Below are 72089 nucleotides of genomic sequence, written 5' to 3'. Positions count from 1 at the left end.
TTCTGTGATTTTTACAGGTAAAAATCTTCCGAGGAGGGAGGGGGGTGTGACGAGGCAGTCACAAGCCGAGCTTCGGGAAGGTTCCAAGATGAATCATCGGTGGCCTACGTGCCGAGCGACTTGTCCGCCGGGCGCGCTGCGATCCTGCGACGGTGGTGTGACCAAGCCAGCCAATCAGCGCGCCGGTGCGCGCGCATCGCTTCTCCTCCAAGCACCCTGATGTCTGCGCCGATGAATAGCAGAGCCGGCCGCCCGAGCCGGCAGTCCGTCTGGGGACACTACTCGCCGCTCGATTTTTTTTCGCAGTGCGTGGATGATAATGTATTTGGATGGTTCACAGATTTGCGATTTTTTTTGCAACGATTTATTTTCGCTGTGCGCGCTTAACCTTATAGTGTTCTGACTCTGTGGTTGCCGCCCATGCCGCCATTTGTATTTGTATCTGCTGTCATTTAATCCGTGATTATTTTTCTAATAATTTTGGTGTGATTTCATTGCTAATTCGCGTCGAGTTGAACTATCCTCAAAAGTGTTCAGCGCACCAATTGTTTTAGAGATTTTGAACTACTTTTTATACTAAGTACGTAGGGTTAAATTCAGTGCACAAACTTGGATGAATATGTACATTATGTTGGAAGTGTAAACGAAGCATTATAGAGTAGGTGGTTTGTCTATGGTGTTGCATTGTCTTTACTCCTGTCAAACGTCTATGCTCTCTCTGCCTGCGACTGGCCACCGACTCACTGTGTTTTTATATGTGCTCCCAAATAATTAATTAAATCTAGTTTGATCCCTTTTTAAATCTTTTCTTTTCACGGCCTACACCCTTCAGGTTATGGGCCCAGCCCTTCAGGCAATAGTAGTTATCCATATTTTATTAAATAACAAGTAAGTGATAACCTCAAAATAAGCGACGTCGGTCAGCAGCTACAAGACATCGGTGCTGGATTGGAAGATGACTTTCTGGCTGTCATTATGCTGAGTGGGCTGTCATCAAACTACGACCCACTCATAATGACCTTGGAAAACTCTTCAGAGAAGCTCACCACAGAATCAGTAAGATCCCGGTTAACACAGGAGTATCAACGGAGGCTCGAGAAAGATGACACTACTTCAGCTTTAGCTGTGAGTTAACCGAGGAGTAAGATTATCCGCTGTTTCCGGTGCAAAAAGCCCGGCCACAGATTCAGGGACTGTGTTGAGGGAGCAAAGAAGGAGGAGAAGAAGAACAAAAGTTTGTTTTGTGCGATGTCAGTGAATATAGGCAGTGATATTTGGTATGTGGACTCCGGAGCAACAAATCATATGTGTAATAACCTCAATTCATTAACTGATTATGTGAGTGAATCTCCTATTGCTGTCAAAGTTGCAAATGGTGAAACATTGATGTCATCGGGTAGAGGAAAGGTAGAAATTCCCCTACTAAGGACCATAAGTTTTTTTTTATTTTTTTAATTCTTTATTATCAATAAACATTTTACAAAACGTATATAACGTTATATTGATGTGCCTCCGGTAAAACATACAGCATTTATGTATGAAGAAGAAGAAGCAATCATGTACTCACCGCATATATGCGCGCTCTATACACAAACAATGTAGTTCACCTTACCCAGCAAGGCAGCGGGCCGCTGCCATCTTGGATGTCATAGCGTTGTGTACTTTCGCCGCGTGCGCGTCGAATCTAAAATTATATCGTTAATCCGTCTTCCTTTGCAAAAAAATTATTTTCAATAAGTGCAATAAATGTGATAATACGGTGATCATGATATATATTTTCTTATTATTTCGTAATATTATCGTGGGGAAATTTTGGTTAGACCCCACGTGCGCGAACGATGTCGATAGGCTACGTAAGCTAATCGATCTGGTGTTTCGCCTTTATTGGTGCCTGAGAGGGCTCTTGAAAAAGGGGATACCTCGACATCCAGCAGCGATTCAAGCAACGAGCAGGATTGAGAGTGACTCCCGAGAGAAACGGCGAGAAATTACCAGGTAACGATCGATCCTCGGATCGATGCGTTATACAACCCGGTGAGCAAATTAAACAAATGGCGATTTGTTTGACGAACGTGTCGACACCGAAATCTAAATCTGGATCTAGGTTTCTTTAATACAAATTTTGGCGAGATGGTTATGGTTACCTATAATCGTTTATTGAATTTATTTATTTTATGTACAAAGTTAATTGAGTGAAATTTAAATTTTACGCCAGTTAATCGAATGATAACATTTTATCTCACCCACCACGTGTTGAGATGTTGGTTATAACAAGACATTGGTTAAATTGCTGATTTAAAGGGGTTTCGTAAACTGAAAATAACGGAGAAATGTACTCACTAAACAATAGCTAACATTTATTTGGCCCCATTGAGGACATCATGGCCGTTACCACCAATGCTTTTCTATACCAAAGAGAACTCAGTTAAGAATCCAGAGACCCTCTTTAATAAATTACTGAAACATTCAGTTGATAAAGTCACCCTTTGTTCTAAACATCTCCTGTATTTTTATTCTTTTGCATATAATGATTAGCAATAAAGATGTTTAAATAAATAAATAAAATTAGCAAATCATCTTTGTCTTAAAATTATCAGAACAAACTTTACAAATTGTTTGGGCAACAGGCGAATGTATCGTATAATATATTATGTAAGGCGCAGGAGATGAATATCAGACAGAATTTTCATGGAGATGTTTATTTTAAATACTCTAAGGAAATTTTGGATAAAAGTATTGAATACGGTATTTGCATATGTCAAAAGTGAATGGTTTCTCAGTGATTGTTGAATGGAGGGTCTTCCAGTACATGTGAGGCCTGCGCCCTTTGTTAGTTTTGGGTGTGATAACCATTTTAAATTATTGATTAAACCAGAAAAGTACGTCAAATCATTGTGACGTCACATGCCAGTGTTTCATGGGGCCTCGCGTGCTGAGCGTGTGTTTAAACGCTTTATAGCATACTGATTTGACTAGTTGTCAAATACCGGATTGGCTTTTAACAATAGTGACAAGGTTCTTTTTGGGTAAAGCAACACTCACTGCGTTTATGCAATCCCCTGGTGGCCCATATTTATAAATATTACAGCTATAAATGCCTATAATTGGAAAACCTATCCGACACATGTTACAGGTTATGTAATGACATTCAAATATCGTTGGCAAGCTTTTGGTGCAAACAGTTTTTGTAAATGTTAATAACGGGATTTCGAATACCCTAATACAAGAAACTACCCCCGGTAATGCCCACAAAACAAATAATGCAACATGCAACCTGGTCACCTGTCACGACTTAAATGACACAAGAATTGCTGGACCAAAACTAGTAAAAGTGGTTCACAAGGAAATGCCCAGTTTTATGTCCGAGCTTTTTCTGCGGAAGGAAAGCGTTGGATCGATCCGTCTGATTTTCGACCACAGAGTACTTTTAACATATGGAAATAGAGTACTATCTCGCGAGCTAATAGTGGCAACAGCTTAGTAGCGCCATCTGTATCTGACGAATGGAACTAATATTTATAATATGTACATACCTACCTATATATATATATATAGACTGCTTTATAGGTTCATACCTATACATATAATACATACATATAGGACTGCTATGGAAGGTAGGATTGTGTTCAGATTAATTATTTATTAATATTTGACTCCCTACTTTATATTTGACATATTTGACAATTTAACATATCATGTAAATTTAAAAAAAATCTATAATAATTAATCTGAACACATATTTTTAAATAATAGAAATTTTTGGATTCTAATCTTTATTTTTACCAAAATTAATCCTAATCACTCTTCCTTATCCTAAAACAGTTTATAAAGTTGCCTGAGGACTGGGGTCTGGTGCCGAGTAGTTTAGTTTCAAGATATCAATATTATGAATCCAGGTCATAAAACGATCCAAATCTTTTGCACGATTTGGAAATTCATGCAGGACATTTTCTAAACCTGAAAAGTAAAAATATGAGTATCTTAGTATGGTCACAAGTTCATAACATGTTCACTAAATCTGACTCAATTAATCTAATCGCATCTAATCTGAGGTCGGGGGTTCAATCTAGGGCATGCACCTCTAACTTTTCGGAGTTGTGTGTTTTACTACTAATTAAATATCACTTGCATTAACGGTGAAGGAAAACATCGTGAGGAAACCTGCATGCCTGAAAGTTCTCCATAATGTTATCAAAGGGTGTGAAGTCTACCAATCCGCACATGGCCAGTGTGGTAGACTATGGCTAAACCTCTTTTCACTCTAAGAAGTGACCCGTGCTCTGTAGTGAGCCAGCGATGTGTTGATCATGATAGGAATTTGGTCTAGAAAAACTAAAGAAATACCTACTTCTTTATTCAAATAAACTTGTAAATAGGTGCTTTCGAATCGTCAAGAGAATCTATCACTGGATCGGAACGCCCAATACTTAAAGAAAAACCTATGCGTGAACCATATTGTCATCAAGTTCAAGGAATTTAATAAAAATTGCATTCAAGGATTAAAGTAGATACCTATGACGGTATTACAATGGCATTTACAAACCTGCAGTGAACCTGAACAGCCTGGAATACAGCCCCTCTTGTAAGAAATGTTCACTAAACTTAACGAGTACCTAACTACAACTATACTGGAGTCCTGTCTCGTAAATAAACACTGGAGTTCTGTCTCAAAACACTGGAGTCCTGTCTCAAAACACTGGAAGTCTCTGTTTCAAACATGGGTACGGAAAACTTAAAATTTCTTTGGTCTCAAAACACTAGAATCTCTGGCAGCTTACTTAGCGTGGGTGAGGTTCACTGGTTTGCTAAACGTAGCGTGAAATCACTAAAAACTGGCTTTAAATAGTTACAAAAGGTATTGAAAATAGCAAAATCAGAAAACATTACGACCGCCAGCACAGACCAGGTTGTTTGCCCAATTTCTACCATATTAATAGCAAAAAATTGTCTGACAATTTTATTTTGAAGAATATTTATTAAATCAATGATACATGCCAAAGGTAGAACCAAATAAAATATTGGTAAATAGAAATTAATGGTTAGAGAATATTTTTTTCTTTAAAATACAAATATGTTAATGTAAACTAAACTACCAATTTGGTAGAACAATTAAACATGGGATGCCTTGACCACAGAATAATATATCGAATTTGTCCAGTCACAGTAGCGCGGTCTGCTATTGCCTTTTGGTACTAAATGAATTGAAGTACCATGCTATTTGTTCTAAGATTGATGACCCTGTTTTCGACCCACGAGAACGAAACAAATTTGTGAAGCAAAACTATCCCGTCTGATTTGTCATACCGGTTCGTAGCTTTTTACAACCTGGACTCTAAAGTTGGACAACCTGTCCAATTTTTGGGTCTGGCGGCAGCGCCCCACCTGTAACATGCTTGGTGGCGGAAACCTTGCATGCGAAGGAATGTCGAGTGCTAGTCTACCTAGACGACTTCCTTCTGGTCAATCAAGACCAATCCAAGTTATGTCTTCAGGCTGCGGAAGCCGTGAGGCACTTGGAACTTCTGAGCTGGCAATTCTGGTCAACCAAGACCAATCCAAGTTATGCCTTCACGCTGTGGAAGCGTGAGGTCCTTGGAACTTCGGGGCAGGGGGATCAATTACCAAAAGCCAACGTCCATACCATGTTGAAGACACCGGTTTTTCAACCGATCACCGAAGTTAAGCAACATCGGGATCAATTACTAAAAGTCAATTCTAACACTCACACAAGACCTACAATACCGGGGTATTTGTTGGCAGACTATAAGAAAATTCAATGTTCTTGCCCATAATAAAGAGTAAAAAACTATCAACGAGACCTTTGAGAGAATTATTACTGAAAAGTCGCAACACTCTTCACGACATGCAACGGTTGCTAGGACAGTCAGACTTCGCCAGCTTAGTAACTCCCAGAAGCAGACTACATTCTGATCAGATCCAAATATGCCTCAAACGTTTCGATAATATGTTTTAGACTGCTGAATCCACAATCGTGGAACAAGGAATGACATGGCGGCGCGGGGCCACATGTCTCAGGCTGCCAATATGTGCACCTAAAACCTGCCATCCACTGCTTGGCGAATAATGCCTCTGATTGGCTTTGAGTGCCCAATTAAACGGAAAATTAATGCCAGAAACTTGGTTAGCGCATCAAAAATGATAGCACAGCAATAGAAGGAACTTTATGCAGTTATAGTGGAAATTGAAGACAGCACAAGGACTCTGCAAAAATCGCAAGTCTTGGTTCAATCGAACACTCATTCGTTCACTCGTTCCTTCTAACGTTCATTTTAATGAACAAAGTCGTGGGTTTTACTGATTCTAACAATCGAACTCCCGCACATAACAGATTACATTATTGGCCCAAGGCTGTCACGAGGAAAACCTCCCACAGAGTGGCATCTTTTCTCTCAAGCGACGTCAGAGATCGATTTGGTTGCAGCACAACAGATTACTGTAGTAGGGAATAAAGATGTTGTGAAGTCCTTATCGACTGCAAAGATTGATCAGCAACTTATAGACGCTTTCAACAGATCATTGAGACATCAATTTAGCATGGGTGTTTTCTTCTCCAAACTAATTGCCAAAAGTACTGACCTACTGGAACAAGTGTAGCTGGGGTGTACTTAAATGTGGCACGTGAAAGACCTTTGGGCTTCAAGATTTGAAAGCAGAGCTCAAATGAACTATAGAACCTATCAGGGACTCTGACATTTACCCGGAAGCTGAAAAATTAGGGATGGGTGCCCAAATAAACTAGTGGTCTATACGAGAAGTAAAGAACAGGTGTTTGTTGGAAGCAATTTTTGTCCTACCTACCTACCAGACATCAAAAAATGGTTAAACTGGTGCGAAACCTGATGGCGGTTAACTTTCTATGATCCACATGTGGCTACTAGGCAATTATTGACGTGGCTAAACTCAAAATTACTAAACCATTTATCATACAGGACCTTAAGGTAGAGCTCAAGCGCTAACTTCAGAAGCTCTTATTTAAGTACACACTTCTCGAGATATCTAGACGAACCTACATGGACACTTGTTGCCACGGAACGAAGGGTACACGACTGAAAGTCTGTGTCACCGGGAAAAATATATTATATACTTTATTTGGCCCAAAGACTGACACTCACTCTTAAAATCAATACGGATGGACACTTTCAAAACATAATAACATAACAGAAAACATAATGCTCTATTAATGTACTCTTCAAGTCTTTGATACAGAAAAATAGGTCAAGCAGAATGAAGTTAAGAATTTAGATATATTGTAATCTTTTTATCACCAACGGTAATGAAACTGAAGCCGCATCACGTACTGTAATAGATCACTGGAACAGTTCAGTTCTTAAGCAATGTGGCAGCATTCCTGCATCCCCAGGGATTCAACAGTGGATCAGCAGCTTCTTTGGGGACAGATAACCAATCAATGGACGATATACTCGTATCTCGTGGTAACTGGAGATTACCAGACATTCTTGTTGAAATCATTACTGCCCTGAGGCGACCTAAAAACAACTGAAGCTTATTTTTCAATATAATCATTATATGGTCCGGTTTGAGTTTTAGTAATCCTTATCAAAATTACAGACATAAGTTGTGACGTTGTAAATTTTGAACTACTAACTAGCGTTTCGCTTTTAATAAAAATCAATTTTGTTCAAAGTATGTTGGTGCCACCTAGCATCAAGGTGCAGAACTACGCGTGGGTCGATGTTCAGAGTTCATTCGAGCCACAATAGATGGCGTTTGCTTCGTTGTCAATTGTCGTAAAAATAAAACAAAATAATTAAATAAAACCATAATATCATTTGTTTATTGTTAAGTCATTAACAAAACGGTTCTTATAATATATCCTTAGGTTCCGCAAATATTCAAAAATGAATTGGCTTTATGATCAAACTAACTGAGAGCGGCCACACTCGGGTTGCGTCTGGCAACACCGATTGGTGAGATTTAGAATTTTTCTGGAGTCAACATGTGAAGACGAATTTTTTCGTTCCAGGAAAATCTCACTTCTTTTCGCCCATGGCTTCGCCTGGGAAAATACAATAGTTATAAATTTAGTCATCCTAACGTATTTCAATGTTTCATCAGTTATGGTGAGTGAAAAATCAAGTAATGTGGATTCGACAAAATGGCGGTTTGGTTAGAGAAAATCCTAATTTCATGATTTCCTTTCAGTTCCAGTTATTTTACCTTCCCAAATAAATGAGGATAATGGGTTGTGGGTGAACTCCTGAAAACCATTGGTGGCCAGGAGTTCAATAGGTGAGTTGTGTTTGATCGGGAAAATTCCACGTGTCGAAATTTTCACACAGCACAAATTATAATCTTGTTTTTCTTTGTTGCAGGGTTTCCGTTTTTAGTTTTCGGTTTTAGTTTTCGGTTTTCCGTTTTTCGCTTTCGTTTTCCGTATTTATTTCTTTTGCACATTCACGTTGGCAACTTAATTCTATGGATAAGACTTGGTGAAAATCTTTGTAATGAAACATTTCGGTTGTGAAGAATCAAATAAATTGAGTTTTGGATCTTGGCCGATGCCGTCCAGCTACCTTGCAGTCTTCGCACCTACAAGTAAGCAAATGTTTGTATCCTGGAACAGTTTAGTGAACCTTCTTAGTGTATGTGTACAGTAAGAACCCTGTCTTTACTACTGAGCTTTTATTTTGAAACAATTTTATGAATTTTACTGTGTCATTGTCTATTCCATGCCAATGGCATCTTAAATTTAAAACATAGATTTTATGTACTATCTACCTAAGGCATTCTAATGTACCTAAATTAAGTCTTGGCATTAAGCTAGAATAACTAAGCATTATTAGCCATCACTATGTATTAAGCGACCCCGGTAAAAGTTACATTAAAAACAATTTTGCCTAACATCTAGCAAATTTCATTTATAACACCTCATATACATTACAAGGGAGTCGACGGCTAGCTTCTATTCTTTACTAGGTAGATAGATCAAGTAAAGTAAATTATTTTTTTTTCCTCTAATCTTTGTAAGGTGGTAGATTATTCCGTATCCGGGTATATTTCCATTCCGCCCAATTTACCACCCTTACAAATGGCGCCCGAACGTTTTTTTATATAGTTATTTCAGTATATTTTGAGAAATTTTGTGAATTTTATGAAATGTACTCCGCTGATTGTACAATTTTCTAAGTAGTGACACATTGCAAAGAGCACTAAGCTGTTTTTTATGGTTAACTAACTAAATAATAACTAATAGTTAGAAATTTTGTCTGATAGTTTAAGTAATTTTCTGAGTATAGTCCAACAGTGGTTTTTTTTTTCTTATTTAATTAACACATTATAAATGGTGCTTATGCCGTGTTTAATTATGTTATCGACTTACCTTGGAGGTGTATAAGTGAATGTTTGCCTTCAGTTTAGTAATAAACATTGCTTAACTGAGTTGTTGTTGGGTATTGCTTTCAATAGTAAGTACATCTTATGTTTGAAAATTCCGGTAACTTAGTATAATTAAAGTTTTGAAACGCTATGTCCTGTTAACTAGTGACACACATACATTTATAAATACTAAGAGTTACAACTTGTGAAACTAAATATATAAACTATATTCAGAGATTACATTAAGTTCAAGTATGAAGTTATGAACAATTTTTTTTCAGTGACTTGATACTTCATTATTTTGTTGAAATTTTGTTTAGAGCTGTGTTAAGGTTATGATAAAAGCTACTTCACACACAAAACATGTTAAGTTTAATTGAATGCTGGTAGTTTAAAGTGACATTTAGAAACAGATTTTGTTGTATTTTAGGTTATGTGTTAAAAGTGTAAAGTAACAGTCATCAAACCATTGCACAACCTCTTTGTTTTTTTTTGTTTTTTTGAAAGATAATATGCCAGTCAGAGTTCATTGCAACTTTGTTGCCTGTTTACTTTTGTAATTGTAAAGGTTGTAACACACTGTGTACTCATAAAGGTGATACTGCACCTTACAATCATTTATTCAATTTTGGGAAGTTTTATTTTGTTATATTTTGTTTACTATAGTAATAATATGTGCTTGTATTATTAACAATATTTTGGAATAGGAACATAATTGATAAAATAGGTTAGGATAGACTTAAGAATATTGTTTTTGTTGTGTATTTTGCTTGTGTATATTTAATAGTTTAAATAACTTCTTTTGTGTTTGTGTTTAACCAATTTGTATAAGGCTAAACATAGACAGTTACACAAGCTCGATATTTTATTAAATGTGTTTTGACTTAACACAATGGAACAGACTTTTGCCCAGTTTCATTCACTTTTGAAGGACGAATTGTGTTATGAGGTATCCATTCGTTCCGAAACTCCAGCACCTACAGTGCTAGGTTTAAAGAAACAGTTAAAACAATTAATTCAGGAAATTCCTTCTGAATCAATTTTAGAGACGGATTTCACTTCTGAAAGTGAGTTAGGGGTTATTACTAAAAAACTTCAAGACTTAGAAGATTTATTAAAAAAGTGTTCTGACACTAAAGATAGACATGCCCTCTGTAGGTCTAAAGCTTTAGCTTCACATTTGTACTTTAGAATTTTGAGAATACAGTGTTCCGAACTCAGCTTAATAAGTAGGAAGAGTGAATTACATACAAAGTTGCAGAGTTTGATTTCCAGATTAGATGCTGACAATGAGTCGTCTCACGACGAATCACTGGATTCCGAGAGTACCGCCGTTGACTGCACTGGTGATAAAAATGTGGCCAAGTGGAAGTTAAATTTCAACGGACAGGGTGATCCGCGCAGTTTCATCGAACGCGTTGAGGAATATAAAAGATCTTATGGCGTTTCAGATGGAAAATTATTTGTTTCTGCATTTCATCTTTTTACAGGCCGAGCATTGTTATGGTACAGAGGCAACAAATGTCAAGTTTCGTCTTGGTCAGAATTGAAAACTTTATTTTTAGAGGAATTTGATGCAGTAGATTATGACTACAGGTTGCTAGGTGAAATTCGAGCAAGAACACAAGGCTCTGTAAGGCCCATTTGTAAGGGTGGTAAATTGGGCGGAATGGAAATATACCCGGATACGGAATAATCTACCACCTTACAAAGATTAGAGGAAAAAAAAATAATTTACTTTACTTGATCTATCTACCTAGTAAAGAATAGAAGCTAGCCGTCGACTCCCTTGTAATGTATATGAGGTGTTATAAATGAAATTTGCTAGATGTTAGGCAAAATTGTTTTTAATGTAACTTTTACCGGGGTCGCTTAATACATAGTGATGGCTAATAATGCTTAGTTATTCTAGCTTAATGCCAAGACTTAATTTAGGTACATTAGAATGCCTTAGGTAGATAGTACATAAAATCTATGTTTTAAATTTAAGATGCCATTGGCATGGAATAGACAATGACACAGTAAAATTCATAAAATTGTTTCAAAATAAAAGCTCAGTAGTAAAGACAGGGTTCTTACTGTACACATACACTAAGAAGGTTCACTAAACTGTTCCAGGATACAAACATTTGCTTACTTGTAGGTGCGAAGACTGCAAGGTAGCTGGACGGCATCGGCCAAGATCCAAAACTCAATTTATTTGATTCTTCACAACCGAAATGTTTCATTACAAAGATTTTCACCAAGTCTTATCCATAGAATTAAGTTGCCAACGTGAATGTGCAAAAGAAATAAATACGGAAAACGAAAGCGAAAAACGGAAAACCGAAAACTAAAACCGAAAACTAAAAACGGAAACCCTGCAACAAAGAAAAACAAGATTATAATTTGTGCTGTGTGAAAATTTCGACACGTGGAATTTTCCCGATCAAACACAACTCACCTATTGAACTCCTGGCCACCAATGGTTTTCAGGAGTTCACCCACAACCCATTATCCTCATTTATTTGGGAAGGTAAAATAACTGGAACTGAAAGGAAATCATGAAATTAGGATTTTCTCTAACCAAACCGCCATTTTGTCGAATCCACATTACTTGATTTTTCACTCACCATAACTGATGAAACATTGAAATACGTTAGGATGACTAAATTTATAACTATTGTATTTTCCCAGGCGAAGCCATGGGCGAAAAGAAGTGAGATTTTCCTGGAACGAAAAAATTCGTCTTCACATGTTGACTCCAGAAAAATTCTAAATCTCACCAATCGGTGTTGCCAGACGCAACCCGAGTGTGGCCGCTCTCAGTTAGTTTGATCATAAAGCCAATTCATTTTTGAATATTTGCGGAACCTAAGGATATATTATAAGAACCGTTTTGTTAATGACTTAACAATAAACAAATGATATTATGGTTTTATTTAATTATTTTGTTTTATTTTTACGACAATTGACAACGAAGCAAACGCCATCTATTGTGGCTCGAATGAACTCTGAACATCGACCCACGCGTAGTTCTGCACCTTGATGCTAGGTGGCACCAACATACTTTGAACAAAATTGATTTTTATTAAAAGCGAAACGCTAGTTAGTAGTTCAAAATTTACAACGTCACAAAGTCACTTAAATTGTTTGTCTTTTAGACATTATATTTTAACTTATTAACCCTGGTTAGAAATAACTTTAATATGTGACAATGAATGAAGGGGACGTGGTTATTTGATCTAACTTAACGATTAATATTTTTATGTTATTCAATTGACAGATTAACTCCCTTTGATTCATCATAGCGTTGTGGGTAATACATTTCACCAGCAGATAACAAACACGTCTTCATACATAAATGCTGTATGTTTTACCGGAGGCACATCAATATGACGGTTTTACATTACAATAAAACCGATATTATGTGCCGAGAGGGAAAACATACAGCATTGCAGGAACTTCTTCCTGGTGAAGACTATGACATCCAAGATGGCAGCGGCCCGCTGCCTTGCTGGGTGAGACACTAGCGCCCCTATATACGGTAAGGTGAACTACATTGTTTGTGTATAGAGCGCGCATATATGCGGTGAGTACATGATTGCTTCTTCTTCTTCATACATAAATGCTGTATGTTTTCCCTCTCGGCACATAATATCGGTTTTATTGTAATGTAAAACCGTCATATTATAATGTTAAACTTAAATTATTAATACTTACAGGCTAAGTCGCGCCTCTTAAAGTTTATAAAGGAATATTATCTTACACGTTTAATCATAGATAGTTACATTTATATCACAAAACGAATTAATTGAATGCAATATACTTAAATGGTATATTCGCTTACAAAAAAAAAAGTTATTATTTGTTTAAAAAACGCGGGTACAACTAGGTAAGTTATGCCTACTCGTATTAGTAAACTGTCTCAGCTTGCATTACGAAACCGGTACACTGGCCAGTGTACGGTCCGCGTGCAGCGCTACCCTGCCCCTCGCACATGTACGGTAGGCAGGCGAGAACGGGGAATTCAAGATGATGCACACGTGTCGTAGGTATTAGTTACGCTATGCATTCACACCAGCCCGCGGAAACAATAAGCAGTGATGGGGCAATTTGTACGTTCCGTATTTATCGATATACGGCAAATCTGTGGTCTTAGTTTTACAAATATTATTTATGAGAGGGTTTTTATGGTTTTTATTCATTTTGTAGAATTTTAATGTCAATTTTAATATAAAATCAAGTAAAGTAGGAAATTTTATCTCGTGGTGTAAGTGGTTTAAGTTACTCTTAAAAGGAGTATTATAAGATATTTTTAATGCTTTGTTTTGTATAACTTGTAGAAGCTTGTAGTTAGTAACACAAGTGCTGCTTCAAATAGGGCATGCATAAGGTTTGGATGGTCTGACAAATACACTGTAAATTTTAAGTTTAGTTTTAGGGCTAAGATTACTCTTACGATTTAAAACTGGGCTCAGAGCACCGAGTGCTTGCGCGCCCTTGACACGAAGATTTGCAATGTGTTTAGTCCAATTTAATTTAGTATCCATAGTTACACCAAGATAACGCACGGAATGTCTCCATTCCACTCTATGCCCGGCAATCTCCAGTGTTCTAAAAGGAGGTTGGCGATGTCGTGTAAATAAGATGGCTTCAGTCTTATTCTCATTTAGCTTCAACTTCCATTTAGTGAAGAAAGTGTGAAGTAGATCAATCGATAATTGCAAACGACAAATTATTAAATCAATGTCATCAGATGATGTGTAAAAAGCGGTATCATCTGCAAAACAGGCTAGACTGGTTCTAGGTTGTATTGGTATGTCGTTCAGATATAACAAAAACAAATAAGGACCCAATATAGATCCTTGAGGGACGCCAGCAGGTACCATCTGACACATTGACTTGGTTTCACCAATTTGAACCATGAATTTACGATTACAAAGATAAGACTTAATTAGTTTTACTAGTGACAATGGAATACCCAAAGCTGCTAATTTGTGGAGTAGGCCTTCGTGCCAGACGCTGTCAAAGGCTTTTTCTAAGTCTAATAGGAACATACCAGTAGATTGGTGAAGATTAAGATTGTTGGAGACATGTTCACAGACTCTAGCCAGTTGGTGAGCTGTAGAATGTGCTTTACGAAAACCAAATTGCTCGTTAATAAGCAAATGTTCGGAAGCCGCATGGAGACGAGAATAAATAATCTTCTCAAACAATTTCCCCAATGAAGGCAGTAAACTAATGGGTCTGTAATTAGACGGTACAGAATCGTCCTTGCCTGGTTTCTTTAAAGCAATTACTTTGGCAACTTTCCAGGCGGAAGGGAAGTAGCCCAAGAATAGACAACCATTGAAGATTTTTTTTCTTTAGGTAGCCCATTGTCACAACGACGCAAGTAATTCTTGTATCTGATCATTCGTTTTATATGCTGAGGCAATTTAATGACAATATTTTTGTTAAATGTGCCCATGGGCACAGATGCGTCTCTAGCACTTAGGATAGTTCTGTGCAGATGGTCAACAGCATAGTCAATTTCTTCTACTGAAGAAAATGTACTAGAGGAAAGATGAATATTTTCATCTAGCTGAGCCCGATAATTTCTCCAATCAGCATTGTGGTAACGATAATAACGAGTTTTCAAGTTTCTATGCAGATTACCTCCAATGGTAAAGTATATTGGATAGTGGTTAGATGATAAAGCCACTAATGCATGGACATCACTGATGCTTAAGATATTATTATGTGCCAAAACACAAAGTCAGGTTTAGTAGCTTTATAATCAGAAGAATAATTAACTTGTGTTGGAATATCAGGAGCAAGAATGTTATAGTCATGGTGCAACATGTGACCAAATAGAACTCTACCACGTGTATTAGTGTAACTACTTTGCCAAAAGGTGTGGTTGGCATTCAAGTCGCCGGCAATAAGTACACGGGTACCAAGGTTCAACAAAAGGTCCAAATCACACTGCACAAGAGGCAAGTTGGGAGATTGATAAACAGACACTAAAACATGTTCATTTCCCGATATTTTAACACTAATACCAATTGTCTCAATATTTTTAGTTTAAGGTATGGTAATTAGAGAGTGATTTATGTTATTTTTAATTAAGATAGCTACACCCTGACCTCGACCGGTATGGTGTCTATCTTGTCGATAGCAAGTATATCCGGGGGTCATTAAAGAAATATTGGATGTGAGGCGAGTTTCACAAATAAAAAGAATATCAACAGATACGGAATGCACTGCAAAATCTAGTAATTCGTGTATCTTACCACGTACGCCGTCAGCGTTGGTAAGAATTAAAATTCTTAAAGCAAGCTCTCTCCTTCACACTCCTGTACCCATATATTTATCTTACTCCTTCGCACCAAATCGCCTTTCACCTATTCGCCACACGTTGCGCCTGCAATGCTAGGCGCATCAATCGCAACAAAGACATCGTGCTGGGCGCTCGCTTCTCCGCTCCAAGAATCCGTGTGTGCCGAATGGCAGGCGCCGTGTTGTGCTAAAACGTCGTGTAATCGTGTCGCAAATCGCCTGAACGCCTCAGCTGTGGTCAATTCTCTCGCGAAAAGAAATTGAAGTGAACAGAAAAGGAATTTACGAAGAATTGTCGAGCATACGTGAGCTATCCTTTACTTTTCCTTTCTTTGTCCTTAGTCCACTGCTTAGAAGCTTCCACTTACAGTCCTGGAGCTATCGAAGATATCATTCATCACGCTTTTGAATCTGACCATAGTTTTTGGTCCTTCGAACCGGATGTTTGATTCCGTATAAAATAAAAATATAATTTTCTCGCATCATATTTATAACGCCCCGCCTGTGACGTGTCACTTTTGCGATTCTATCATTATTTACTTATTTATCGCTAAATAAACGCTTATTTTATGTAAAATATACATAATAAGTTATTTTGTGTATATTTTTACGTAATACTTTCGCCATAATATATCATATACCTATGTATCGCTAAATAAACGCTTATCTTATGTAAGATATACATAATAAGTTATTTTGTGTATATTATTACGTAATATTCCCGCCACAATATATATCATATACCTATGTATCGCTAAATAAACGCTTATCTTATGTAAGATATACATAATAAGTTATTTTGTGTATATTATTACGTAATATTCCCGCCACAATATATATTATATACCTATTTATCGATAAATAAACGCTTATTTTATGTAAAATATACATAATAAGTTATTTTGTGTATATTATTACGTAATATTCCCGCCATAATATATTAGATACCTATTTTTCGCTAAAATAAACGCTTATTTTATGTAAAGTATACATAATAAGTTATTTTGTGTGTATTTTTACGTAAATATATCTCTAGAATAAATAAATACTTGATGTTTGTACATATATTGATTTTTTAAATAAAATTTCTACCTACCTACATCAACTACAGGTACTTATTGGGTTGATTAGAACTGCTTACAGTCGAATCTAGAATCATTTTTCGTTATACTTCGCATAATAATTGAATGTTATTGAAGTTTAAAGTCACGTTAGTAAGTTTAGTATAGTAGGCAAAAGGAATAAGTTATTTTCCTACTTACCGCGCCCGCTAACTATTATATTGAACCTTATTTCGTGGTAATAAGTAATATCCATTTGCAACTAAGTAGGTACTCTCCTCAACGCCTTTTGAATTGCTTATCCAGTATACGTCTAAATAATATAACGCCCTGCGCCTGCACCGCTTGTATAGCTACGTACTCGAAACACTTCGAAGCGGTCGCTATCTAGTAGGCTGTAGGTAACTATTATAATAAGTAGGTGTGCCGGCCGCTCGCTGGTACTTATCTTACCTACTGTATTCGCTCGCGAAACGCGTTTCTCATTCATGGTCACGCGCTTTCTTATCAGTTTACGATTATTTTAACGTTTTGCCGACTTAATAAAATTGGTAGTTGTGTATTGTTGTGTTGTAAAAACAATATACAATTATTTATTGTGATTCTAAACGCTACACTTAATAAATTAAAGTGATAATAACATTTTAAAAATAGGAACTTGTTATGATTAGGTAACTTTAATTTTTAACATTCAAAATGAGTAAAAATACCGCTGCTACGTCGTATGATAAAGATGAAACTCAACTACTATTATTGGAATCGAAAAGAGACGCAATGTTTGCGCGCTTACAAAGAATTTATGATACTGCGTCGCAAGTCGATTCTGACCGCACCAAATTATCATCATTATCGATACAGGCGTCTAATATTGATACTTTGCGCAAAGAGTTTGAATTAAATTTAGATCAATTTAATTTGGCACTAATGAAATTCGATCCTAAATCTACAATTAGTTACCAATCATGGACTTCGTTTGAAGAAATGTACTGTTTCGTGAAACAAGTGTTAGAGACTTATTCTAATAATAAAAATACTAACTCTGAGAATATTGCTATGCAGTCAATCTCGAATTATCCTAAAATAAAATCTCGCCTACCTCCTATTGAATTAATGGAATTCTCCGGAGATATAAAACAGTGGCCCTTATTTTACCAACAGTTTAAAAACTTAATACATGACAACCCTAATCTTACCGACAATGAAAAAGTATTTTATTTGGTAAGTAAATTGAAAGATAAAGCTTCTTCTGTTTGTGCTGGGTTGCCAACTTGTGCTGAAAATTACCATATTATTTGGAAAGCTTTAATTGAAAAATATGATGATAACCGCTCGTTAGCAAGCTCATATTTAAATCAGTTATTAAATTTTAAATCGTTAAATAATAATAGCGCCGCTGGTCTTGAATCATTTTTAAACAATTTTAATTCCGCTGTAGACGCAATTAAGCAATTAAAATTAAAAGATTTAACTGATTTTATTTTGTTACATCTCGCACTGCAAAAATTAGATGCAGATACCGTAAAGCTTTTTGAAATAACTTATCGCAAAGAAAAGATGCCCTCTTACGAAAACTTAATTGAATTTGTTAAAGAACAAAGTAAAGTTCTATCTAGGACCAATAATTTTAAATCTTCTGATTCTCACGCTGTTAATAGATCACAACTTAAGGGCTCACCTATTTCTAAATTAACTAAAACTTTCGTTACTACTGAAAATAACGAAAAGTCAAATGATAATAGATGCATTCTATGCAAAAATTCACAACATATTCATTTATATAAATGTCCGCACTTTATGAAATCGTCTCCGCACGAAAGATTCGAAGTAGTGAAGAAGAATTCTTACTGTACAAATTGCTTAAGTATTCTCCATAGAAGTTCTTCTTGTTCTTCTTCACGCAACTGTGCCCATTGTAATTTAAGGCATTCTTCTTTATTATGCTTTTCTAACGCTAGTAAATCTAATTGTAGTGTTGTGGTTAATAATTCCACGGCACGAAACGCACCGCACTATAATTCTTCAACGCTAACCGCTATTCAAGCGGAACCTATCGCTAATAAAATCGCTAATGATTACAACCCGCACGCTAATTTGCCAGTCACTAAATCGACTGAGCAAACCGCTAAGTCTGAGCTTACTATTAGCTCGTCCGCTAATGGACACGCTTCTTTATGTTCAATATCGCGCGATTATCGCAATCACCCCGCTACCACCGCTTTATTAGGCACCGCTAAAATTAAAGTACTAGATAAGTACAATCGCTCTCACTTGGTGCGCTGTCTCATTGACCCCGGCTCACAAAGTGATTATATTTCTATGTCTTGCTGCAAGAGACTATCGTTACCTGTTAACACGCAAAGCCGTTTCTTTGAAGTTCAGGGAATCGGTGGAACTTCTCAAAAGATACTTGGGATTTCCGATTTTAAATTCAATTCTCGATTCGATGACACTAAAGAATATCATATACGCCCTCTGGTGGTAGAAGAAATTACTTCTCAGCTACCGAACACACGAGTTGATGTATCCGCTTTAGACCATTTAATTAAAGATATTCCGTTAGCTGATGATAGTTTTTCTGAACCAGGCTGTATAGATATATTAATCGGAGTAAAGCTTTATTGTGATATTCTGCTTTTTAATAAAATCTCAGGTAACGATAGCTCTCCGTCAGCCATAGAGACATCTCTAGGATATGTTATCCTAGGGCATGCGCCTATTCTTTCGCAATTTTCGCACACTTCTGCCTTTTGCTCTATTTGTCCCGAACCGCTTGATAATCTTTTAGAAAAACTTTGGAAGGTAGAAGAAGTACCGCAACAGAAATTCTTGAGTCCCGAAGAACAAGACTGTAAGAATATTCACGTCAGCATAACTACAGGCAACAGCGATGGAAGCTTTGCTGCAGTTAATTCTAGAGTTTCTCCTGAAGAATCCACTTCGCCAGTGTTCTACTTACCTCACAGATCTGTTATTCGGGATGATAAAACCAGTACTTGTGTCAAAATTTTCCTAGATGACTCTACGAAATCTGACTGTGATATATCTTTAAATGATATTCTTCATACAGGCTGCAATTTACAAGCAGAAATGTTTAATGTTTTAATAAATGCTCGTCACTATAAAATAGCATTTGTTGCCGATGTAAGGCAAATGTGTTTGTATATCGAAATTCACCCTCCGCATCCTAAATATCGACGCATTTTATATAGATTCTCTATTGATGACCCGCTAGACACGTTCGAACTTAATCGTGTCACATTTTCATTGCGCTCCTCTCCCTTCTTAGCTCTTCGAACTCTACGCGAAGTAGCTAAGCAAGAGAGAGAGAAGTGGCCCGCTGCTGCTGCAATCATCGATAGGGATGTGTTCATAGATGATCTCGCATCCTCTGCCTCTTCTACTTCAGAGGCAGTAGAGATAGCAGAGCAGCTGATCCACATACTTAACTCCGGTGGATTTGACTTAATTAAATGGACTAGTAATTCCCCCGAATTACTACGTCACATACCTCAAACGCACAGACAATCTGAAGACATACCGCTTGATGATAAAAACACCTTCAAGATTTTAGGCTTGCTTTGGTTTTCCGCTCAAGATAACTTAACGGTTTTCATATCTCAACCCTCGCTAAATTGGACAAAACGCTCTATTCTTTTCGCAACTGCGCAACTCTACGAAGTTTTAGAACTCGTAGGCCCCGTAATTCTTTACGCTAAATTGATTATGAAAGAATTATGGATTTTACAATTGACTTTGGACGAACCTCTCTTCACGCATATTATAGAAATTAAAAAATTAAAAAATGGAACTGCATGTTCACGCGCTATTCAAAAATTAAAAAAATTTATCCGTGATAACATTATTCATGTCAGAGCTCGCTTGAGCTATTACTCTTTTGATTTTATTCACAAACATTCGATTTTGATGCCTAAAAAAGGACACATTATTTTAATAATTGATTATTACTACCGCGAAAATCTTCACGCTGGACCTCAGATATTATGGTCTGTAACTAGACAGAGATTTTGGGTTTTATCCGCCAAACGCTCTATAAACCAACGTATTCATAAATGCATTCACGGTTATAGATTAAATCCAAAACCTACAATTCCTATTATGGCTGATTTGCCACCTCGCCTCTTAAAGCAAGCTAACGCTTTTAGGCATACCGTAGTAGACTATGCCGGCCCTCTGTACCTAACTTTCATAAGAGGACGAGGGGTTCGCAAACGAAACGCACGCTTATGTGTATTTATACGTTTAGTATTTAAGGCAGTTCACTTCGAACTTGCTCTTAATTTGAGTTTTGCTTCCTTTCTAAACATATTATATGAAAGTGTTAGCTCCGCTTTGCAACGGCCGTTAGGTCTTATAACTCGCACATTTTCTGGTAGACATGGCTCTACCGGAGTTGCTGAAATAGAAGCGAAAAATGGTTCTTTTATTAGACCAGTGGTAAAGCTTTGTCCTTTGCCTATCCACTAGAATAACTTAAATATAGTTGATTATTTTCCGCTTAATTTAAAAACTTATATGTAAGTAAAGCTATATTTAAGTATTTTATTTTTATAAATTATATCTCTTTTCTCCTTTCTCTATTCTCTAATTGCGAGCTTGACAGCTCACAGGCGGGGGAAATGGTAAGAATTAAAATTCTTAAAGCAAGCTCTCTCCTTCACACTCCTGTACCCATATATTTATCTTACTCCTTCGCACCAAATCGCCTTTCACCTATTCGCCACACGTTGCGCCTGCGATGCTAGGCGCATCAATCGCAACAAAGACATCGTGCTGGGCGCTCGCTTCTCCGCTCCAAGAATCCGTGTGTGCCGAATGGCGGGCGCCGTGTTGTGCTAAAACGTCGTGTAATCGTGTCGCAAATCGCCTGAACGCCTCAGCTGTGGTCAATTCTCTCGCGAAAAGAAAGTGAAGTGAACAGAAAAGGAATTTACGAAGAATTGTCGAGCATACGTGAGCTATCCTTTACTTTTCCTTTCTTTGTCCTTAGTCCACTGCTTAGAAGCTTCCACTTACAGTCCTGGAGCTATCGAAGATATCATTCATCACGCTTTTGAATCTGACCAAGCGTTCCATGAAAGTAAGCGCAGTTCATTCTTATTATACGTATTGTCCGAGGTGTGTGAATACAAGCATAACTTTCTCTAAGGGAGATGTACATGTGATAAACTGAGTTTTAAGCTTTCGGAGAACTAACAAAATCTCAAACATTTCCTTAGTCGCAGCGTCCTCAGAGGTGGGTAAGGTCATTTCAGGGCCGACCGGGTTCGTAAAGCGGGGAACTTTGTCTTCGGCTACTCCTCCATCAGTAGTAGTAGATGCAGCAACATTTGCCCAAGTCCTGGTTTTCGATATAGGCTTAGACATTTTATGTATTAGTGGCGGTGGCTTTCGCACGTAAGTATTTTGTTGTATACGTTCAAGGTAAGCTAATCTGGTTTTGCATTTACTGTAATTGGCAGGGTGTTCTTCATTACAGTTACAACAATGAGCAAGTTCCTTTCGGTCCTTCTTTGGGCACTCGGATGTTGGGTGCATCTCGGTACATTTGACACAACGCGGTGGCATATTACAATTTTTAGATGAATGCCCAAAATTTTGACATCTGAAGCACTGAGTACCTGATTTGCGATTGGGTTTAAATTTTTGGATGGTAATTACACAATTGAAAAGATATTTAATTTGACGAAATTTAATAATGTCAGCTCCTTCGGCAAGTTGGACTAAATATGGAGGACAAGGAAGCTCGTTTATTGATTTTAATTTGGTCACAGAAGCTCCTTTGAACCCAAGTTTTTCTAACTCGTCAGGTAGATCCTTTTCTGCGTAGGCAGGCAGGCCTTTAATTACCACTTTAGGTGTCTTTTCATCCTTTCGGGTGTAGGTCAGAAATGATACATTCTCCGTTCGAAGCCCATCTTTAACTGCTTGATGAGCTTGGGGTGAATGGCATATAACAGCTACTTTGTTGCCATTCTTGTACTGGAGGTGGAACTGTTTAGAAAATTTACTTACAGTTTCATTGATGTTTTCGTGGGTCATGTTTATGATATCAATGATTATCGGAGGGATATGCCCTGACTTCTTAGCTTTAGTTGTTGCTTCAATGTAGTATTTGCTGCCCGAATCATTTACATTATCCACAGGAAGGTCTTGGTATTTGTTGCTGGTTGGCAGATTCCGACTATCGTCGAACTTCGACTGTTTCTTTTGAGGTGCACAACGCTTCGGTGTACGAAATCCATCAATACTATAATCGGCTGGTCTCTTAGTGTTGAGACTTCCGAAGGAAGAGGATCTTGTTAAGAACCTGTCCATCCTAACGTCTTCACAACTATCGACGAGATGTCGATAGTCACGTGTTGCATCACTATTATTTTGATGACTCAGTAGCAAGACAGCTATAGCGAGCGCACGGGCACACTGGACAAACGCCGTGCGCGTATTTTGTTTAGGACCATAAGTGATGTACTGTATGTTCCTAATCTATCAGTAAATTTATTATCTGTTAGTGTGATGACCAAAAAGGGTTTTACTGTATCATTTAAGGGCAACTTGTGTAGGATTTTAGATGGGGATGAGGTTGTCGCTCAAGCTACACAAACAAATGGTGTTTACATTTTAGATAAGCCTCAGCTTAGGTAGGAATGTTATAGCTCGTCCACAGGTCCAAACTCTGAGCAGGTAGTGTCGGCACCTCAGTCCAGGGGGTCGCAGGAGGTGTGGCATAGGAGGCTGGGACATCTGAACAGGCGTAGTATGGATTTACTAAAAGGTATGGCTCTTGGTATTGATTTTGATAACTCAACTTTCAAATCATGTATCTCTTGTGTACAGGGAAAGCAAACCAAGCTGCCGTTTCCCAAGAAGTCGCTTAGTAGGGCTAGGGAACAGTTAGGGTTAGTTCATACAGACCTATGTGGTCCGATGCCTCAAGCATCTTTTAGCGGAAGTAAATATTTCCTCACATTCATAGATGACTACAGTAGAAAGACCTATGTATATTTTCTTTAATCAAAGGATGAGGTTTTTGATAAATTTAAAGAATATAAAGCCCTAGTTGAAAATCAGACAGGGAAGAAGGTCAAGGTTCTTCGCAGCGATAATGGTGGAGAATATATTAATAATAACTTTCAGGAGTTCCTAAAGAAGTGTGGAATTCGCCACCAGACCACAGTGCCTCACTCTCCGCAGCAGAATGGTGTTGCAAAGCGAGCCAACCGCACCATCGTAGAGAAAGCACGACGCATGCTTCTCGATGCCGGTCTCGACCAGCGGTTCTGGGCGGAGGCTGTGAATACGGCTGTGTACCTGAAGAACATATCGCCCACCAAGGCGGTGAGGGACACTGTCCCTGAGCACAAATGGTCAAATAAAAAGGTAAATATGACTCACCTTAGAACTTTTGGCTGTTTAGCATATGCATTAGCTGACAAGAGAAAGAAATTTGATGCTAAGTGTGATAAATATATTTTTGTAGGATATTGTGATTTGTGATGAGACCAAAGGATACAGATTATTAAATCCAACTAATCCTAAGGTGTGCATAAAAGCTAGGAATGTAACATTTTTGGAAAATGAATTTTACAACTCAGTCACACCAGAACCTACAGACACAGTAGAAGTGTGTGACGGGGTAGGTTCACAGGTAGTGAGTAGAATGAAAAAAACCCAGGGTCGTGAATCAATTGCCTTTAATTAACTCCTCCACCGCACTACACCGCAGAATTGAGCTAGTAAACGAGTGACTGGCCTGACGCGCGTAGCTAGGGTCCTTCCGGCACGCTCGGGTCCAGGCACGGAGGTCCTCAGGGTAGGTCCTCAGTGTAGAAGGGTCACGGCAGCAGGCACGCAACACCACACACGAAGCAGGTATCCGTAAGCTCCGACGGAGACGCCCCCGCGGACTCAGGTTCCGGGGAAACTCTAATAGTGAAGTTCAGTCCGTGGAATTCCTATCCGTGAACCCTTTACGGGTTCCGATAGGAGCACAACAAAAAAGAACTTTAAGTAGGTAACTTCGAAAAGATCGCCCGCAGCACGCTATGAGTACACGCACCGAATGATCCAGAAACCGTCGCACGCGCCCTCGGTAGTTTGGCGGCGCTGCAGAGCAACTTCGCTAAGACCAGTTTTTGATTTAGGGATCAGCGAACGCGCGCGTATCGAGTTTATGTATGCAGAAAACCGTCGCCCGGCGTTAGATTCTTGCGGGTTCCGCTCGTTCATATTAATTCCTAATTTGTATGAGACAACGTTACAAGTGTTACTACACAAAAATCCTCAGACCCATGGTCAACCCACCACCTCCCATGGCCCCACCAACCTCGCGGTTATATGGGCCGAAACGCGGGAGGGCGCCCGTTCGGTACTTGCTCGGTGGCTCTTTCCCGGGGCGCCTTCTTGACTCCCTACAAATTCTTTCTTTCCTGTCCTTGTCCCTAATTGGTCTTTCTCCCCTTTCTGGGGCAGACGTACACATCACGCAGATCCCCGCGTGCCCCGCGGTCCGGATCCTTCCTCAAACACCCACTGGTCCACGATCACGGTCCGAGCTGTTCCGCCTCTTGTGCCAGTGGTGCGCGAACTCCCGTAGCTTGCCGAAGTTTACCGCCGAAGCAACGAGGTCCTGGTAGTAAACCGGACCCTCTTCCTCGCGAACAATCCCGTCCAGCAGGGCGCACCGGAGGTCCTCGTACAGCGCACACTCCCACAAGACGTGGTGGAGGTCTTCCTCCGCCAGTCCGCACAAGCAACCACCACTCTCCACGAGGCACATGTCATGCAGGCGCTTGTTGAAGCATCCATGGCCTGTCAGGATCTGCGAGGTCTCATAGTCCGGTGCGACCCAGGTTGCCCTGAGCCGACCGGCCACGTCCGGGAAGAACCGACGCAGCTCACCACCTTTCGTCTCGTCCGTCCAGCGCGCTTGCCACTCCGCAACAATGGCCAACCCGATCTCGCGTTTACGCCTGCTCAACTCCGCTTTGACCACGGTCCTACGCGCCTCATCTACCCGGGCAGCACGGATCACCTCCAGGTCCGCCGGCAACACCCCCGCCAAAACAGCGAGGGCCGCGGCACTGTTCGATCGGTACGCCTTGGTCAAGAGGATCAGAGCGGGCCTCTGGGACCGGACCAACGACGTCCGCACAACATAGAGCGTCGCCCTCAGACCCATGGTCAGTCTGACCCGTTAAAAAACTTACATTCCAGGTGAAACGACAATAGACTCCTCCGACTCTGCTGAATCTTACTATGAAGCATCTCTGGCCAAGCTGTCTGTCCAAAATTAAAATTTTCAAAAAATTTTCACTTACAAAATTTTTCGGCAAAATTTATACCCCAAATTTTCGTAGTTTTCCGCTCTTTTCCGACTCGGACGGTGCCCGCGCGTGAGGACCGTGCGCCTGACCGCTTTTCCGACAATTTTCGCGCGGAAAACGCGGAAAATCGTGCGCCGATCACAGCATAGACATCTGTACCGAGCTGATATAGCTAAGTGGAATTTCTCATACAAAATTCATAGATTTGCTTAAAGAAACTGCATAAATCCTGCGTCGTTGTCCCGGTTCTTCGAATTTTCACGTGAAAATCTCTCAGGGCGTTGCTTTCCACCGGCCCCAGCGTCCTGCGAAAGAAAATCCAAAATTAAAATTTTCAAAAAATTTTCACTTACAAAATTTTTCGGCAAAATTTATACCCCAAATTTTCGTAGTTTTCCGCTCTTTTCCGACTCGGACGGTGCCCGCGCGTGAGGACCGTGCGCCTGACCGCTTTTCCGACAATTTTCGCGCGGAAAACGCGGAAAATCGTGCGCCGATCACAGCATAGACATCTGTACCGAGCTGATATAGCTAAGTGGAATTTCTCATACAAAATTCATAGATTTGCTTAAAGAAACTGCATAAATCCTGCGTCGTTGTCCCGGTTCTTCGAATTTTCACGTGAAAATCTCTCAGGGCGTTGCTTTCCACCGGCCCCAGCGTCCTGCGAAAGAAAATCCAAAATTAAAATTTTCAAAAAATTTTCACTTACAAAATTTTTCGGCAAAATTTATACCCCAAATTTTCGTAGTTTTCCGCTCTTTTCCGACTCGGACGGTGCCCGCGCGTGAGGACCGTGCGCCTGACCGCTTTTCCGACAATTTTCGCGCGGAAAACGCGGAAAATCGTGCGCCGATCACAGCATAGACATCTGTACCGAGCTGATATAGCTAAGTGGAATTTCTCATACAAAATTCATAGATTTGCTTAAAGAAACTGCATAAATCCTGCGTCGTTGTCCCGGTTCTTCGAATTTTCACGTGAAAATCTCTCAGGGCGTTGCTTTCCACCGGCCCCAGCGTCCTGCGAAAGAAAATCCAAAATTAAAATTTTCAAAAAATTTTCACTTACAAAATTTTTCGGCAAAATTTATACCCCAAATTTTCGTAGTTTTCCGCTCTTTTCCGACTCGGACGGTGCCCGCGCGTGAGGACCGTGCGCCTGACCGCTTTTCCGACAATTTTCGCGCGGAAAACGCGGAAAATCGTGCGCCGATCACAGCATAGACATCTGTACCAAGCTGATATAGCTAAGTGGAATTTCTCATACAAAATTCATAGATTTGCTTAAAGAAACTGCATAAATCCTGCGTCGTTGTCCCGGTTCTTCGAATTTTCACGTGAAAATCTCTCAGGGCGTTGCTTTCCACCGGCCCCAGCGTCCTGCGAAAGAAAATCCAAAATTAAAATTTTCAAAAAATTTTCACTTACAAAATTTTTCGGCAAAATTTATACCCCAAATTTTCGTAGTTTTCCGCTCTTTTCCGACTCGGACGGTGCCCGCGCGTGAGGACCGTGCGCCTGACCGCTTTTCCGACAATTTTCGCGCGGAAAACGCGGAAAATCGTGCGCCGATCACAGCATAGACATCTGTACCGAGCTGATATCGCTAAGTGGAATTTCTCATACAAAATTCATAGATTTGCTTAAAGAAACTGCATAAATCCTGCGTCGTTGTCCCGGTTCTTCGAATTTTCACGTGAAAATCTCTCAGGGCGTTGCTTTCCACCGGCCCCAGCGTCCTGCGAAAGAAAATCCAAAATTAAAATTTTCAAAAAATTTTCACTTACAAAATTTTTCGGCAAAATTTATACCCCAAATTTTCGTAGTTTTCCGCTCTTTTCCGACTCGGACGGTGCCCGCGCGTGAGGACCGTGCGCCTGACCGCTTTTCCGACAATTTTCGCGCGGAAAACGCGGAAAATCGTGCGCCGATCACAGCATAGACATCTGTACCGAGCTGATATAGCTAAGTGGAATTTCTCATACAAAATTCATAGATTTGCTTAAAGAAACTGCATAAATCCTGCGTCGTTGTCCCGGTTCTTCGAATTTTCACGTGAAAATCTCTCAGGGCGTTGCTTTCCACCGGCCCCAGCGTCCTGCGAAAGAAAATCCAAAATTAAAATTTTCAAAAAATTTTCACTTACAAAATTTTTCGGCAAAATTTATACCCCAAATTTTCGTAGTTTTCCGCTCTTTTCCGACTCGGACGGTGCCCGCGCGTGAGGACCGTGCGCCTGACCGCTTTTCCGACAATTTTCGCGCGGAAAACGCGGAAAATCGTGCGCCGATCACAGCATAGACATCTGTACCGAGCTGATATAGCTAAGTGGAATTTCTCATACAAAATTCATAGATTTGCTTAAAGAAACTGCATAAATCCTGCGTCGTTGTCCCGGTTCTTCGAATTTTCACGTGAAAATCTCTCAGGGCGTTGCTTTCCACCGGCCCCAGCGTCCTGCGAAAGAAAATCCAAAATTAAAATTTTCAAAAAATTTTCACTTACAAATTTTTCGGCAAATTTATACCCCAAATTTTCGTAGTTTTCCGCTCTTTTCCGACTCGGACGGTGCCCGCGCGTGAGGACCGTGCGCCTGACCGCTTTTCCGACAATTTTCGCGCGGAAAACGCGGAAAATCGTGCGCCGATCACAGCATAGACATCTGTACCGAGCTTTTTTTTTTTTTTTTTTTTTTTTTTATTTATAACAAGCGTAGGTACACCAAATATTTACATTATTATTTTCTCGCCAAACTGGTGAGCCAGTTTGTTGGCGAGCTGGCGCTCCTTAAAAATAACTATAATCTACGTATTAAATTGTACTTATATATGTAAACTTATATTCTAACTTATAAACTTATACTCAGATTAAGGATTGATCGCTGCAGCGAAATGAACGCTTTAGAGATCAATCCTCAATCTGAGGTAACAAACAAAATAAACTAAAATAAAAAACAAATAATGATAATAAATTGATAATAAATTAAACAGTAAGGGGGTCCCTAAGGAAGTGTTCCTTTAACTTTTTCTTAAGCACCCCCTCACTGACCTTATTCTCTTCCCTTAACCACTCTATGCCGTTGTAAATTTTAGGTACCAAATATTCACTTAACCTTTCACCGTAGTAGTTACAGACTTTGGGTAACATGAATCTTGTCTTCCTATTACTTCTAGCGTTATCCCTAAGCTTCGTGGGGTTTTTAAATTTTTTTGAAAAATAATGTTCTCTAGCTATTAGGTAATCTACTTTACTATGTACAGGCAATATTTTTAGATCTTTAAAAACACATTCATAGTTCCCTTTATACTTTTTTTTCTCTTTTTTTCCTAGAATGTGTTTTAAAAGTCTAATTTGTAATTTTTTAATTTCGTTTAGGTAGGTACTAAAAGTTCTTCCATAAATACTAAGGCCATAGTTGATAACTGAGTCAGCAAGTGCGTAGTATACAACTAGTTTTGTACGTTTACTTAGCACTCGATCGAGATGATAAAACTTACCTAACACCGACCTCAGTTTGTTGCACACCTGCCCCACGTGAGTTTTCCAATTGAAATTTTGATCTATGTGCAACCCTAGGTACTTGTATTTATCTACATATTGTAGCTGCTGGCATGCGCACGAGATCTTATTATTATGCAAGCAGTCATAACTATGACCAACTATACCTATATCTTTATATTTAACTGTCTTAGCCTGTCTGTTATATGGCGAGTATATATGTATGCATTTTGTTTTTTCCATATTTATAATTATCCCATTATCATGCGCCCATTTATTTACGTTTTCAAAATCTGACTGGATGTTATCGCGCGCCTCGCTCACGTCCTTTGACGCGTACATCAAACACATATCATCGGCATACATATATACTCGACACTTCTTGATCACGTTAACCACACTATTGACGAGCATCAGGTAGCCCACTGGCCCATAAATTGAGCCAGTCGGTACACCCAATGACACGTTCCACTCGTCACCCGTTGTCCCATCGACCGCGGTGCGTATAGTTCTGTCCGATAGGTAGTTACGGAACCACTTATTTGTCGCACCGGCAATGCCACACTCCTGCATGGCTAAGAGTAATACATCCTTGTCTAGGGTATCAAAAGCCTTCTTATAATCTATAAAAAGAGCTAAAACCTGCTTTCCACTATTCAGATTGGAGTTAACTTCGTTTACAAACTGATTGAGAGCCGTAACAGTGCTTCGGCCTTTCCTAAACCCGTGTTGTGCATCAGTTAATATATTATACTTGTCGTCCTGCGAAAGAAAATCCAAAATTAAAATTTTCAAAAAATTTTCACTTACAAAATTTTTCGGCAAAATTTATACCCCAAATTTTCGTAGTTTTCCGCTCTTTTCCGACTCGGACGGTGCCCGCGCGTGAGGACCGTGCGCCTGACCGCTTTTCCGACAATTTTCGCGCGGAAAACGCGGAAAATCGTGCGCCGATCACAGCATAGACATCTGTACCGAGCTGATATAGCTAAGTGGAATTTCTCATACAAAATTCATAGATTTGCTTAAAGAAACTGCATAAATCCTGCGTCGTTGTCCCGGTTCTTCGAATTTTCACGTGAAAATCTCTCAGGGCGTTGCTTTCCACCGGCCCCAGCGTCCTGCGAAAGAAAATCCAAAATTAAAATTTTCAAAAAATTTTCACTTACAAAATTTTTCGGCAAAATTTATACCCCAAATTTTCGTAGTTTTCCGCTCTTTTCCGACTCGGACGGTGCCCGCGCGTGAGGACCGTGCGCCTGACCGCTTTTCCGACAATTTTCGCGCGGAAAACGCGGAAAATCGTGCGCCGATCACAGCATAGACATCTGTACCGAGCTGATATAGCTAAGTGGAATTTCTCATACAAAATTCATAGATTTGCTTAAAGAAACTGCATAAATCCTGCGTCGTTGTCCCGGTTCTTCGAATTTTCACGTGAAAATCTCTCAGGGCGTTGCTTTCCACCGGCCCCAGCGTCCTGCGAAAGAAAATCCAAAATTAAAATTTTCAAAAAATTTTCACTTACAAAATTTTTCGGCAAAATTTATACCCCAAATTTTCGTAGTTTTCCGCTCTTTTCCGACTCGGACGGTGCCCGCGCGTGAGGACCGTGCGCCTGACCGCTTTTCGACAATTTTCGCGCGGAAAACGCGGAAAATCGTGCGCCGATCACAGCATAGACATCTGTACCGAGCTGATATAGCTAAGTGGAATTTCTCATACAAAATTCATAGATTTGCTTAAAGAAACTGCATAAATCCTGCGTCGTTGTCCCGGTTCTTCGAATTTTCACGTGAAAATCTCTCAGGGCGTTGCTTTCCACCGGCCCCAGCGTCCTGCGAAAGAAAATCCAAAATTAAAATTTTCAAAAAATTTTCACTTACAAAATTTTTCGGCAAAATTTATACCCCAAATTTTCGTAGTTTTCCGGTCTTTTCCGACTCGGACGGTGCCCGCGCGTGAGGACCGTGCGCCTGACCGCTTTTCCGACAATTTTCGCGCGGAAAACGCGGAAAATCGTGCGCCGATCACAGCATAGACATCTGTACCGAGCTGATATAGCTAAGTGGAATTTCTCATACAAAATTCATAGATTTGCTTAAAGAAACTGCATAAATCCTGCGTCGTTGTCCCGGTTCTTCGAATTTTCACGTGAAAATCTCTCAGGGCGTTGCTTTCCACCGGCCCCAGCGTCCTGCGAAAGAAAATCCAAAATTAAAATTTTCAAAAAATTTTCACTTACAAAATTTTTCGGCAAAATTTATACCCCAAATTTTCGTAGTTTTCCGCTCTTTTCCGACTCGGACGGTGCCCGCGCGTGAGGACCGTGCGCCTGACCGCTTTTCCGACAATTTTCGCGCGGAAAACGCGGAAAATCGTGCGCCGATCACAGCATAGACATCTGTACCGAGCTGATATAGCTAAGTGGAATTTCTCATACAAAATTCATAGATTTGCTTAAAGAAACTGCATAAATCCTGCGTCGTTGTCCCGGTTCTTCGAATTTTCACGTGAAAATCTCTCAGGGCGTTGCTTTCCACCGGCCCCAGCGTCCTGCGAAAGAAAATCCAAAATTAAAATTTTCAAAAAATTTTCACTTACAAAATTTTTCGGCAAAATTTATACCCCAAATTTTCGTAGTTTTCCGCTCTTTTCCGACTCGGACGGTGCCCGCGCGTGAGGACCGTGCGCCTGACCGCTTTTTCCGACAATTTTCGCGCGGAAAACGCGGAAAATCGTGCGCCGATCACAGCATAGACATCTGTACCGAGCTGATATAGCTAAGTGGAATTTCTCATACAAAATTCATAGATTTGCTTAAAGAAACTGCATAAATCCTGCGTCGTTGTCCCGGTTCTTCGAATTTTCACGTGAAAATCTCTCAGGGCGTTGCTTTCCACCGGCCCCAGCGTCCTGCGAAAGAAAATCCAAAATTAAAATTTTCAAAAAATTTTCACTTACAAAATTTTTCGGCAAAATTTATACCCCAAATTTTCGTAGTTTTCCGCTCTTTTCCGACTCGGACGGTGCCCGCGCGTGAGGACCGTGCGCCTGACCGCTTTTCCGACAATTTTCGCGCGGAAAACGCGGAAAATCGTGCGCCGATCACAGCATAGACATCTGTACCGAGCTGATATAGCTAAGTGGAATTTCTCATACAAAATTCATAGATTTGCTTAAAGAAACTGCATAAATCCTGCGTCGTTGTCCCGGTTCTTCGAATTTTCACGTGAAAATCTCTCAGGGCGTTGCTTTCCACCGGCCCCAGCGTCCTGCGAAAGAAAATCCAAAATTAAAATTTTCAAAAAATTTTCACTTACAAAATTTTTCGGCAAAATTTATACCCCAAATTTTCGTAGTTTTCCGCTCTTTTCCGACTCGGACGGTGCCCGCGCGTGAGGACCGTGCGCCTGACCGCTTTTCCGACAATTTTCGCGCGGAAAACGCGGAAAATCGTGCGCCGATCACAGCATAGACATCTGTACCGAGCTGATATAGCTAAGTGGAATTTCTCATACAAAATAGTACAAGTTTTACAAAACAATAAACTTGTATTATTGGAGCAGAGATGATGCACAGCATCTGTGAGAGTGCGTGGTACTTCCCTTTTAGTTCTTCCACCTATCAGAGCGATCTGTCAAGTTGTCAACCAATCAAAAGCACTTCCGTTCGTTGTGAGTCACGTGGTCACAGGTTGGGGGCGCTAGTCCCGCTTTCCTCATAGAAGTCTCTCACCAGGAGGCCTTATTGGGATGCTGTGCATCATCTCTGCTCCAATAATACAAGTTTTATTGTTTTGTAAAACTTGTACTATTATTCGGCATGTGATGATGCACAGCATCTGTGAGAGACATGTCTATTAACTCCTGGTGACCACCAATGACGCTATGTGAACAATGATACACGCCTGTGATCTATAAAATAAACAAGTGACAATAAATCTCAAATCGCAACGTCAACTTATAATTATTGTATTCTCAATAGGATACCACATAAAAATCAAACCAGTATTTATGTAAGGCGGGTAGCATCGAGATAGCATTTAACCTAATAGTTTATAAATCAAACAGGCTCAAGTTTACAGTAAAATACAGAAAAGGCATCCTTTCTACGCCAATTGCCACCAGAGTGACTAACTTTAATATGTAGGTAGAAAAGACAGTACGGCCGAGCGTACACTTCCTGGTGAAACCCGTGTGTTGGTATCTTTTAGTACCGATCTTACCCAGATGCCAGTGACTGCTCTAGATGATCCACGTGTTTCCCCTTTTATTGTGATTAACAAACAATTCTGACTCTGGGCTACCCGACTGTGTTCGCTTAACTCTAACAGCTTTCTAGGCCAGCAATTCCTACAGACGGTTCCGCGAGCCCAGTGATATTGTCAATAATTAGGATCTTTTACTTAGGTATTAATATTTTGGAATAGAGCAAGCAAATAATATTTAACTTGCAATAGAAATAACACATGTAAACATGTGTAGATGTTATTATTGCACTCTTTGGGTCAGCAATACCTACTATATTTAAATCCCGATAGAGAGGGTGCGACTGGCGGTCAGTGAGGGCTTTTCTATTCGCGCCCTTCTTGACATTCATCTGTAATATTTTATTTGTTGCAAAATATCTACTAAGCAATAGCTAGTAAAAGGCTCATACTTTCAAGATTTTAGTAAAAATCAACGAAATTTTAACTGCCTAGAATAGGACAGTGTCAAATGTTTTCAACTTGTACCTAATTATTTTCTGCAAGAAAACTTGCTGAATTTATATGCAAATATTAAATGACGTTCGCAATATCAGTGGCGACTGGCGGATAGGATGGACTAACCTGGGCCCCGATAGCTTAGAAGTCTCCAAACCTGGAGAAGTGAATATTACAGTAGATTCCCAAAATGTTTCCAGTTCGCTTTAATCATGAGCGAGCATCGTCGACTCTGTAAAAACTAAAGAAACATTTTCATGCTCGCATGCCGCGCACTTCTATCTCCTAAATTTTCTATTCATTTTCATGGCAATCTCTGCTTGAAATACGACGTATAGAATTAAATTAATTTTCACTCTTCTTTAAAAGTGCAGCTCCATTTGGTCATCATTTGGTTTTGTGTTCCATAAAATATGATGAATTACATTAGGGTTGCGTGCTCTTAAAAGTTTGGGAGCCCTTGTTCTTAAAGTCTAGACCAAAAAACGGGACATACATTTTTGTTAGGATGCTGTAAAAATACCAACCTGATTGCCTGTGTGTTGCAGTATCGATTTTTGATCGGAATTCCGGATCGAATAATAATATAAGCGTTTAAAGCTAATTACATAGAACTAAAATGTAACTTTGAAATGCCCTGACGGGGCTTCATGTTATTAATAACATGAATGCAAATGATCAATTAATGGGTAAATGAGTAAACATTATATGATTATTGCCCTCAATATAGTGACATAATGAAACTCTCAAAGGCGTGGAGATCATGAACGCGTCCGTCGGATGCAAGCAGTAAAATGCAAGGCAGTCTACGTGACGCTTCAAACAAAGTTACTCTGTTTTAAAGATAATATTGCAACCAGGCAATCAGACCTTATAGTCCCAATTTGGAGATTTCTCTGCTCTTGATTTCTGAAGAGAGACTGCTCTTAGCATAATTGTGATTAAGTAGGAACTATGGGCTTAAGTTTTCCTCTTTAGTGGTCTGACTAAAAGCTGTCACCACGGATTTATGTAATAAGATACTGGGATAACTTTATCTCTCTTCAAGCAACAAGAAGGCTAAGCATTCAGCTAATACACTTCCATTTCAAGTGTTACAGCCATCAAGATAACCAAACCATTCGGTAGGTACAGGTGGAGTGCCGCGTGGCACAACTTTTAAAGAATAAACATTTTTTCACCTTTTTCTTCCGTATTCCTATAGTCAAATTTATTTTCTGTGCATCATTTAACTCAACGTAGCCAAGCTGGTTTGTCAATTTATATGATAATGTTTTCACTTCATGGAAATTTCTAAATAATCCTTTAGATTTTGACCAGTCTTTGGTTTCCACAGTCTCAATTTATAAAATTGAATCTCTATAACTTAATTTTAACAAGTATCCTTCAGATTTTTAATTTTTCACACAAAAACCAGCATCTCGAGGCGGAGCAAGACCGGTGATCTGATACTCTGGAGCACAAATTCAGCCAATCCCAACGATTGAGATTGTAATAATGATTGATGCAGGTCTTACGAAATCGCACTACTGATCTACCAAGACTCATCCCAGATCTGGGGGTTCTTATTGGTCTGGTCTTGACGCTCTTCTGCGGAGATCTGGGAGCTAGAACGCTCTTTTCTACATCGGTGCCACAACAAGGTATGTTCCTGGTACCGAGTTTACTTGGGGTATGAAGCTCGGTGGCGGAAATACCCAGGCCAGTTGATAATTTTATACCCAACTGCCAGCGTTGCAAAATGTTGCAGTGATTCCGAAACGAGACCGGATACGGGGGCATGTATGGACAAGAGTAGATTTGGAGGTAAATGGCAGCCGCATTCCCATAATAACTTGAGAAGAGCCTTCGGAGCTCAAACCAACTGCCACTGCCTCGGATACGCTCAGAGGCAGCCCCCGTGAAACTCGGGCTGGGATGGCCGCGAGTTATTTAGCCAATCGGTACTTGCTGGGTTGGTGGTCCTTCTTGAAGAACTCTTTCGCCTTGTATGAATCTTCTTTAGCATAAAAGGACTGGTTAGAGGAAGATGCGTGACGTGTTCTGCTCGATTTTAACGTTTGCTTTCGACTTTTCTTCCCTTCCGTACCCAGAGCAAACCAAGATTGGAGCCACTCGTCCATGCCACCCGTAGGTATGTGTACATACAATCGCAACTGATTCTCATCAAAAGACATTAGTAACTTGGAGGTATCTTACGCAGACCCTCTCGCAAGTTGTTAGTAGGCAGCTCGTTCAAAATACGATCCCAGCGTGTTTCTACATATTCAGCCCGCTTGCCACACACTATCTGCTTTATTTTCTTACTAGCTTCATATAACTTCGACGAATATTGGAAAAGGTCCTATATTTTATCGAAAACATTGGCTGCGGTGAGTATCAAGCGCAGCAGACCAGTCGAATTGTTGCAGATATTGTATCAATAGCTCACGTTGCAAAGCTTAGTGCTAGCAAAGCATTACAAATGGCGGCCATGTCACGTTCGGACTCAGCGTAGTAACCTCCTTGCCCTTAATAAACTGCCTAAGCTCCTACTGGAAGAGGAGTCCTACATTGACCATGAACTCAACTAAACCCGGTGGAGCGTTGTGAATTTTCATGGCATCCATATAACGAATATATTATTATTATGGTATTCTCTTCGTCAACTATGTCCGTGAGCCTATTTAAATGTTCTGAGTAGGCACAAGGTAGGTACTTTAGGACTTTTCAATAGTGTTATTCTGACTTAAGTCTCAACGAAAAAGGCCAACGTCACGCGGTGTTACCAGGAGGTCACCCATCCAAGTATTGACCGCGCCTGATGTTGCTTAACTTTGGCGATCGAACGAGAACCAGTGCTTTTAACATGGTATGGACATCAGCTGTCCACAAGTTATCAGGACTTATAGGCATAGCAGCTTGCGCTTGCGCCTGCATAGCAACAGACGCAACAGTTATTGGAATATAATGCGACGTCAAATGAGCGTGCGCAGGTATCGAGCGCACACGGTGCACGTCATGAGATTGTATTGGCGGCGCCACGTGGTGCGCGACCTAAGTAAAAGTAAGTAGGCTATACCTGCGGCGAAAGAATGTTTGATAGTCTCTTCGGGAGACCTACAACAATTCGCGATAACAATAACCGCGGGTAGCAGCTAATTTTATGTTATTCTAGCCTACAAATTGATCAAATGTGAGGGTAGCGTGCGCGTTGTCATGCGGAACGGACGATTCAAAAGTCTGGTTAGTTACCAAAACTAAACAATGGCGGCGGGGCCGATTGCATAGCACGACAATATGAATTGTCTCTCAACATGTCGGTCAAAGTGTTGACTCGACCAATCAAAATCTGGATATAGAAATCAGGATGACTCACCGAATTTTCTCCTTTTTACCTCACTCGACTCCGGTGTGGACCCGATCCAGAAATCGATTCGTCGTCCGTATCGTTCCGACGACGCCACTCGCTGCCCGACGCGGCCCCGGCCGCGTTCCCAACCGCAGCGCCGGCCGCGGTGCCGGCGGCGGCGGTATATTTTATTTCACGTTATTCGTGTTGTCGCAACGGGAAGTAACGACGCTATGAGGAAAGCGGGACTAGCGCCCCCAACCTGTGACCACGTGACTCACAACGAACGGAAGTGCTTTTGATTGGTTGACAACTTGACAGATCGCTCTGATAGGTGGAAGAACTAAAAGGGAAGTACCACGCACTCTCACAGATGCTGTGCATCATCACATGCCGAATAATTCATAGATTTGCTTAAAGAAACTGCATAAATCCTGCATCGTTGTCCCGGTTCTTCGAATTTTCACGTGAAAATCTCTCAGGGCGTTGCTTTCCACCGGCCCCAGCGTCCTGCGAAAGAAAATCCAAAATTAAAATTTTCAAAAAATTTTCACTTACAAAATTTTTCGGCAAATTTATACCCCAAATTTTCGTAGTTTTCCGCTCTTTTCCGACTCGGACGGTGCCCGCGCGTGAGGACCGTGCGCCTGACCGCTTTTCCGACAATTTTCGCGCGGAAAACGCGGAAAATCGTGCGCCGATCACAGCATAGACATCTGTACCGAGCTGATATAGCTAAGTGGAATTTCTCATACAAAATTCATAGATTTGCTTAAAGAAACTGCATAAATCCTGCGTCGTTGTCCCGGTTCTTCGAATTTTCACGTGAAAATCTCTCAGGGCGTTGCTTTCCACCGGCCCCAGCGTCCTGCGAAAGAAAATCCAAAATTAAAATTTTCAAAAAATTTTCACTTACAAAATTTTTCGGCAAAATTTATACCCCAAATTTTCGTAGTTTTCCGCTCTTTTCCGACTCGGACGGTGCCCGCGCGTGAGGACCGTGCGCCTGACCGCTTTTCCGACAATTTTCGCGCGGAAAACGCGGAAAATCGTGCGCCGATCACAGCATAGACATCTGTACCGAGCTGATATAGCTAAGTGGAATTTCTCATACAAAATTCATAGATTTGCTTAAAGAAACTGCATAAATCCTGCGTCGTTGTCCCGGTTCTTCGAATTTTCACGTGAAAATCTCTCAGGGCGTTGCTTTCCACCGGCCCCAGCGTCCTGCGAAAGAAAATCCAAAATTAAAATTTTCAAAAAATTTTCACTTACAAAATTTTTCGGCAAAATTTATACCCCAAATTTTCGTAGTTTTCCGCTCTTTTCCGACTCGGACGGTGCCCGCGCGTGAGGACCGTGCGCCTGACCGCTTTTCCGACAATTTTCGCGCGGAAAACGCGGAAAATCGTGCGCCGATCACAGCATAGACATCTGTACCGAGCTGATATAGCTAAGTGGAATTTCTCATACAAAATTCATAGATTTGCTTAAAGAAACTGCATAAATCCTGCGTCGTTGTCCCGGTTCTTCGAATTTTCACGTGAAAATCTCTCAGGGCGTTGCTTTCCACCGGCCCCAGCGTCCTGCGAAAGAAAATCCAAAATTAAAATTTTCAAAAATTTTCACTTACAAAATTTTTCGGCAAAATTTATACCCCAAATTTTCGTAGTTTTCCGCTCTTTTCCGACTCGGACGGTGCCCGCGCGTGAGGACCGTGCGCCTGACCGCGTTTTCCGACAATTTTCGCGCGGAAAACGCGGAAAATCGTGCGCCGATAACAGCATAGACATCTGTACCGAGCTGATATAGCTAAGTGGAATTTCTCATACAAAATTCATAGATTTGCTTAAAGAAACTGCATAAATCCTGCGTCGTTGTCCCGGTTCTTCGAATTTTCACGTGAAAATCTCTCAGGGCGTTGCTTTCCACCGGCCCCAGCGTCCTGCGAAAGAAAATCCAAAATTAAAATTTTCAAAAAATTTTCACTTACAAAATTTTTCGGCAAAATTTATACCCCAAATTTTCGTAGTTTTCCGCTCTTTTCCGACTCGGACGGTGCCCGCGCGTGAGGACCGTGCGCCTGACCGCTTTTCCGACAATTTTCGCGCGGAAAACGCGGAAAATCGTGCGCCGATCACAGCATAGACATCTGTACCGAGCTGATATAGCTAAGTGGAATTTCTCATACAAAATTCATAGATTTGCTTAAAGAAACTGCATAAATCCTGCGTCGTTGTCCCGGTTCTTCGAATTTTCACGTGAAAATCTCTCAGGGCGTTGCTTTCCACCGGCCCCAGCGTCCTGCGAAAGAAAATCCAAAATTAAAATTTTCAAAAAATTTTCACTTACAAAATTTTTCGGCAAAATTTATACCCCAAATTTTCGTAGTTTTCCGCTCTTTTCCGACTCGGACGGTGCCCGCGCGTGAGGACCGTGCGCCTGACCGCTTTTCCGACAATTTTCGCGCGGAAAACGCGGAAAATCGTGCGCCGATCACAGCATAGACATCTGTACCGAGCTGATATAGCTAAGTGGAATTTCTCATACAAAATTCATAGATTTGCTTAAAGAAACTGCATAAATCCTGCGTCGTTGTCCCGGTTCTTCGAATTTTCACGTGAAAATCTCTCAGGGCGTTGCTTTCCACCGGCCCCAGCGTCCTGCGAAAGAAAATCCAAAATTAAAATTTTCAAAAAATTTTCACTTACAAAATTTTTCGGCAAAATTTATACCCCAAATTTTCGTAGTTTTCCGCTCTTTTCCGACTCGGACGGTGCCCGCGCGTGAGGACCGTGCGCCTGACCGCTTTTCCGACAATTTTCGCGCGGAAAACGCGGAAAATCGTGCGCCGATCACAGCATAGACATCTGTACCGAGCTGATATAGCTAAGTGGAATTTCTCATACAAAATTCATAGATTTGCTTAAAGAAACTGCATAAATCCTGCGTCGTTGTCCCGGTTCTTCGAATTTTCACGTGAAAATCTCTCAGGGCGTTGCTTTCCACCGGCCCCAGCGTCCTGCGAAAGAAAATCCAAAATTAAAATTTTCAAAAAATTTTCACTTACAAAATTTTTCGGCAAAATTTATACCCCAAATTTTCGTAGTTTTCCGCTCTTTTCCGACTCGGACGGTGCCCGCGCGTGAGGACCGTGCGCCTGACCGCTTTTCCGACAATTTTCGCGCGGAAAACGCGGAAAATCGTGCGCCGATCACAGCATAGACATCTGTACCGAGCTGATATAGCTAAGTGGAATTTCTCATACAAAATTCATAGATTTGCTTAAAGAAACTGCATAAATCCTGCGTCGTTGTCCCGGTTCTTCGAATTTTCACGTGAAAATCTCTCAGGGCGTTGCTTTCCACCGGCCCCAGCGTCCTGCGAAAGAAAATCCAAAATTAAAATTTTCAAAAATTTTCACTTACAAAATTTTTCGGCAAAATTTATACCCCAAATTTTCGTAGTTTTCCGCTCTTTTCCGACTCGGACGGTGCCCGCGCGTGAGGACCGTGCGCCTGACCGCTTTTCCGACAATTTTCGCGCGGAAAACGCGGAAAATCGTGCGCCGATCACAGCATAGACATCTGTACCGAGCTGATATAGCTAAGTGGAATTTCTCATACAAAATTCATAGATTTGCTTAAAGAAACTGCATAAATCCTGCGTCGTTGTCCCGGTTCTTCGAATTTTCACGTGAAAATCTCTCAGGGCGTTGCTTTCCACCGGCCCCAGCGTCCTGCGAAAGAAAATCCAAAATTAAAATTTTCAAAAAATTTTCACTTACAAAATTTTTCGGCAAAATTTATACCCCAAATTTTCGTAGTTTTCCGCTCTTTTCCGACTCGGACGGTGCCCGCGCGTGAGGACCGTGCGCCTGACCGCTTTACCGACAATTTTCGCGCGGAAAACGCGGAAAATCGTGCGCCGATCACAGCATAGACATCTGTACCGAGCTGATATAGCTAAGTGGAATTTCTCATACAAAATTCATAGATTTGCTTAAAGAAACTGCATAAATCCTGCGTCGTTGTCCCGGTTCTTCGAATTTTCACGTGAAAATCTCTCAGGGCGTTGCTTTCCACCGGCCCCAGCGTCCTGCGAAAGAAAATCCAAAATTAAAATTTTCAAAAAATTTTCACTTACAAAATTTTTCGGCAAAATTTATACCCCAAATTTTCGTAGTTTTCCGCTCTTTTCCGACTCGGACGGTGCCCGCGCGTGAGGACCGTGCGCCTGACCGCTTTTCCGACAATTTTCGCGCGGAAAACGCGGAAAATCGTGCGCCGATCACAGCATAGACATCTGTACCGAGCTGATATAGCTAAGTGGAATTTCTCATACAAAATTCATAGATTTTTTTTTTTTTTTTTTTTTTTTTTTTTTTTTTTATTAGTCCACAAAACTGACTACAATTATTGTATGATAACAAGTTAAAAGATATACAGAAATGTTAGTTGTTAATTGTGTCTACTAGATGTGGACGTGGCATGCGCGATTAGGTGGTACAATAACTACAGTGCAACAAACAAACTTATCAAAACAAACTAAACAAGAACAAAACTTGTACAAAATAGTTTCTAACAAACAAAAAGAAAAAAAAAAGGTTAACTTACAACTAACAATGCACAGATTTCCTAACTTACTAACTTATCAAGGTACTTAATTTATTTTTTATTGTGGGTATACTGTCACAGAAGATATCTATAACATCTCTATGACAATTTGCAAGGAATAGCATTCTATATAGCGGACTATGAAGTCCGAGATTGGTCTTGGCTTGAGGCAAACAGAAAGTCTTACGATTGTGTAAGCGGCTACAGTCACGAGGCACAACGAACTTTAAGCGTTCAAGTAATTCAGGTGCATCAATGAGACCCTTCATTAGCTTTGCCAGAAAAATAACATCCGCAATCTTTCTACGATCCTTTAGCGATTTCATTTTATAGTAAGAGAGACGAGAATCATACGAAAACAATTTGTTACATTTGAAGTCCTTGTAAGACAGATGGTATAGAAACCGTTTTTGAATTCGTTCTATTCTATCGGAATGAACTTGATACCCTGGACTCCATACTGTGCTGCAATATTCAAGGATGCTACGGACAATACTATTGAAGACGAGAATAGATAAACTGGGATCCTTGAATATTTTCATTTGTCTGAAGACTAGTCCAGATATCTTTGAAGCTTTCGATGTTATTTGCTCGATATGTGGACGAAAACTTAAAGCGGAGTCTACAATTACACCAAGGTCTCTCATACTGTAAACTTCCTTAAGAATAACCTCGTTTATTTTATAGACACAGTCTAGCGGATTTTTTCTTCTGGTGAATTTAATGTGGAAACACTTTTCAATATTTAAGGACATACCATTATTGGTGCACCAAGAGTGAACAGCATCAATATCATTTTGTAGTGTTATCACGTCAGCTTGGCTGTTAATAGTTTTGTAAATTTTCATATCGTCTGCAAACATTTTGAATTTAGAATTTAACTTGAGTGCCAAATCATTTATAAAAATTAGAAAAAACGTGGGACCTAGATGTGATCCTTGAGGTACACCCGATGTTATTTTTATCTCATAAGACTTAAAACCATTAACAGCAACAAGTTGCGACCGATTTCTTAAGTAAGATTCACACCAACGTAACAATGAGCCATGAATTCCCAAAAACTCAATTTTTAATAACAAGATGTTATGGTTCACCATGTCGAATGCTTTTCGAAAATCAGTGTAAATTGCATGTACCTCACCAGTAGCATCGACAATCTCAGCGATGTCTGAAATATAACTAACTAAGTTAGAGGTTGTAGATTTGTGAGGGCGAAACCCATGTTGATTAGGATCAAGATAAGGAGCTATGTGAGAATAAATTTGTTTTTGAACTAAGCTTTCTAAGACTTTACCACAAACTGATAAAATAGATATAGGCCGGTAGTTTTTTATATCTTTTGAGTTGCCTGACTTATGGACTGGTGTGATATATGCAATTTTCCATTTGGTAGGAAATATACCCGTTTGCAAAGAATAATTATAGATGAGAGTTAGTGGCTTAACTAATTTGTGGGCGCATTTTTTAAGAAATAATGGGGAAAGAAGGTCTGGGCCGGGCCCTTTAAGTGAATCTAAGTGTAAGAGATGTTTTAAAACTTCTTTTTCAGTCAGTTGACAAGTACCGAATGAAGCAGTGGGAATGGTATTGTTTAGGATTGGTGAATTGCCTACTTGACAGTTACTGGTGTTTGTGTAGACCGATGAAAAATGTTTAGCAAAGGCGTCGCATACATTCTTTCCTCCTTTGGCTACAAAATTATCCAGAATCATTTCGTTCGGAATACAATTGGTACCATTTTTACGCTGTTGTTTAAAGAACTTCCAAAAGTAGGTAGGATCGTCACGAATACATTCAACAACGCGTTTTTTAAAATTATTATAACAATCTTTCACCATAATGGCGCAACGTTCTCGTAGTAATTTATATGAAAATTTATCCATTGAATTATTATATTTTTTGCTTTTATGGTGGACTTTTGCCTTTTCCTTTAATGCTCGTAATAGTGGACCTGAGAACCATATAGGATAGTGACTATCTCGCGATTTCCGCATAGGCGTATGTCTATGAATAATGGGCATTAGTGTCTGGTAAAATATGTCTAATTTAGCATCGACCGAGTGAACATTTTGAAAAAGAGACAACCAGTCTATTTGATCCAGTTCGTTACAGACATTATCATAGTCACATAAGAAGAAGTTAAGAAATGGTGTTCGAGAAGGTTTCATGTGGCGGTTACAATTTACTTTTAGAATAATTTGTAGAGGTGGATGATGGTTGTCAATTTTAACTAAAGCATTATCTTCTTTTTTTACTTGTATCCAATCAGAATTATTTGTAAGAACTAAGTCTAAAATACGGTCGTTTATATTTTGAATAGGATTACATTGTTTCAAGTTATTGAAAGCAATGTTTTCCAAAAAGACACTATCTATATTGTTACATAGTTGACCAGACACTAAGCCACTACCATTTAAATCAGTTACCCAAGAAATGTTAGATAAATTAAAATCGCCAACGATAAGAGTTAGTGAATCTTGACATATTTTGTTATTACAAATATCAGTCACACTTTTAAAAAAGCATTCCAAGTAATCTTCCTTAACTGGGGGAGGAACGTAAACACCACAAACATATATAAAGATGTTATGACTAACTTTAATCGCTATCCATAAATCTTCACATTCAGATTCCCATTCGTACTTCCTCACAGACTCAAATTTTTTACTAACGGCAATTGCTACCCCACCGCCTTCTTTTTTATGGCAAGATAGTGGACACGAAGAGCGATCTCGCCTGTGTAAAATATAACGACTATCTAGGATTTCATTATCAAAAACCGTGTTGTTCAGCCAAGTTTCAGTTAAGATTATTAAATCGTAGTCATGACATAAAGCCGATGTATAGATATCTTCCGTCTTGGTCCTTAGACCTCGTACATTTTGATAAAAAATATTTAATGTGAATTTTATACAACAAAAATGTTAATGCATGCATACAGAAATTATATACTAATTTAAGCCGTTTAGAGTTTCAGTATTTTTTATCCACAGTGCTGCAGCTTCATTGTTTTTACGAACAAATATACGACCATTTCTTATCCACACAAATTCATATTTTTTCTCTTTCGCAGCTAGTCTAGTGGCAGCATGTAACTTTTTATTCTTCGGGGACAAATGTTCCATAATGTATATAGGTATGGTTTGACCAGCAAAACCCAAATGAGATGTATTCAGCTTGTTCTGTGGATTTTTCTTGTTAAAGTGTTTTACGGCCGCAAGCAAGTCATCCCGTACTCTTGGGCTAGACAACTTCACTACAATGTTTCGCGGACGTTGGGACTGTGTATCCATCTTAGCAACTCTGTGGAAGTTCAATATGCTGCCATCTGTTAAGTCGCAAGCGACCACTGATGCCATCTGCTGGACAATGGTGAGAATATTCTCATTTTTTGTTTCCGGGATGCACTGAAGCTCTACGTTACAATCTCTAGCTTGCTGCTCAAAATGATCAATTTTGCTATTCAGTTCCGTCATTTGCGATCGCAAGTTTTGGTTTTCCATATTTAGATTTTCCAGGGACTTTTTGGATTCTGCATTTAACCCAATCTGGTCATCATAAGCATTAGACAAGTATTGCACAGACTTTGTTAGCTCGTCCACTTCTTCCTTTAGCGTACAAAATTTACCTCCAAGGTCCCTAACTTCTTTTTGGACTTCAGTAAGCTTGGCATCGAACTTATTTAGGCATACTTGTTGGTTTTCAAAGTGTTCCTTCATTTCACGACGCAAATTCCTAATCTCGTTTATAATGATCTCTTGATTTGGACCACTTGTCGTGCCCAATAGTGGCGGTAAGACGGTTGCATTATCGGGCGATAGCTGCTTGCGGTTTCTGCCCTGAATTGGTGTATTACTGTTATCTTGTTTTGGCTTGCTAGCCGTGCAAGAAGGACAGACCCATGTCGCTCGGTTTGATGGATTAGTGTCGTCATAGTTTACGCACTCGCTATGGTACAGTAGACCGCAACTCCCGACAGAGCACTTCAATCTTTTTTGCGTGACTAAGACATTGCTATTACAAGCTGCACATAAGCCGAGCATTTTCGGTTAAAATATGTATAAAAGCCAAAAAGTTCAAAATACTTTTCTCATATATTTATAATAAAATAAAAAATAAATAAAAAAAGATAAACAGACTATGTGATGGTACGAGGTTTGAACCATGAATATACTTAAGCAATACAGATATTCAGTCCACTATGCTGTACACTGCGCCATCGTAGTTACATGAGTCTCGGGCGAAAATAAGTTTCGGAATATTTTTGTTTACGTCAGAAAATATGCAAATCTACGAAGGTACTTTGAGTGATGACACTTCACTAAGATAATTCACTATGCACTGATTACAATTTGTTTCACTGTTTTTAGATTTTTACTGCATTCCATATCGCTTATAATGATTATTCAGTATGCTTTCGGTCCATAAAAGTAATGTAACACTAAATGGTAGCTGAATTGTGCTTAATTTATTTTAAAAAGTTAAATTTGCAACGGAGATGCTACACTGACGTTATGTACCCGCAGCGCGCGGGGGGCGGAAGATTTGCTTAAAGAAACTGCATAAATCCTGCGTCGTTGTCCCGGTTCTTCGAATTTTCACGTGAAAATCTCTCAGGGCGTTGCTTTCCACCGGCCCCAGCGTCCTGCGAAAGAAAATCCAAAATTAAAATTTTCAAAAAATTTTCACTTACAAAATTTTTCGGCAAAATTTATACCCCAAATTTTCGTAGTTTTCCGCTCTTTTCCGACTCGGACGGTGCCCGCGCGTGAGGACCGTGCGCCTGACCGCTTTTCCGACAATTTTCGCGCGGAAAACGCGGAAAATCGTGCGCCGATCACAGCATAGACATCTGTACCGAGCTGATATAGCTAAGTGGAATTTCTCATACAAAATTCATAGATTTGCTTAAAGAAACTGCATAAATCCTGCGTCGTTGTCCCGGTTCTTCGAATTTTCACGTGAAAATCTCTCAGGGCGTTGCTTTCCACCGGCCCCAGCGTCCTGCGAAAGAAAATCCAAAATTAAAATTTTCAAAAAATTTTCACTTACAAAATTTTTCGGCAAAATTTATACCCCAAATTTTCGTAGTTTTCCGCTCTTTTCCGACTCGGACGGTGCCCGCGCGTGAGGACCGTGCGCCTGACCGCTTTTCCGACAATTTTCGCGCGGAAAACGCGGAAAATCGTGCGCCGATCACAGCATAGACATCTGTACCGAGCTGATATAGCTAAGTGGAATTTCTCATACAAAATTCATAGATTTGCTTAAAGAAACTGCATAAATCCTGCATCGTTGTCCCGGTTCTTCGAATTTTCACGTGAAAATCTCTCAGGGCGTTGCTTTCCACCGGCCCCAGCGTCCTGCGAAAGAAAATCCAAAATTAAAATTTTCAAAAAATTTTCACTTACAAAATTTTTCGGCAAAATTTATACCCCAAATTTTCGTAGTTTTCCGCTCTTTTCCGACTCGGACGGTGCCCGCGCGTGAGGACCGTGCGCCTGACCGCTTTTCCGACAATTTTCGCGCGGAAAACGCGGAAAATCGTGCGCCGATCACAGCATAGACATCTGTACCGAGCTGATATAGCTAAGTGGAATTTCTCATACAAAATTCATAGATTTGCTTAAAGAAACTGCATAAATCCTGCGTCGTTGTCCCGGTTCTTCGAATTTTCACGTGAAAATCTCTCAGGGCGTTGCTTTCCACCGGCCCCAGCGTCCTGCGAAAGAAAATCCAAAATTAAAATTTTCAAAAAATTTTCACTTACAAAATTTTTCGGCAAAATTTATACCCCAAATTTTCGTAGTTTTCCGCTCTTTTCCGACTCGGACGGTGCCCGCGCGTGAGGACCGTGCGCCTGACCGCTTTTCCGACAATTTTCGCGCGGAAAACGCGGAAAATCGTGCGCCGATCACAGCATAGACATCTGTACCGAGCTGATATAGCTAAGTGGAATTTCTCATACAAAATTCATAGATTTGCTTAAAGAAACTGCATAAATCCTGCGTCGTTGTCCCGGTTCTTCGAATTTTCACGTGAAAATCTCTCAGGGCGTTGCTTTCCACCGGCCCCAGCGTCCTGCGAAAGAAAATCCAAAATTAAAATTTTCAAAAAATTTTCACTTACAAAATTTTTCGGCAAAATTTATACCCCAAATTTTCGTAGTTTTCCGCTCTTTTCCGACTCGGACGGTGCCCGCGCGTGAGGACCGTGCGCCTGACCGCTTTTCCGACAATTTTCGCGCGGAAAACGCGGAAAATCGTGCGCCGATCACAGCATAGACATCTGTACCGAGCTGATATAGCTAAGTGGAATTTCTCATACAAAATTCATAGATTTGCTTAAAGAAACTGCATAAATCCTGCGTCGTTGTCCCGGTTCTTCGAATTTTCACGTGAAAATCTCTCAGGGCGTTGCTTTCCACCGGCCCCAGCGTCCTGCGAAAGAAAATCCAAAATTAAAATTTTCAAAAAATTTTCACTTACAAAATTTTTCGGCAAAATTTATACCCCAAATTTTCGTAGTTTTCCGCTCTTTTCCGACTCGGACGGTGCCCGCGCGTGAGGACCGTGCGCCTGACCGCTTTTCCGACAATTTTCGCGCGGAAAACGCGGAAAATCGTGCGCCGATCACAGCATAGACATCTGTACCGAGCTGATATAGCTAAGTGGAATTTCTCATACAAAATTCATAGATTTGCTTAAAGAAACTGCATAAATCCTGCGTCGTTGTCCCGGTTCTTCGAATTTTCACGTGAAAATCTCTCAGGGCGTTGCTTTCCACCGGCCCCAGCGTCCTGCGAAAGAAAATCCAAAATTAAAATTTTCAAAAAATTTTCACTTACATAATTTTTCGGCAAAATTTATACCCCAAATTTTCGTAGTTTTCCGGTCTTTTCCGACTCGGACGGTGCCCGCGCGTGAGGACCGTGCGCCTGACCGCTTTTCCGACAATTTTCGCGCGGAAAACGCGGAAAATCGTGCGCCGATCACAGCATAGACATCTGTACCGAGCTGATATAGCTAAGTGGAATTTCTCATACAAAATTCATAGATTTGCTTAAAGAAACTGCATAAATCCTGCGTCGTTGTCCCGGTTCTTCGAATTTTCACGTGAAAATCTCTCAGGGCGTTGCTTTCCACCGGCCCCAGCGTCCTGCGAAAGAAAATCCAAAATTAAAATTTTCAAAAAATTTTCACTTACAAAATTTTTCGGCAAAATTTATACCCCAAATTTTCGTAGTTTTCCGCTCTTTTCCGACTCGGACGGTGCCCGCGCGTGAGGACCGTGCGCCTGACCGCGTTTTCCGACAATTTTCGCGCGGAAAACGCGGAAAATCGTGCGCCGATCACAGCATAGACATCTGTACCGAGCTGATATAGCTAAGTGGAATTTCTCATACAAAATTCATAGATTTGCTTAAAGAAACTGCATAAATCCTGCGTCGTTGTCCCGGTTCTTCGAATTTTCACGTGAAAATCTCTCAGGGCGTTGCTTTCCACCGGCCCCAGCGTCCTGCGAAAGAAAATCCAAAATTAAAATTTTCAAAAAATTTTCACTTACAAAATTTTTCGGCAAAATTTATACCCCAAATTTTCGTAGTTTTCCGGTCTTTTCCGACTCGGACGGTGCCCGCGCGTGAGGACCGTGCGCCTGACCGCTTTTTCCGACAATTTTCGCGCGGAAAACGCGGAAAATCGTGCGCCGATCACAGCATAGACATCTGTACCGAGCTGATATAGCTAAGTGGAATTTCTCATACAAAATTCATAGATTTGCTTAAAGAAACTGCATAAATCCTGCGTCGTTGTCCCGGTTCTTCGAATTTTCACGTGAAAATCTCTCAGGGCGTTGCTTTCCACCGGCCCCAGCGTCCTGCGAAAGAAAATCCAAAATTAAAATTTTCAAAAAATTTTCACTTACAAAATTTTTCGGCAAAATTTATACCCCAAATTTTCGTAGTTTTCCGCTCTTTTCCGACTCGGACGGTGCCCGCGCGTGAGGACCGTGCGCCTGACCGCTTTTCCGACAATTTTCGCGCGGAAAACGCGGAAAAATAACAAAGGGTACATCTTGCATAAATAACAAAGGGTACATCTTGCTTACGTTGAAAATTTTTAAATTGTACAAAAGAACCTTTTTCTGGTAAAACTGTAGCTACACCACTACAAATGTGATTATTTAAATTAATTTCGGTTGAAAAGAAAAGAAGGCAATCATCACAAAAATATAGTTTAGCGTGGTGTTTTGTAACTTGTCTCCCAACGAGACGCGGTAAATTTTTTATGAGAACGTAGTGTGATTTATTGCCTTTGTCAATCAAAAGTAAATTAACTTTTATTTTACGCTTAAACTCTGATCTATATATAGGACCTACAATCGTATTACTGTTTTTTAAAGAGTATACATTAACAGAAATATTAGAGTTATTAGATTCGAATACCTTAATATCTGCAAATGTAACAGGTAAATTCATATTTTGTATGTTCAAAACGTCACGAAAATGAGGATACGAGGATGTGCGAGCGCTATTTTTGCTTGTGGGATAAACCGCTGCTACAATAGACCACAGAAAACAATACGGATCACTATTTTTAATATTGAGACAAGCTTTCTTATTTCTAAACAATCGCGGTAAATCAATATAGCTCGATCCATTCAATGGATCGTATTTATTAACATTTACTTCCAAGTACGAATTGCATAAAAAAGTCCACCCACTATCGCGTTCTTCAAATTCTTGAATTTTTTTTTTAATTGTCTCAATAAGTGTCTGAAATATGCAATCAAATGAGTAGTTTTTACAAATAACTATATTTTTTGTAACGAAAGACTTTGTTTCTTGTTCATTATTTTTGAACAAGAGAAAAGTACCAAAATATTCAAAGTTAACTTTTATACTATCATGGTTACTAAGAGAAGAATTTAAAATACTTTTTAGTTTAGAACTAATATTTTCTAAAAATATTTCAGGCAAACTTTGCTCAAACTCCAACGCAAGTATTCGATATGAAGCTATTCTACCTTGGAAAGCAGATGAAATTTTAACAATTCCACTACTTATTTCATTCATAGAGATACTTTTGTGTATGTTACTGCGGAGATGACCTATCCACTGCTTTTTAGTCACCTCGACTGAGCAAACTTGACAAAAAGGCATTATGAATTTATAAAAATTAGATTTACACCTAAAGAACTGAAAAACCAAAAAACTAATAAAACCTTATACCATTTATTAGGAACCTAACTAATGAATTAATAAAAATAAAACCTTTCTTATAATGTTATTCCTTCATTTGCCTTATTACCTAAGTACTACACACATACACATACACGTATACATTAAAATTGTTCTATCTTTTCTTAAAATTAAAGTTACCCGACATAAATGTCGGGTCCGAGTCCTTAAATAATTCGTGCAGTTCCTTTACGAGTCGCTGCAGTGCTTTCCACTGCGACGAGTCGTCGTCCACCGAGCAGGCCAAACGCAGCAGCGCTTTCTTCCAGCGTTCGTCCGACTCGGTAGCCTCGGCGTCGCAGCGGTCGTACACGCGCAACTCCAAATAAAATGGTCCTGTCGTAGACACGCTCCGTCTCTGGACGCCGTTCGCGACCCTGTTCACTATAAACGATGGTAGCGACTTCACTGCACCACCTTCATCGTCATCCGATTGCAGACCGAAGATGTCCAAAAGTTTTCCTTTCCGGCTTCTAAAAATAAAACAAAAATATTAGTAACCTTATAAATTAAAACTAGCATGCTTTTACTAAACTAAACAGGGATTCGAACCCATAACTCTTGACCGCGTATAGCTTTAAAATATTGAATATCGCAAACACACAAGTTATACTATAAAGTCGTAGTAGCTCAACGGTTAGATAAGCGCTCTGAAATAAAGTATAATGATAATATTACCTTGCTGGTTCCTCGCTCGTTTGCTTGCTGGCTACTTTTGCAGGCGTGGAAGACTTCCTGGGTTTTTTCACCTTTGCCGGTGGTACTGCAAATTCATATTCTGAATCAGACCTAATAGAAAAAATATAAAAATAAAATCTTTAAGAAAAATATTAGCAAAACATTTCATAATAATAATAAAATCTTTATTTGGTTCAAAAACACAATTTACAAAAATAATAATTATGAGAACCAAAAGTCGTCTACTCAGCATCTGTTGGATACACATCTTAATATATTTCCAACGCTGATATTCTGTATAAAAACCTTGTGCTATGTACAAAAAGCATTGACGACAAAATGCTACTAAAATAAATCAAACAATAGAATTTAAAACTAAAAGGAACAAATTAGTAAAAAAAAAAAAGATTCCGACGAATTGAGAACCTCCTCCTTTTTTTGAAGTCGGTTAAATATTTAGATTAGATTTATTTATAATTACTATAAGCAGTGATAGCCTAGTGGTTAGGGCTGTGGTCTCCTATTCGGGTCGCAAGTTCAATCCCTGGCACGCACCTCTGACTTTTCGAAGCTAAGTGATAATTAAATATCACTTGCTTCAACGGTGAAGGAAAACATCCTGAGGAAACCTGCACACCTGAGAGTTCCACATAAAAAAGTTCTCGAAGTCCGCCAATTCGCATTGGACCGGCGTGGTGGACTATGGCCTATAACCTTTCTCTGAGAGGAGACCTGCACTCAGTAGTGAGCCGTTGATGGGTTGCTGATGATGATGATGATGATGATAATTACTATAATGAGGTATTATCAACTAATTGATTTCATAACGCTATCACTATGTTGCGTTAAATCTAGTTTTAAAACTGAAGTTAAACATTGAAATTAACACTTACGTACATTATGAATAATGGTGACGACTGTAGCGCGATAGATCAGGCAGGTAGCAGGTGAGAGGCGGCTCGCAGGCTCTTGCAAGTTTTCAGCTTTGAAAACTCCTTCCACGACTCGTTGACTTTGTTGGATGAATGATGTATTTTCGAAAACCATGCTTATAAACGTTCATAACACCCACTGTAAGCAGTTTTTGCTTAGTGTTCCGTTGTAAAATAATTTATAAAACACTATCTTAGTATTAATTTTAAAAACTTTAAAATGCAAGTTTGTGAATTCTTCTATATATATAGTAGGTATATAGGTAGCGATAGCCTAGTGGTTAGGACGTCCGCATTCTGATTGGAGGTCGGGGTTCGGTCTCGGGCACGCACCTCTAACTTTCCAGAGTTATTTGCGTTTTAAGTAATTAAATATCACTTGCTTTAACGGTGAAGGAAAACATCGTGAAGAAACCTGCATGCCTGAGAGTTCTCCATAATGTTCTCAAAGGTGTGTGAAGTCTACCAATCCGCACGTGGTCAGCGTGATAGACTATGGTCAAAACCCTTCTCACTCTGAGAGGAGACCCGTGCTCTGTAGTGAGCCGATCATGATGATGACGATAATAAAGGTAGTAGTAGGTACCTACATAAAATTATATTTTCCTTGCTTTTGTCTTTTTTATTTTATAAACTTAAGTTTTTATATTTAAGTATTTTTATTTAATATATTTACGTTCAATAATACATACGGAACCCAAAGTTGTCGTTTAGACGGACTCCGCCGCTTCAGGTCATTCCCCGCACGCTTGCCTGAATATGCAAAATTTGATAGTCGCAAAATTAGAAAACAATTTAAATAAAATATATAATAATATGATTGTTATTTTACAGAATGTGTCGTAACTACCATTGGGAAACTAACGTTAAAGCAGTTTTTGCTTAGGGTTCCGTTGTAAAATAATTTATAAAACACTATCTTAGTATTACTTTTAAAAAACTTTAAAATGCAAGTTTGTGAATTCTTCTATATATATATAGTAGGTATATAGGTAGTGATAGCCTAGTGGTTAGGACGTCCGTCTTCTAATTGGAGGTCGGGGTTCGGTCTCGGGCCCGCACCTCTAACTTTCCAGAGTTATTTGCGTTTTAAGTAATTAAATATCACTTGCTTTAACGGTGAAGGAAAATATCGTGAAGAAACAGCATGCCTGAGAGTTCTCCATAATGTTCTCAAAGGTGTGTGAAGTCTACCAATCCGCATGTGGTCAGCGTGATAGACTATGGTCAAAACCCTTCTCACTCTGAGAGGAGACCCGTGCTCTGTAGTGAGCCGGTGATGGGTTGATCATGATGATGATGATGATGATGATGACATAGGTAGTAGTAGGTACCTACATAAATTATATTTTCCTTGATTTTGTCTGCGGCTATAAGTAGTATTTGTATTGAATATATTTATGTTCATTTATATACACGGAACCCAAGTTATCGTTTAGACTCAAACTTGCAATTCTACGTAAATGCTTGCAGTTTTTGCTTAGGGTTCCGTTGTAAAATAATTTATAAAACACTATCTTAGTATTACTTTTAAAAAACTTTAAAATGCAAGTTTGTGAATTCTTCTATATATATATATAGTAGGTATATAGGTAGTGATAGCCTAGTGGTTAGGACGTCCGCCTTCTAATTGGAGGTCGAGGGTTCGGTCTCGGGCACGCACCTCTAACTTTCCAGAGTTATTTGCGTTTTAAGTATGTACGGGAGCGGTGTGCAGGCTCGACCGTACCAAAGGGGAGATCTCCCACCGAGCGGTTGGTTGTGCTCGGTAGCGCCAGCTGGGCCGACGGTTATGTCTTGAAACTTCTATATATAGTCCAGATTGCAGAAAACTCTGTTATTGCGAGTACTGTCGGCGGTACATTTGTTCGGGACTATGTCATCGATTGAACAGCGCCATCTAGTTTCTATTGTGGTAACCGCCACATCACTCCCCTCCGAGACGAACGCGTAGTGTGAAGCAGTGAAGAGAGGTGGCGTTGTAGCGTGAAGGCATGTGAAGGAAGGGCAATGGCTGCTAACCATCCAGAGAAGCGGTGGACCAGGACGCTTGTAGCTGGTGATGGAGTGCAGAGCCATTGTGCCCCGAAGCTGTGGCTACATCCGTCTTACAGGCCTCGATGTGCTTGCTGTTGCTGCTTGTAGACTTGGAGTTGGAGGAGACGTCGGCTTGCGGTGTGTGATCCAAAGGTGTTGCGGTGTATGCGAGATCACCCTTGATCACGTTGAGTGCGCAGTGCGGAGTGCGGCGGTGTGCGGTTGATCTTCGATGACGTCGGCTGTTCTAGTGTGCGATCACTCTTATATCAACGTCGGCTGTTGTAGTGTGCGACCACTCTTGATCACGTCGGGGTCACCAAAATACGGGAGCGGTGTGCAGGCTCGACCGTACCAAAGGGGAGATCTCCCACCGAGCGGTTGGTTGTGCTCGGTAGCGCCAGCTGGGCCGACGGTTATGTCTTGAAACTTCTATATATAGTCCAGATTGCAGAAAACTCTGTTATTGCGAGTACTGTCGGCGGTACATTTGTTCGGGACTATGTCATCGATTGAACAGCGCCATCTAGTTTCTATTGTGGTAACCGCCACAAGTAATTAAATATCACTTGCTTTAACGGTGAAGGAAAATATCGTGAAGAAACAGCATGCCTGAGAGTTCTCCATAATGTTCTCAAAGGTGTGTGAAGTCTACCAATCCGCATGTGGCCAGCGTGATAGACTATGGTCAAAACCCTTCTCACTCTGAGAGGAGACCCGTGCTCTGTAGTGAGCCGGTGATGGGTTGATCGTGATGATGATGATGATGATGACATAGGTAGTAGTAGGTACCTACATAAAATTATATTTTCCTTGATTTTGTCTGCGGCTATAAGTAGTATTTGTATTGAATATATTTATGTTCATTTATATACACGGAACCCAAGTTATCGTTTAGACTCAAACTTGCAATTCTACGTAAATGCTTGCAGTTTTTGCTTAGGGTTCCGTTGTAAAATAATTTATAAAACACTATCTTAGTATTACTTTTAAAAAACTTTAAAATGCAAGTTTGTGAATTCTTCTATATATATAGTAGGTATATAGGTAGTGATAGCCTAGTGGTTTGGACGTCCGCCTTCTAATTGGAGGTTTGGGGTTTGATCTCGAGCACGCACCTCTAACTTTTCGGAGTTATGAGCATTTTAAGTAATTAAATATCACTTGCTTTAACGGTGAAGGAAAATATCGTGAAGAAACCTGCATGCCTGAGAGTTCTCCATAATATTCTCAAAGGTGTGTGAAGTCTACCAATCCGCATGTGGCCAGCGTGATAGACTATGGTCAAAACCCTTCTCACTCTGAGAGGAGACCCGTGCTCTGTAGTGAGCCGGTGATGGGTTGATCATGATGATGATGATGATGACATAGGTAGTAGTAGGTACCTACATAAAATTATATTTTCCTTGATTATGTCTGCGGCTATAAGTAGTATTTGTATTGAATATATTTATGTTCATTTATATACACGGAACCCAAGTTATCGTTTAGACTCAAACTTACAATTCAACGAAATGCTTGTCTTGCACTTCACAAAGGTACAGGATGTAATCTAATAGCTTTCAGTTATAAAATTACTAATAGGTACCTATATCTGATTATACTAGATGATGCCTACGACTTCGTCCGCGTTGATTAAGTTTTTTCATTCCCGCAGGAACCCTTTAATTTTCCGAAATAAAATGTAGTCTATGTGTTAATCCAGGGTATAATCTATCTTCATTTAAAATTTCATCCAAATCCGTTTAGCTGTTTTTGCGTGATTGAGTAACAAACATCCAAACATCCACACTTTCACATTTATAATATTATAAGTAGGATCTTATTCAATTCGTCTATACCTATACTATGCGGAAATGCATGGGGTTCTAGTTCCGATTCCTATTCGAGTAACTACGGTAACTTACTATTATTATAATCAGCTTGGGTTAAAAACAAACTTTCTGTATTACTATTTGGAGAATAAAAGCGTAATACCAAAATAATAAATAAACTATACAATAAAGTCTATCTATTAATTTACTGTTAATTTAGTATCAAAAGAAGTAATGAGGAACCAACTAAATTACACCCTGTATTGATTACTATTTGCAGAAAACACTTGGTAGACATTAGGTACAAAAATGAAGTAAACATGATGCATCGTATTTCAGTCAGCAATATACCGATTAGCAAGAAATATTTCGCAATTTAACTTGGATATGTTACTTTACCTATATAAAATAGGTGTTTCAATGTTAATGTTTTTCAGAAGAACGCCTTTTCCTTCCCAGAGATGAGCTCGCTACCACGGTAAGTAACAGCCTTTTAAACTCCCTTTGCTGGAAAATGACCTCCTCTCAGATAGCGATAGGGATTTGAGCCTGAATCCACCGCGCTGGCTCAGTGTGGTTGGTGGGTAAACACATGTCAGATAATAATCATCCAAGCATGCGGGTTTCCTCACGATGTTTTCCTCATCGTAAGTTGTGATAAAAGCGTGCATAACATAACACTTTATTTGTTGATGGAGAGCTCGCTTTCTGCCAATGATAATGTATTCACGTATCGTGGATTCGATTAATGGATTCACGAGCGCCGCGTCGCCTAGTGCTCAAACTGCTTGCTGGCGTACGCGAGTCGCTTCGATCGTAACGTGAACATACAAATATTGTTTATGAATATGTTTATTCACTTTCTGAAACAGATCGAAATCGACTCCAGACAAAACCAGATAGCAACCGAACTGAAAATCACTAAATCATGTTTCGAATGAACGAAATGCAAAAGCTATAATTGGGCATTGCTAGATCACTAAAGCATGTTTCGTGAACGAAGTGGAACGAAGTGAAACGAAGTGAAACGAAACATGCTTTAATGATCTAGAATGCCCAATTATACACTACTGATGTCCATACCATGTTAAAAGCACTGGTTCTCGTTCGATCGCCAAAGTTAAGCAACATCAGGCGCGGTCAATACTTGGATGGGTGACCTCCTGGTAACACCGCGTGACGTTGGCCTTTTTCGTTGAGACTTAAGTCAGAATAACACTATTGAAAAGTCCTAAAGTACCTACCTTGTGCCTACTCAGAACATTTAAATAGGCTCACGGACATAGTTGACGAAGAGAATACCATAATAATAATATATTCGTTATATGGATGCCATGAAAATTCACAACGCTCCACCGGGTTTAGTTGAGTTCATGGTCAATGTAGGACTCCTCTTCCAGTAGGAGCTTAGGCAGTTTATTAAGGGCAAGGAGGTTACTACGCTGAGTCCGAACGTGACATGGCCGCCATTTGTAATGCTTTGCTAGCACTAAGCTTTGCAACGTGAGCTATTGATACAATATCTGCAACAATTCGACTGGTCTGCTGCGCTTGATACTCACCGCAGCCAATGTTTTCGATAAAATATAGGACCTTTTCCAATATTCGTCGAAGTTATATGAAGCTAGTAAGAAAATAAAGCAGATAGTGTGTGGCAAGCGGGCTGAATATGTAGAAACACGCTGGGATCGTATTTTGAACGAGCTGCCTACTAACAACTTGCGAGAGGGTCTGCGTAAGATACCTCCAAGTTACTAATGTCTTTTGATGAGAATCAGTTGCGATTGTATGTACAACATACCTACGGGTGGCATGGACGAGTGGCTCCAATCTTGGTTTGCTCTGGGTACGGAAGGGAAGAAAAGTCGAAAGCAAACGTTAAAATCGAGCAGAACACGTCACGCATCTTCCTCTAACCAGTCCTTTTATGCTAAAGAAGATTCATACAAGGCGAAAAAGTTCTTCAAGAAGGACCACCAACCCAGCAAGTACCGATTGGCTAAATAACTCGCGGCCATCCCAGCCCGAGTTTCACGGGGGCTGCCTCTGAGCGTATCGGAGGCAGTGGCAGTTGGTTTGAGCTCCGAAGGCTCTTCTCAAGTTATTATGGGAATGCGGCTGCCATTTACCTCCAAATCTACTCTTGTCCATACATGCCCCCGTATCCGGTCTCGTTTCGGAATCACTGCAACATTTTGCAACGCTGGCAGTTGGGTATAAAATTATCAACTGGCCTGGGTATTTCCGCCACCGAGCTTCATACCCCAAGTAAACTCGGTACCAGGAACATACCTTGTTGTGGCACCGATGTAGAAAAGAGCGTTCTAGCTCCCAGATCTCCGCAGAAGAGCGTCAAGACCAGACCAATAAGAACCCCCAGATCTGGGATGAGTCTTGGTAGATCAGTAGTGCGATTTCGTAAGACCTGCATCAATCATTATTACAATCTCAATCGTTGGGATTGGCTGAATTTGTGCTCCAGAGTATCAGATCACCGGTCTTGCTCCGCCTCGAGATGCTGGTTTTTGTGTGAAAAATTAAAAATCTGAAGGATACTTGTTAAAATTAAGTTATAGAGATTCAATTTTATAAATTGAGACTGTGGAAACCAAAGACTGGTCAAAATCTAAAGGATTATTTAGAAATTTCCATGAAGTGAAAACATTATCATATAAATTGACAAACCAGCTTGGCTACGTTGAGTTAAATGATGCACAGAAAATAAATTTGACTATAGGAATACGGAAGAAAAAGGTGAAAAAATGTTTATTCTTTAAAAGTTGTGCCACGCGGCACTCCACCTGTACCTACCGAATGGTTTGGTTATCTTGATGGCTGTAACACTTGAAATGGAAGTGTATTAGCTGAATGCTTAGCCTTCTTGTTGCTTGAAGAGAGATAAAGTTATCCCAGTATCTTATTACATAAATCCGTGGTGACAGCTTTTAGTCAGACCACTAAAGAGGAAAACTTAAGCCCATAGTTCCTACTTAATCACAATTATGCTAAGAGCAGTCTCTCTTCAGAAATCAAGAGCAGAGAAATCTCCAAATTGGGACTATAAGGTCTGATTGCCTGGTTGCAATATTATCTTTAAAACAGAGTAACTTTTTTTGAAGCGTCACGTAGACTGCCTTGCATTTTACTGCTTGCATCCGACGGACGCGTTCATGATCTCCACGCCTTTGAGAGTTTCATTATGTCACTATATTGAGGGCAATAATCATATAATGTTTACTCATTTACCCATTAATTGATCATTTGCATTCATGTTATTAATAACATGAAGCCCCGTCAGGGCATTTCAAAGTTACATTTTAGTTCTATGTAATTAGCTTTAAACGCTTATATTATTATTCGATCCGGAATTCCGATCAAAAATCGATACTGCAACACACAGGCAATCAGGTTGGTATTTTTACAGCATCCTAACAAAAATGTATGTCCCGTTTTTTTGGTCTAGACTTTAAGAACAAGGGCTCCCAAACTTTTAAGAGCACGCAACCCTAATGTAATTCATCATATTTTATGGAACACAAAACCAAATGATGACCAAATGGAGCTGCACTTTTAAAGAAGAGTGAAAATTAATTTAATTCTATACGTCGTATTTCAAGCAGAGATTGCCATGAAAATGAATAGAAAATTTAGGAGATAGAAGTGCGCGGCATGCGAGCATGAAAATGTTTCTTTAGTTTTTACAGAGTCGACGATGCTCGCTCATGATTAAAGCGAACTGGAAACATTTTGGGAATCTACTGTAATATTCACTTCTCCAGGTTTGGAGACTTCTAAGCTATCGGGGCCCAGGTTAGTCCATCCTATCCGCCAGTCGCCACTGATATTGCGAACGTCATTTAATATTTGCATATAAATTCAGCAAGTTTTCTTGCAGAAAATAATTAGGTACAAGTTGAAAACATTTGACACTGTCCTATTCTAGGCAGTTAAAATTTCGTTGATTTTTACTAAAATCTTGAAAGTATGAGCCTTTTACTAGCTATTGCTTAGTAGATATTTTGCAACAAATAAAATATTACAGATGAATGTCAAGAAGGGCGCGAATAGAAAAGCCCTCACTGACCGCCAGTCGCACCCTCTCTATCGGGATTTAAATATAGTAGGTATTGCTGACCCAAAGAGTGCAATAATAACATCTACACATGTTTACATGTGTTATTTCTATTGCAAGTTAAATATTATTTGCTTGCTCTATTCCAAAATATTAATACCTAAGTAAAAGATCCTAATTATTGACAATATCACTGGGCTCGCGGAACCGTCTGTAGGAATTGCTGGCCTAGAAAGCTGTTAGAGTTAAGCGAACACAGTCGGGTAGCCCAGAGTCAGAATTGTTTGTTAATCACAATAAAAGGGGGAAACACGTGGATCATCTAGAGCAGTCACTGGCATCTGGGTAAGATCGGTACTAAAAGATACCAACACACGGGTTTCACCAGGAAGTGTACGCTCGGCCGTACTGTCTTTTCTACCTACATATTAAAGTTAGTCACTCTGGTGGCAATTGGCGTAGAAAGGATGCCTTTTCTGTATTTTACTGTAAACTTGAGCCTGTTTGATTTATAAACTATTAGGTTAAATGCTATCTCGATGCTACCCGCCTTACATAAATACTGGTTTGATTTTTATGTGGTATCCTATTGAGAATACAATAATTATAAGTTGACGTTGCGATTTGAGATTTATTGTCACTTGTTTATTTTATAGATCACAGGCGTGTATCATTTGTTCACATAGCGTCATTGGTGGTCACCAGGAGTTAATAGACATGTCTCTCACAGATGCTGTGCATCATCACATGCCGAATAATAGTACAAGTTTACAAAACAATAAAACTTGTATTATTGGAGCAGAGATGATGCACAGCATCCCAATAAGGCCTCCTGGTGAGAGACTTCTATGAGGAAAGCGGGACTAGCGCCCCCAACCTGTGACCACGTGACTCACAACGAACGGAAGTGCTTTTGATTGGTTGACAACTTGACAGATCGCTCTGATAGGTGGAAGAACTAAAAGGGAAGTACCACGCACTCTCACAGATGCTGTGCATCATCTCTGCTCCAATAATACAAGTTTTATTGTTTTGTAAAACTTGTACTATTTTGTATGAGAAATTCCACTTAGCTATATCAGCTCGGTACAGATGTCTATGCTGTGATCGGCGCACGATTTTCCGCGTTTTCCGCGCGAAAATTGTCGGAAAAGCGGTCAGGCGCACGGTCCTCACGCGCGGGCACCGTCCGAGTCGGAAAAGAGCGGAAAACTACGAAAATTTGGGGTATAAATTTTGCCGAAAAATTTTGTAAGTGAAAATTTTTTGAAAATTTTAATTTTGGATTTTCTTTCGCAGGACGCTGGGGCCGGTGGAAAGCAACGCCCTGAGAGATTTTCACGTGAAAATTCGAAGAACCGGGACAACGACGCAGGATTTATGCAGTTTCTTTAAGCAAATCTATGAATTTTGTATGAGAAATTCCACTTAGCTATATCAGCTCGGTACAGATGTCTATGCTGTGATCGGCGCACGATTTTCCGCGTTTTCCGCGCGAAAATTGTCGGAAAAGCGGTCAGGCGCACGGTCCTCACGCGCGGGCACCGTCCGAGTCGGAAAAGAGCGGAAAACTACGAAAATTTGGGGTATAAATTTTGCCGAAAAATTTTGTAAGTGAAAATTTTTTGAAAATTTTAATTTTGGATTTTCTTTCGCAGGACGCTGGGGCCGGTGGAAAGCAACGCCCTGAGAGATTTTTACGTGAAAATTCGAAGAACCGGGACAACGACGCAGGATTTATGCAGTTTCTTTAAGCAAATCTATGAATTTTGTATGAGAAATTCCACTTAGCTATATCAGCTCGGTACAGATGTCTATGCTGTGATCGGCGCACGATTTTCCGCGTTTTCCGCGCGAAAATTGTCGGAAAAGCGGTCAGGCGCACGGTCCTCACGCGCGGGCACCGTCCGAGTCGGAAAAGAGCGGAAAACTACGAAAATTTGGGGTATAAATTTTGTCGAAAAATTTTGTAAGTGAAAATTTTTTGAAAATTTTAATTTTGGATTTTCTTTCGCAGGACGCTGGGGCCGGTGGAAAGCAACGCCCTGAGAGATTTTCACGTGAAAATTCGAAGAACCGGGACAACGACGCAGGATTTATGCAGTTTCTTTAAGCAAATCTATGAATTTTGTATGAGAAATTCCACTTAGCTATATCAGCTCGGTACAGATGTCTATGCTGTGATCGGCGCACGATTTTCCGCGTTTTCCGCGCGAAAATTGTCGGAAAAGCGGTCAGGCGCACGGTCCTCACGCGCGGGCACCGTCCGAGTCGGAAAAGAGCGGAAAACTACGAAAATTTGGGGTATAAATTTTGCCGAAAAATTTTGTAAGTGAAAATTTTTTGAAAATTTTAATTTTGGATTTTCTTTCGCAGGACGCTGGGGCCGGTGGAAAGCAACGCCCTGAGAGATTTTCACGTGAAAATTCGAAGAACCGGGACAACGACGCAGGATTTATGCAGTTTCTTTAAGCAAATCTATGAATTTTGTATGAGAAATTCCACTTAGCTATATCAGCTCGGTACAGATGTCTATGCTGTGATCGGCGCACGATTTTCCGCGTTTTCCGCGCGAAAATTGTCGGAAAACGCGGTCAGGCGCACGGTCCTCACGCGCGGGCACCGTCCGAGTCGGAAAAGAGCGGAAAACTACGAAAATTTGGGGTATAAATTTTGCCGAAAAATTTTGTAAGTGAAAATTTTTTGAAAATTTTAATTTTGGATTTTCTTTCGCAGGACGCTGGGGCCGGTGGAAAGCAACGCCCTGAGAGATTTTCACGTGAAAATTCGAAGAACCGGGACAACGACGCAGGATTTATGCAGTTTCTTTAAGCAAATCTATGAATTTTGTATGAGAAATTCCACTTAGCTATATCAGCTCGGTACAGATGTCTATGCTGTGATCGGCGCACGATTTTCCGCGTTTTTCCGCGCGAAAATTGTCGGAAAAAGCGGTCAGGCGCACGGTCCTCACGCGCGGGCACCGTCCGAGTCGGAAAAGAGCGGAAAAACTACGAAAATTTGGGGTATAAATTTTGCCGAAAAATTTTGTAAGTGAAAATTTTTTGAAAATTTTAATTTGGATTTTCTTTCGCAGGACGCTGGGGCCGGTGGAAAGCAACGCCCTGAGAGATTTTCACGTGAAAATTCGAAGAACCGGGACAACGACGCAGGATTTATGCAGTTTCTTTAAGCAAATCTATGAATTTTGTATGAGAAATTCCACTTAGCTATATCAGCTCGGTACAGATGTCTATGCTGTGATCGGCGCACGATTTTCCGCGTTTTCCGCGCGAAAATTGTCGGAAAAGCGGTCAGGCGCACGGTCCTCACGCGCGGGCACCGTCCGAGTCGGAAAAGAGCGGAAAACTACGAAAATTTGGGGTATAAATTTTGCCGAAAAATTTTGTAAGTGAAAATTTTTTGAAAATTTTAATTTTGGATTTTCTTTCGCAGGACGCTGGGGCCGGTGGAAAGCAACGCCCTGAGAGATTTTCACGTGAAAATTCGAAGAACCGGGACAACGACGCAGGATTTATGCAGTTTCTTTAAGCAAATCTATGAATTTTGTATGAGAAATTCCACTTAGCTATATCAGCTCGGTACAGATGTCTATGCTGTGATCGGCGCACGATTTTCCGCGTTTTCCGCGCGAAAATTGTCGGAAAAGCGGTCAGGCGCACGGTCCTCACGCGCGGGCACCGTCCGAGTCGGAAAAGAGCGGAAAACTACGAAAATTTGGGGTATAAATTTTGCCGAAAAATTTTGTAAGTGAAAATTTTTTGAAAATTTTAATTTTGGATTTTCTTTCGCAGGACGCTGGGGCCGGTGGAAAGCAACGCCCTGAGAGATTTTCACGTGAAAATTCGAAGAACCGGGACAACGACGCAGGATTTATGCAGTTTCTTTAAGCAAATCTATGAATTTTGTATGAGAAATTCCACTTAGCTATATCAGCTCGGTACAGATGTCTATGCTGTGATCGGCGCACGATTTTCCGCGTTTTCCGCGCGAAAATTGTCGGAAAAGCGGTCAGGCGCACGGTCCTCACGCGCGGGCACCGTCCGAGTCGGAAAAGAGCGGAAAACTACGAAAATTTGGGGTATAAATTTTGCCGAAAAATTTTGTAAGTGAAAATTTTTTGAAAATTTTAATTTTGGATTTTCTTTCGCAGGACGCTGGGGCCGGTGGAAAGCAACGCCCTGAGAGATTTTCACGTGAAAATTCGAAGAACCGGGACAACGACGCAGGATTTATGCAGTTTCTTTAAGCAAATCTATGAATTTTGTATGAGAAATTCCACTTAGCTATATCAGCTCGGTACAGATGTCTATGCTGTGATCGGCGCACGATTTTCCGCGTTTTCCGCGCGAAAATTGGCGGAAAAGCGGTCAGGCGCACGGTCCTCACGCGCGGGCACCGTCCGAGTCGGAAAAGAGCGGAAAACTACGAAAATTTGGGGTATAAATTTTGCCGAAAAATTTTGTAAGTGAAAATTTTTTGAAAATTTTAATTTTGGATTTTCTTTCGCAGGACGCTGGGGCCGGTGGAAAGCAACGCCCTGAGAGATTTTCACGTGAAAATTCGAAGAACCGGGACAACGACGCAGGATTTATGCAGTTTCTTTAAGCAAATCTATGAATTTTGTATGAGAAATTCCACTTAGCTATATCAGCTCGGTACAGATGTCTATGCTGTGATCGGCGCACGATTTTCCGCGTTTTCCGCGCGAAAATTGTCGGAAAAGCGGTCAGGCGCACGGTCCTCACGCGCGGGCACCGTCCGAGTCGGAAAAGAGCGGAAAACTACGAAAATTTGGGGTATAAATTTTGCCGAAAAATTTTGTAAGTGAAAATTTTTTGAAAATTTTAATTTTGGATTTTCTTTCGCAGGACGCTGGGGCCGGTGGAAAGCAACGCCCTGAGAGATTTTCACGTGAAAATTCGAAGAACCGGGACAACGACTGCAGGATTTATGCAGTTTCTTTAAGCAAATCTATGAATTATTCGGCATGTGATGATGCACAGCATCTGTGAGAGTGCGTGGTACTTCCCTTTTAGTTCTTCCACCTATCAGAGCGATCTGTCAAGTTGTCAACCAATCAAAAGCACTTCCGTTCGTTGTGAGTCACGTGGTCACAGGTTGGGGGCGCTAGTCCCGCTTTCCTCATAGCGTCGTTACTTCCCGTTGCGACAACACGAATAACGTGAAATAAAATATACCGCCGCCGCCGGCACCGCGGCCGGCGCTGCGGTTGGGAACGCGGCCGGGGCCGCGTCGGGCAGCGAGTGGCGTCGTCGGAACGATACGGACGACGAATCGATTTCTGGATCGGGTCCACACCGGAGTCGAGTGAGGTAAAAAGGAGAAAATTCGGTGAGTCATCCTGATTTCTATATCCAGATTTTGATTGGTCGAGTCAACACTTTGACCGACATGTTGAGAGACAATTCATATTGTCGTGCTATGCAATCGGCCCCGCCGCCATTGTTTAGTTTTGGTAACTAACCAGACTTTTGAATCGTCCGTTCCGCATGACAACGCGCACGCTACCCTCACATTTGATCAATTTGTAGGCTAGAATAACATAAAATTAGCTGCTACCCTGCGGTTATTGTTATCGCGAATTGTTGTAGGTCTCCCGAAGAGACTATCAAACATTCTTTCGCCGCAGGTATAGCCTACTTACTTTTACTTAGGTCGCGCACCACGTGGCGCCGCCAATACAATCTCATGACGTGCACCGTGTGCGCTCGATACCTGCGCACGCTCATTTGACGTCGCATTATATTCCAATAACTGTTGCGTCTGTTGCTATGCAGGCGCAAGCGCAAGCTGCTATGCCTATAAGTCCTGATAACTTGTGGACAGCTGATGTCCATACCATGTTAAAAGCACTGGTTCTCGTTCGATCGCCAAAGTTAAGCAACATCAGGCGCGGTCAATACTTGGATGGGTGACCTCCTGGTAACACCGCGTGACGTTGGCCTTTTTCGTTGAGACTTAAGTCAGAATAACACTATTGAAAAGTCCTAAAGTACCTACCTTGTGCCTACTCAGAACATTTAAATAGGCTCACGGACATAGTTGACGAAGAGAATACCATAATAATAATATATTCGTTATATGGATGCCATGAAAATTCACAACGCTCCACCGGGTTTAGTTGAGTTCATGGTCAATGTAGGACTCCTCTTCCAGTAGGAGCTTAGGCAGTTTATTAAGGGCAAGGAGGTTACTACGCTGAGTCCGAACGTGACATGGCCGCCATTTGTAATGCTTTGCTAGCACTATGCTTTGCAACGTGAGCTATTGATACAATATCTGCAACAATTCGACTGGTCTGCTGCGCTTGATACTCACCGCAGCCAATGTTTTCGATAAAATATAGGACCTTTTCCAATATTCGTCGAAGTTATATGAAGCTAGTAAGAAAATAAAGCAGATAGTGTGTGGCAAGCGGGCTGAATATGTAGAAACACGCTGGGATCGTATTTTGAACGAGCTGCCTACTAACAACTTGCGAGAGGGTCTGCGTAAGATACCTCCAAGTTACTAATGTCTTTTGATGAGAATCAGTTGCGATTGTATGTACAACATACCTACGGGTGGCATGGACGAGTAGCTCCAATCTTGGTTTGCTCTGGGTACGGAAGGGAAGAAAAGTCGAAAGCAAACGTTAAAATCGAGCAGAACACGTCACGCATCTTCCTCTAACCAGTCCTTTTATGCTAAAGAAGATTCATACAAGGCGAAAGAGTTCTTCAAGAAGGACCACCAACCCAGCAAGTACCGATTGGCTAAATAACTCGCGGCCATCCCAGCCCGAGTTTCACGGGGGCTGCCTCTGAGCGTATCCGAGGCAGTGGCAGTTGGTTTGAGCTCCGAAGGCTCTTCTCAAGTTATTATGGGAATGCGGCTGCCATTTACCTCCAAATCTACTCTTGTCCATACATGCCCCCGTATCCGGTCTCGTTTCGGAATCACTGCAACATTTTGCAACGCTGGCAGTTGGGTATAAAATTATCAACTGGCCTGGGTATTTCCGCCACCGAGCTTCATACCCCAAGTAAACTCGGTACCAGGAACATACCTTGTTGTGGCACCGATGTAGAAAAGAGCGTTCTAGCTCCCAGATCTCCGCAGAAGAGCGTCAAGACCAGACCAATAAGAACCCCCAGATCTGGGATGAGTCTTGGTAGATCAGTAGTGCGATTTCGTAAGACCTGCATCAATCATTATTACAATCTCAATCGTTGGGATTGGCTGAATTTGTGCTCCAGAGTATCAGATCACCGGTCTTGCTCCGCCTCGAGATGCTGGTTTTTGTGTGAAAAATTAAAAATCTGAAGGATACTTGTTAAAATTAAGTTATAGAGATTCAATTTTATAAATTGAGACTGTGGAAACCAAAGACTGGTCAAAATCTAAAGGATTATTTAGAAATTTCCATGAAGTGAAAACATTATCATATAAATTGACAAACCAGCTTGGCTACGTTGAGTTAAATGATGCACAGAAAATAAATTTGACTATAGGAATACGGAAGAAAAAGGTGAAAAAATGTTTATTCTTTAAAAGTTGTGCCACGCGGCACTCCACCTGTACCTACCGAATGGTTTGGTTATCTTGATGGCTGTAACACTTGAAATGGAAGTGTATTAGCTGAATGCTTAGCCTTCTTGTTGCTTGAAGAGAGATAAAGTTATCCCAGTATCTTATTACATAAATCCGTGGTGACAGCTTTTAGTCAGACCACTAAAGAGGAAAACTTAAGCCCATAGTTCCTACTTAATCACAATTATGCTAAGAGCAGTCTCTCTTCAGAAATCAAGAGCAGAGAAATCTCCAAATTGGGACTATAAGGTCTGATTGCCTGGTTGCAATATTATCTTTAAAACAGAGTAACTTTGTTTGAAGCGTCACGTAGACTGCCTTGCATTTTACTGCTTGCATCCGACGGACGCGTTCATGATCTCCACGCCTTTGAGAGTTTCATTATGTCACTATATTGAGGGCAATAATCATATAATGTTTACTCATTTACCCATTAATTGATCATTTGCATTCATGTTATTAATAACATGAAGCCCCGTCAGGGCATTTCAAAGTTACATTTTAGTTCTATGTAATTAGCTTTAAACGCTTATATTATTATTCGATCCGGAATTCCGATCAAAAATCGATACTGCAACACACAGGCAATCAGGTTGGTATTTTTACAGCATCCTAACAAAAATGTATGTCCCGTTTTTTGGTCTAGACTTTAAGAACAAGGGCTCCCAAACTTTTAAGAGCACGCAACCCTAATGTAATTCATCATATTTTATGGAACACAAAACCAAATGATGACCAAATGGAGCTGCACTTTTAAAGAAGAGTGAAAATTAATTTAATTCTATACGTCGTATTTCAAGCAGAGATTGCCATGAAAATGAATAGAAAATTTAGGAGATAGAAGTGCGCGGCATGCGAGCATGAAAATGTTTCTTTAGTTTTTACAGAGTCGACGATGCTCGCTCATGATTAAAGCGAACTGGAAACATTTTGGGAATCTACTGTAATATTCACTTCTCCAGGTTTGGAGACTTCTAAGCTATCGGGGCCCAGGTTAGTCCATCCTATCCGCCAGTCGCCACTGATATTGCGAACGTCATTTAATATTTGCATATAAATTCAGCAAGTTTTCTTGCAGAAAATAATTAGGTACAAGTTGAAAACATTTGACACTGTCCTATTCTAGGCAGTTAAAATTTCGTTGATTTTTACTAAAATCTTGAAAGTATGAGCCTTTTACTAGCTATTGCTTAGTAGATATTTTGCAACAAATAAAATATTACAGATGAATGTCAAGAAGGGCGCGAATAGAAAAGCCCTCACTGACCGCCAGTCGCACCCTCTCTATCGGGATTTAAATATAGTAGGTATTGCTGACCCAAAGAGTGCAATAATAACATCTACACATGTTTACATGTGTTATTTCTATTGCAAGTTAAATATTATTTGCTTGCTCTATTCCAAAATATTAATACCTAAGTAAAAGATCCTAATTATTGACAATATCACTGGGCTCGCGGAACCGTCTGTAGGAATTGCTGGCCTAGAAAGCTGTTAGAGTTAAGCGAACACAGTCGGGTAGCCCAGAGTCAGAATTGTTTGTTAATCACAATAAAAGGGGAAACACGTGGATCATCTAGAGCAGTCACTGGCATCTGGGTAAGATCGGTACTAAAAGATACCAACACACGGGTTTCACCAGGAAGTGTACGCTCGGCCGTACTGTCTTTTCTACCTACATATTAAAGTTAGTCACTCTGGTGGCAATTGGCGTAGAAAGGATGCCTTTTCTGTATTTTACTGTAAACTTGAGCCTGTTTGATTTATAAACTATTAGGTTAAATGCTATCTCGATGCTACCCGCCTTACATAAATACTGGTTTGATTTTTATGTGGTATCCTATTGAGAATACAATAATTATAAGTTGACGTTGCGATTTGAGATTTATTGTCACTTGTTTATTTTATAGATCACAGGCGTGTATCATTTGTTCACATAGCGTCATTGGTGGTCACCAGGAGTTAATAGACATGTCTCTCACAGATGCTGTGCATCATCACATGCCGAATAATAGTACAAGTTTTACAAAACAATAAAACTTGTATTATTGGAGCAGAGATGATGCACAGCATCCCAATAAGGCCTCCTGGTGAGAGACTTCTATGAGGAAAGCGGGACTAGCGCCCCCAACCTGTGACCACGTGACTCACAACGAACGGAAGTGCTTTTGATTGGTTGACAACTTGACAGATCGCTCTGATAGGTGGAAGAACTAAAAGGGAAGTACCACGCACTCTCACAGATGCTGTGCATCATCTCTGCTCCAATAATACAAGTTTTATTGTTTTGTAAAACTTGTACTATTTTGTATGAGAAATTCCACTTAGCTATATCAGCTCGGTACAGATGTCTATGCTGTGATCGGCGCACGATTTTCCGCGTTTTCCGCGCGAAAATTGTCGGAAAAGCGGTCAGGCGCACGGTCCTCACGCGCGGGCACCGTCCGAGTCGGAAAAGAGCGGAAAACTACGAAAATTTGGGGTATAAATTTTGCCGAAAAATTTTGTAAGTGAAAATTTTTTGAAAATTTTAATTTTGGATTTTCTTTCGCAGGACGCTGGGGCCGGTGGAAAGCAACGCCCTGAGAGATTTTCACGTGAAAATTCGAAGAACCGGGACAACGACGCAGGATTTATGCAGTTTCTTTAAGCAAATCTATGAATTTTGTATGAGAAATTCCACTTAGCTATATCAGCTCGGTACAGATGTCTATGCTGTGATCGGCGCACGATTTTCCGCGTTTTCCGCGCGAAAATTGTCGGAAAAGCGGTCAGGCGCACGGTCCTCACGCGCGGGCACCGTCCGAGTCGGAAAAGAGCGGAAAACTACGAAAATTTGGGGTATAAATTTTGCCGAAAAATTTTGTAAGTGAAAATTTTTTGAAAATTTTAATTTTGGATTTTCTTTCGCAGGACGCTGGGGCCGGTGGAAAGCAACGCCCTGAGAGATTTTCACGTGAAAATTCGAAGAACCGGGACAACGACGCAGGATTTATGCAGTTTCTTTAAGCAAATCTATGAATTTTGTATGAGAAATTCCACTTAGCTATATCAGCTCGGTACAGATGTCTATGCTGTGATCGGCGCACGATTTTCCGCGTTTTCCGCGCGAAAATTGTCGGAAAAGCGGTCAGGCGCACGGTCCTCACGCGCGGGCACCGTCCGAGTCGGAAAAGAGCGGAAAACTACGAAAATTTGGGGTATAAATTTTGCCGAAAAATTTTGTAAGTGAAAATTTTTTGAAAATTTTAATTTTGGATTTTCTTTCGCAGGACGCTGGGGCCGGTGGAAAGCAACGCCCTGAGAGATTTTCACGTGAAAATTCGAAGAACCGGGACAACGACGCAGGATTTATGCAGTTTCTTTAAGCAAATCTATGAATTTTGTATGAGAAATTCCACTTAGCTATATCAGCTCGGTACAGATGTCTATGCTGTGATCGGCGCACGATTTTCCGCGTTTTCCGCGCGAAAATTGT

General features: G+C 40.4%; 2 protein-coding genes and 3 pseudogenes across 3 annotated transcripts; 2 read left to right on the top strand and 3 right to left on the bottom strand.

Annotated features, from left to right (window-relative positions):
* Positions 1-37019: 37019 nt before the first annotated feature.
* Positions 37020-37138, bottom strand: LOC117996053 (5S ribosomal RNA; annotated as a pseudogene).
* Positions 37139-42005: 4867 nt separating this feature from the next.
* On the bottom strand, positions 42006-46735 carry LOC138404667 (uncharacterized). Its single transcript, XM_069509242.1, has one exon. It carries the CDS (start codon positions 46261-46263, stop codon positions 45172-45174), a length of 1092 nt encoding a protein of 363 aa, XP_069365343.1. The 5' UTR covers positions 46264-46735; the 3' UTR covers positions 42006-45171.
* Positions 46736-51439: 4704 nt separating this feature from the next.
* LOC138404666 (uncharacterized) lies at positions 51440-54035 on the bottom strand. 2 transcript variants are annotated; one of them, XR_011238515.1, is made up of 4 exons: positions 53764-54035; positions 53037-53210; positions 52140-52250; positions 51440-51934 (listed from the first exon to the last, which is right to left on the bottom strand). XR_011238515.1 is itself a non-coding variant. In XM_069509241.1 (3 exons), coding segments are annotated over exons 1-3 (471 nt in total). In that variant the 5' UTR covers positions 53039-53275; the 3' UTR covers positions 51440-51576. The 2 variants fall into 2 exon arrangements, 1 of the variants encoding a protein (XP_069365342.1); XM_069509241.1 differs by lacking the exon at positions 53764-54035 and having other exon boundaries at positions 53037-53275.
* A 3956-nt stretch (positions 54036-57991) lies between these two features.
* On the top strand, positions 57992-58110 carry LOC117996054 (5S ribosomal RNA; annotated as a pseudogene).
* An 8754-nt stretch (positions 58111-66864) lies between these two features.
* On the top strand, positions 66865-66983 carry LOC117996052 (5S ribosomal RNA; annotated as a pseudogene).
* Positions 66984-72089: the final 5106 nt, after the last annotated feature.

The sequence above is a fragment of the Maniola hyperantus genome, unplaced genomic scaffold (assembly GCF_902806685.2).
Source record: "Maniola hyperantus unplaced genomic scaffold, iAphHyp1.2, whole genome shotgun sequence".
NCBI lineage: Eukaryota > Metazoa > Arthropoda > Insecta > Lepidoptera > Nymphalidae > Maniola > Maniola hyperantus.
This window is presented reverse-complemented; position numbering and strand designations above follow the sequence as displayed.

Coding starts and splice junctions, on each gene's coding strand:
- LOC138404667 (XM_069509242.1), bottom strand. CDS start 46,263: ATGCTCGGCTTATGTGCAGCTTGTAATAGCAATGTCTTAGTCACGCAA.
- LOC138404666 (XM_069509241.1), bottom strand. Junction 51,935..52,139: donor ACGAGCGAGGAACCAGCAAG/GTAATATTATCA, acceptor TTTTATTTTTAG/AAGCCGGAAAGGAAAACTTT.